The sequence below is a fragment of the Melanotaenia boesemani genome, chromosome 2 (assembly GCF_017639745.1).
Source record: "Melanotaenia boesemani isolate fMelBoe1 chromosome 2, fMelBoe1.pri, whole genome shotgun sequence".
Classification (NCBI taxonomy): Eukaryota; Metazoa; Chordata; class Actinopteri; order Atheriniformes; family Melanotaeniidae; genus Melanotaenia; species Melanotaenia boesemani.
Genome location: NC_055683.1, coordinates 18,369,665 through 18,436,821, shown reverse-complemented (window position 1 = coordinate 18,436,821; position 67,157 = coordinate 18,369,665). Strand labels below are relative to the sequence as shown.

The 67,157-nt window shown below is 38.1% G+C and overlaps 5 protein-coding genes across 12 annotated transcripts in view; 3 read left to right on the top strand and 2 right to left on the bottom strand.

Annotated features, from left to right (window-relative positions):
• The window catches only part of slc2a6 (solute carrier family 2 member 6), a 7,529-nt gene extending 6,069 nt beyond the window's left edge, over positions 1–1,460 (top strand). Inside the window, exon 9 of the mRNA XM_041996482.1 lies at positions 1–1,460. This exon is cut by the window's left edge and continues 11 nt beyond it. Within this exon, the coding sequence (XP_041852416.1) occupies positions 1–312 (312 nt within the window). The 3' untranslated portion in view covers positions 313–1,460.
• A 5,313-nt stretch (positions 1,461–6,773) lies between these two features.
• si:ch211-157c3.4 (uncharacterized protein LOC561592 homolog) lies at positions 6,774–14,916 on the top strand. Its single transcript, XM_041995407.1, has 5 exons — positions 6,774–6,875; positions 12,136–12,186; positions 12,307–12,402; positions 12,514–12,715; positions 13,860–14,916. The coding sequence occupies exons 2-5, from the start codon at positions 12,141–12,143 to the stop codon at positions 13,975–13,977; spliced, it is 462 nt and encodes a 153-aa protein (XP_041851341.1). The 5' UTR covers positions 6,774–6,875; positions 12,136–12,140; the 3' UTR covers positions 13,978–14,916.
• A 715-nt stretch (positions 14,917–15,631) lies between these two features.
• On the bottom strand, positions 15,632–39,467 carry usp7 (ubiquitin specific peptidase 7 (herpes virus-associated)). 8 transcript variants are annotated; one of them, XM_042002930.1, is made up of 31 exons: positions 38,484–39,467; positions 34,653–34,757; positions 33,497–33,695; positions 32,437–32,575; positions 31,688–31,776; positions 31,479–31,587; positions 31,223–31,353; positions 30,944–30,998; positions 30,785–30,865; positions 30,361–30,451; positions 30,075–30,157; positions 29,538–29,647; positions 28,632–28,809; positions 27,119–27,263; positions 26,843–26,973; positions 25,843–26,001; positions 25,230–25,331; positions 24,801–24,906; positions 24,401–24,493; positions 24,211–24,278; positions 23,990–24,090; positions 22,913–23,066; positions 22,617–22,684; positions 22,084–22,186; positions 20,975–21,052; positions 20,779–20,879; positions 19,996–20,095; positions 19,464–19,583; positions 19,308–19,379; positions 17,868–17,958; positions 15,632–17,452 (listed from the first exon to the last, which is right to left on the bottom strand). In XM_042002930.1, exons 1-31 carry the CDS (start codon positions 38,569–38,571, stop codon positions 17,346–17,348), a joined length of 3,357 nt encoding a protein of 1,118 aa, XP_041858864.1. In that variant the 5' UTR covers positions 38,572–39,467; the 3' UTR covers positions 15,632–17,345. The 8 variants fall into 8 exon arrangements, with proteins under 8 accessions (XP_041858864.1, XP_041858873.1, XP_041858856.1 ...); XM_042002939.1 differs by having other exon boundaries at positions 22,084–22,192; positions 28,653–28,809; XM_042002922.1 differs by having other exon boundaries at positions 22,084–22,192; positions 38,484–39,466.
• A 3,004-nt stretch (positions 39,468–42,471) lies between these two features.
• Positions 42,472–48,300, top strand: c2h16orf72 (chromosome 2 C16orf72 homolog). Its single transcript, XM_042002558.1, has 5 exons — positions 42,472–42,889; positions 43,916–43,996; positions 44,437–44,504; positions 44,720–44,930; positions 46,623–48,300. Exons 1-5 carry the CDS (start codon positions 42,694–42,696, stop codon positions 46,937–46,939), a joined length of 873 nt encoding a protein of 290 aa, XP_041858492.1. The 5' UTR covers positions 42,472–42,693; the 3' UTR covers positions 46,940–48,300.
• A 3,003-nt stretch (positions 48,301–51,303) lies between these two features.
• dctn5 (dynactin 5) lies at positions 51,304–54,413 on the bottom strand. Its single transcript, XM_042002570.1, has 6 exons — positions 54,246–54,413; positions 53,957–54,025; positions 53,730–53,848; positions 53,367–53,478; positions 51,917–52,019; positions 51,304–51,827 (listed from the first exon to the last, which is right to left on the bottom strand). Exons 1-6 carry the CDS (start codon positions 54,291–54,293, stop codon positions 51,730–51,732), a joined length of 549 nt encoding a protein of 182 aa, XP_041858504.1. The 5' UTR covers positions 54,294–54,413; the 3' UTR covers positions 51,304–51,729.
• Positions 54,414–67,157: the final 12,744 nt, after the last annotated feature.

The window sequence follows — 67,157 nt, the reverse complement described above, 5'->3', positions numbered from 1 at the left end:
GGATGGGGCCCAATTACATGGCTGCTGATGTCAGAGGTCCTCCCACTTGTTGCCAGGGGCAAGGCTTCGGGACTGTGCGTCACTGTCAGCTGGTTGACGGCCTTTGTGCTCACACATGCCTTCACTCACCTGGTGGATAGTTACGGCCTGTATGTGCCCTACCTGCTTTTCACCGTGGTGTGTGTCCTCTGCCTACTGTTCAACGCTGTGTGTATCCCAGAGACTCGTGGCCGCTCGCTGGAAGAAATTGAGAACTATTTCAGAACAGGACGCTCATTCACAATCAGACATTCTGATACACAGTCCAGTTGAAACCTACAGATAAGTTTTTGTTGTTTAAACTAAAAGAAATGAAAGACTAATTCTAAAAGATTACTTTCAATAATAATAAAACAATATTAATCGTTAGTAATCAAACACTGAGGTCAGGAAGCAAATCTCAGCTGCTGATCTTTCATGCAGGTCAGAGTAAATACAGATGACTTACAGCATATTTGTTCAGCCTATAGTTAGGTCACACATCTAATACAAATAGTCTAAACACTTTTATTCTTTCTTTCAACCATGGCAACAGACATTCACCTGCATTTAGCTGGAGGGTTGTCATGCACGGCTCAGACACCGTTAAGGTCAATGTAACCACTGATGTGTGCAAACTAAGGCACAAACTAATGTAACAATGGCTGAAATTGAACAAACATCTTAAACGCAGCCTTGGTAGTGAAAGCTTAGCAGTGTTGTTTGAAGTCAAATTGATTTATTGCTCTACTTGAACAACATGCCATTGTTTTACAATAACACACCAGAACATCCTCTTTTTGGGTTACCATGCTACATACTTTACAAGCACTTTATTAAGTTGTGATTTGCACTTGTGTGCCACACACTGTCAGCTCATGGAAGTACTGTATACAACAATGAACCAACTACTGTATGTACTAAAATATTTTACAATGTTCTTTTTTTGTATTATTCCTTTTTGAATACCTAACAAAATATCTATTAAAGCTGTTAAATCATAGTTTACTTAACAGTTCATAACTGATTTATGTACAAAGGCTTTACATAAAAATGTATTGCAAATAAATGTGAACTTACCATATACAGTTATCTCAGACAGATGATTAAAAAAAACTGGTTCATCAGAGGATTGATACTAATGCAAACGGGCTAAGCAAGCTTAGCAAGAAACTTTCAGTGTCACGGGATCGACTCTGATTCGGCCAACGTGGAGTCCAGTGATTCCTTGTTTTTCTAACTATGCAGAACTGTCTGTTGCCAAATCTCAGAAGTCAAATAATACATAGAGTGACTGGTTTAAGATGTAAAATGCACATGCAGTTGTACATGTGATGTTTTGTAAACATTTAAGACACTAAAACTAAAGCTTTATTGGTTTAAAAACTAATATGATGAATAAACAAGAAGCAGACTGAAACGTCCTGGAGCTTTTAAAATAAATGGACATGATTAAATTAATGAAAGTGTTAGACAAGGAAGTCCATAATAGTGATGAATGTGATCTTTAAAGTTAACAAAAGAAGAGTTAAACAAAACTGTTGTTTCATTTTGCAGTTAAAGCTGCAGATGTTTTACTGAATATCTAATAACTGACGCACAACAGAATAATGTTACTAAAGAAGGACAGTAAACCATGAATGGTAGAAAGAAATCATTACCTTACATGACCCAAAAAGTTACTGATTAAATTTGACATGAAACTACAATATTTTTTCCCTTACTTATCACTCAGTAACAAAAACATTTTACAATATGAAGCAATGTACGAGCTTGACTGGTCACATTGGCAACAAATATTACACGACCTTGAGGAACTTAAGGTGTGGAAATTAGGCGTTGTTGCAGAATTAGTAACAGATGTTAATATTAAATGGGAAAGTGACAACTAAACAGACTAAATTTCTACCATAAGACTAATGTCACCCAAAAAACATAAATATAATTTATTTAATGTGGTTTTATTTGTAATCTTTGGATGAATTTAAATTATGTGTAATTACATAAAACTATTATTTACACTTGTTAGGAGACATTCCTGCAATGACTACATGCTGTAATAGGACTATATAAAAAGATACATATTACTATGCCAGATATGCACTTCTTCAGGCAACTAGTAGCTGTGTTAGTTAGATATTTTAAATTGAACCATTTATACTGGACATGTATGTTACCTTCATTGGATATTTCAAGAAAAAACATCTGACAGATCAACACCATCAACACTACATGGCTGTAACAATAACCTTAACATCCATTCCTCTCCATTTCCATAAAAACAAAACTACTAATTAATATGATTTCAAATTAATACATTTTTCAAATTATTTCTTTTTATCCCAGAAACTTCTAATTATTTAATTTATATGGAATCTTCCATTTTACAACACTGAGAGAACAGCCAGGTAATCAGGTGCTTTGTTCATAGATATATGGACAACACACGACACAGAAGCATAAAAAGAAGCCAACACAACACAAGGTAGACAAAGATATTACTAAGACTGTGAACATCTCTCACTCAGCTTTTTATATACTCGCTGAGTCAGAGCTATTTTTAGACTTCAGCCAACACCCATTTTCATTCTGCCTCCACCCACAGTCGACTACCAAAGTAATTTTAATGTTTGTCGGCTGTTGTGAACTTAAACATCTGCATATTTGTATCTCCATTTACCAAATGACATAAATAACATAATTAACAACTCTTAGCTCATTTTTTGGAGCATTTCATTCAGACCTCATTGACACAAGAACTTTTGATGTTGGCTTTAAGCCTTTAATTGAGTTCATGAGAGCTGTGCACTAAATCATGTGACGATCAATTAGCTTAAAATTATCAGCAGGAACTCTCACATTTCTGCTCCTACTTATCCAAAAAAAAGAAAAGTTATGCTTTCTAAATAGTAAGATGTACTATAAACACTCATTGCTAGAACCAACTTTATGCACGTTTCACTTTATGCAGATGATATCACTTTATGGCTCAACTAGACTTTTCATGCTTTGGTTAAGAAACTAAACCAATTGATTATCATTAATAATCAATTGGTTTGAAAAAGTACTTCTAAACATTATTTCCTAAGTGAGGCGCCCCCTGTCAATGGCTAATTCAGCATCCATCTTGCATCCTATCTGTACTCTGAGAACTCTCCAGACAGTAAAAGTCAGTCTGATGTTGACTCTTGTCTTATCTCTTGCTCTGTCCCTTTCTCATCTTCTTTCCTTTTCTTCCTCTGACAATGTTGTGTTGCATTTCTTTGATGAATCAGCCATGGTGCGCTTAAAAACAGCCAGTGTGTTGATATCCACTTGCTGGCACATAACACTAAAAACACAAAACTTAGCTTCTGGACGCAGCTGGGCAAACGTCTCCATCAAAACAACTCGGAAGCACATATCTTTTAGGTCAGAAAGTTACATAGTGCAGCTTTGGAGTGCTGCTTTTGCTACACTTTATGTTCCTTGTCACATACGCAGAGTAGTCTTATATTTTTCTGGACATCATCTGGAGGGTTTAATTTCATTTTAACAGGACGTTAGCAGTCACTGGAACCATTCAACCTCAACTCTACCAAATTTAGATTAGTTCTCCTAATTACACTAACTACAACTTGTTTGTTGTCTGTAACATGAACCTATATATGCTGTCAAGATTTAATTTGATAACCCACCAGCTTCCTGAGGGTTAAATGTTGTGTATGTGGGGTTGGTTTGCTTTCAGGAATGTTGTCCATCTGGCCCATCGAAACACATAGACTCAGTCACCTCACCCAGTGGAAATCAAACAGAGGCAACACCCAAACTCACGCATCACCTTGCTGTTGTTGAGCTTTCTGATAAGTGATGCAGATGATGGAAAAACAGAAAATAAACAAAACACTAAGATTTTAAATTGTTGGCTTATTTAAGAAAATACTCTGAGAACAATTAGTTTTAGCCACAAAGGTACCATCAAAATTAGAGCTATTTAAACTGTCTTTCTGTATAACATGCTCAATTCCTACTTCTTTATTCTCATATAGAGTTCAATTTTTTTAAAGTACAAAGTATTGCCTCTCTTTCATAGTTTTTTGATAGCCAAAGGGAACTTGTTAAAATATTTATATATATTTTGTGTCTGAGAATATTATATGATATAAATATAATATATAAACATAAAACTGTCATGTCTTTATGGTCAGTCGGTTCATAAAAAGGCAGAGATGAAGGAGCAAAAAGAAGTTGTTGCTTTGTTAGTACCAAATAAGTCTTGATGGTTGTCTGCATTCGTCCTACTGCAGTCCTAAATATAGGCGTTCACCTGGACCATGAATAGGTGAATTTAAATGCTAACATAGTAGAACTCATGGCCACTGCCTCCCCTCCTCCACCATCACCACTGGTACTGCAAGTACTCAATGTTCCAGTGTCCAACAGCAAAAAAATGTGGTTGAGCTGGCCTGTTCCTCACCGCTCGAAGAAAAATATGTTGTTTGAGATAAAATGGAAAGAGAGCCAACAAAAGTAAAAATGTGCCATGTAAATTTCAAAGTAAAGTTTTAAACAAGCAACCTCTAAGTGCTAAATAAAAGTCAAGTAGTTGAGTTTCTTAGTTCCAGCTAGCTTTTAGCTTAGGTTAGGAGACCCCAGCACGTAACATCATGAACACTTGAGAACTGCCAAAGATCACTTTCCATCTGAGTTCGTTTCACCACATAAAAAGTAGATAATTAAATGTATTTGAACTAAAAAGACAAGGTTGGGTGCAGTTCCTCAAAAAACTATCAGCTTGTTGCTAACATGACAATACACATAGGACTTATGTATGGATGGGAACAGATAACATTTTACTAATAACAGTGCTATTATCATGGATGTTTATTAATCTAGTTATTTGTTAATTCCCACATTGATTCTTTACCAATTTTTTTCCACAGATTAAACTAATAAACAGAATAAACGTTTGGCAAAATGTAAATGGAAAACTGATTAGAATAGCAGCGTGGGAACTGAACATTTGCAGCCTTTTAGCAAGTAGACTATCTCAACATCTTATTTTAAGATACGTAACCCAACCTGACATGTTTTTGCGTCAGTAAGATGACACTTGAACACTCTTATTGCTTCTCCTGTCTGTGCAGCAGGCAGAAAGGTGTTTCACCAAACTATCAGTAGCCCAAAGCTAATGCTAGCTGTAGTTAAAGGTTTCTCAGTCAACATCTAAAATGGGAAAATGAGAGAAGATTTTTGTAGGTTATCGTTTTCAATAGTCAAAGAAAAATACGCATTTTGCTACGCATTATGCTAATGTTACCATAGTGCAGTATTTTTATAGTTTGTAATGTGACAGCTGGTAGTAGTAGCAGCATTTGGCTGCATATGTAGCATGTCAAATACATGGAACTTAGTTTTGTGCTTTTCTTATGTATGTTTGTTTATTCCTACTACCAGTGTTCACATGCAAAGCCAAATTCCCAATAAAGCTGATTGCCAACATATTTTTCTGTTTACTTTGTCATATGGTGAAGCGGTACAAACAGTAATCCACAGGGACTTTTGATTTGGGTCAGTAACAGAGTATTTGAGTCCGCTCTTTGTTTCTAAAAAATGTAAATGCTACCATTTCTGAGAGAAGATTTCCATCTTAACAAGTTAAAGACAATGTTTCCAAAAGAGATTTTGGTTGTATTAATCTAGTATTACAGTGTTCCATTTGGAAATTGAAAGTGACTTAATATCATTATCCTTTTTTTTTTTTTTTTTACCCCCCCTAATATGCACTGCAAGAACAACTTTCCTCAAGCACCGCACAGAGCTCACTGATGAAGTTACAATTTTCATCTTTTTTTCAGGCTTAAAAAAAGGATACATGTTGTGATAATATGTGGAAAATGTTATGAGCCCTATATGACAACCATTTGCAATCAGTTCAATTACCAGCACCTGCTGGCATTAATAATCAAACCTGTTAAATATAAATGCATATGATTCCTGTGCTTTGGAAAAATTTGGAACCGATTCTTATTTCCCATCCTTACTCATGTGCTGACTGGTTAAATGTTACAACTACAACAGGGTGAAAAGCAGCCAGAACAGGTGAGAAGCACAGACCATAGTTGTGCTGGACAATCTAATTATTACAATCAAATTTTTAACAACACTAAACAGCTTTTGTACATTATGATTTTATAGACTGTTAATAAACAAGTAATGGAACTATTTAAAAAAAAAATGCAGATTTTAGTCTTTACATTTCGCTTCAGTGGTTCTATTCTCTATAAAAGCAAACAGAGTCAATATTTAGGGCCACAAACTCAGGTTTTCAGACTGGGCTACTGTTGTGTTATGCTTAGTTTTCATTTTTAGATTTCTGTCTAAAAAATTGGTATGGAACATAATTGGTTTGTTATTTTTAGTTTGCAAGCACACTTTAAATTTATGTGTGTAAAACCATGTAAACGTGTGTCACTCCGTTTCACAATCAGCCCTCGGGTTACATTCTAGGCATCGACCACAACGTATCAATGGCTCCAATCTGTGTTAGGCCAACTTGTTTGCTGAATCATACAAAGCAATCAGAGGGAAACAGGTTATTCCCACATACGAAAGTGACCCAGAGTGACACTCCCTCAATAATCTCCTAGAAACAAAGAGGGAATTAAACATACCTGAGCAGTCTGTGACTGCTACATCAAAACTAGGTGAGTCATAGTCGCTGCTTGTTCTTTGTTTTTGGTGAGGGCAGGGCTGTGGGTGGGATGGAGGTGAAGCTTGTAGAGATACAGGTGTGACAGGTGGATGTACTCAGCTACAATCTGTCAGAACTCACACACACACACATCTCTGCTTACTGACTGCAGCACCTCACCAAGGTAAGACTGTAGGCAATCTGTATGTCATGTAGTATGTCATGTAGTGAGAGTTGATTAAATATAAAGGCTATAGTTATTTAAATAGATCATCTTCTGGATGTTTGGTATTTGTACTCATATAAATAAGTTGAAGCTTTCCTGGTGAACTTGAGTCTTGAGTTGTAAATTACAATGATTTTAGTTCTTATTTAGTGCTGCAACATCTGTATCACTGTATCTCTGTTTTTACTGGTTTTACTTAAATAGAGTGAAACAGAAATGTTTTGCATTGTTTTAAATGCATTTAAAATTTAAAAATCTAATTTATCAGCCTTAACCATTTCAAACTTATTAATCAGATAAAGTTGCAAGATCTTTATGTTTAAACAATCTTTAGGGGTTTATTTTTGTTTTGAGAGATAGTTTGTGAGCATTTTAACAGATTTTTCCTCAAATTTAACTTAAGGTCTGATAGAAAATGGCATGAGGCTGAAGAGATGAGAATGCAGTTGTCTCCCCCTTCAGCAGCTGATTATGATATGCTCAAACCTTCTTCCCACCAACACAACACAGATGTCACTTTCAATGAGGCCACACCTGTGACTCAGATGCAGGATGCAGAAAGAGGCCTGTTCAGCAGTTTTGTTGAGTTTTAGATGTTTTTATTCCATTTTTGTTTTCTTTCTGAAAGAGTACTAGATAGGTTAGCAACTCATTATCTTGGCCAGTTATAACTGAACATCTCACAATTTTTTCCTCCGTGAGTCTACTCCCAAATGCTTGCCGTGCAGTCTAAGCGCCAGTTATTGGCTACTTCTACAGAAGATGTATTGTTTGAGCCTGTAATCTCCCCCAAGGTGGTTTGAAAGTATCTCTACAATGTTTTCAGATGGATTTTCAGAAGCCATACCCAATCTGTCTTCATCACTGGCCAGATGTCCCATCTGGTGACAAAAACTACATGATTTATGCATCCATCTGTATATGAATGGCAGATTTTACTTGCTTTGTTGTTTGTCTTCATATATTTTTGGGGGCTTATTTAATGTTAATATTACAAATATTTAGAGATCTGGAATGCATCATTCCAAACTTTCTTGCAGCCACAATGCAGCCCCTCTGCAAGTATTATTTCCTCACCCATTTAAGGGAGTGAATGTGTCAAGAGTGCATGCTCTTTGAGTAAAGAAAACACTGGACTCTTTAACTTCTGGAAACATTTCCTTGAAAAACCAGCACTGTCAGCTATTAAAAACACAACAGGTGTAGGTGACAGACAAACCAGTCTTTTGGGATCAGAGCTGCAACCTTGACAGTGAACATATCCAGCAGGGGTTGAGAAAACAACTGTAACATGTTGATGTTTCAACATTAGGATCTTAGGATTTCGAAGATTTCTGAAGAGAAGCATTATTCTCATTTCAGATAAAACACAGACATTTGACTACACACAATGGGCCTCATTCACCAATATCTTTTAATATTTGTTCTAAAGTTGTACTTAAAAATTTGTGTTCGTAGACCACAGAATTGATTGCCTCTATTAGCCTAGATTGCCTAATGACAACCTCTCATAAATTTAAATGATGTGTCTGCTGGTTCTAGTTTACATAATGTAAACGCCCAAAAAAAGTCCATAAACTTACAGGATGTGGGCAGACACAGACAGCGGGGACACAGATGAGGAAACATGGCAAACAAAAAGAATGAAAACAAAACATGATAATTAAGATGAGCACTGAAACCTGATCGTTGTCATTTTTAAAGTGATAATGACACAGTGAGATTCAGATCATATAAAAGCAGCTTGACGTACAAATAGGTGATTAATTATTTCTGAACTTAGTCTGGTCCCATAAACACAAAAAGACGCACACCCTCATGGTGTTGTGGCTAAAGGAGGTAAAAGGTACACCGTAGGCATAACCTTGATTTCCTTATAAAACTTATCATTACAATAAAAAGACACAGTTGTAGTAAATTTAATTGTTAAAAACCACATTCAGCAGGTGAATCTGGGAGTCACAGGTGACTTGGACATTTGTGGAGTGATATTCTTGAAGGAAAGGAGTAACAGGTGTTACACCAAAATCTGTGACCCATCAAAATGTGTCACCACAGGGGGCAACTGTACATTCTCCCCGTGTACATCTTAGACAATGAGCAAATTCTTGAAAACACTTGTATTTAAGTCAGAGTTCATTATACAGAAAAGTCACACATTCTGATGCCTATCCGAAATGATGACCTCTGTGATCCTCGCTGTGTGAGGGTCACATACTGTGTGTATGTTTCTGATAACCATCAGAATGTGTGACTTTACTTGACCTGCATGATAATGATCTCAGACTTAAATACAAGTGTTTTCAAGGCTTCACTTGTTTTCTACACTCACAGAAATGTACTCTGTCACCCCCCTGTGGTCACACATTCTGATGGGTCACAGATTTTGGTGTAACACCTGATCTGGTGAGGCTGCTTCGATGCACACGTTTGTAGTCTGTTGCACCAGTGGTGTTAGGAAGACCAGCAATAGAATTAAATCCCATCTTGACAGCTATTTGTTCTTGAATGACAGAAAAATACTTTAATATTTCCCTTAACAAAAAAGTTTTACGTTGGGACATGAGCTGCAATATTTCAATGTTTATTTGGAAATATCTAAATGTTATAAGACTTCCCCAAAGTTATTGTAAAAATCTGACCTAATCATTGCTGTAATTTCATTATTTTATTTTAATGAACAAAACAGCAGAAAACAACACAAAACCTGACTTTGTCGTCAGCACTCAAACGTTCGTAAGAGCGGCCTGCTCCCAAGTATTTGTAGGATTTGTTCGTAGGTAAGAGCAAATCCAAGATAAGAGGGTTTTCATGAATGCCATGATCTTTGTAAAAACGTTTATAAGTAGGACTTAAGAACACATTTGTTCATAAGAAAGCTTAGCGAATGAGGCCCAATGAGCTTTTTGAGCAGAGTTTGGATAAATATAAAGTATTCATTTAATCTGCAGTGTATGAGCTCATCATGTGCAGGTTTGGCTGACACACCCTCAGTCTTTGACACAGAGAGAAGCATGCAGCTCCGTCACATTCCTGCACCAGCATATGGGTGTATGCAGGCTGTGTCTGTCTGTGTTTGTGTGCACTGACATATTGTAGGAACAGACCTCTGAGAAAACATTTGGTTTGAGGTTAGGATAAGTTTAGGCTGAAATTAAAGTTTAAAAAGCAGAAGCAAAAGATGAGGAGAGGAAGTTTGTCCATTAACAATTCATTCAGTCTATGTCCTTTCTCAATGAAACAGGATTTGTAAAAGGCATGTTTCCATGAGCAGATTATAAACTATATTTAGTTTCAACAATGCATCAGGTTTCACTTAAAAAAATACAAATGAATTTGTATTAAAACTAGTGGAAAACTACATGGAACCATTAAAATGAAATGTTTCCCTTCATGAAATGCTGCAGAAAAGTCACATGAAATTTCATGCTGAGCTAGTAGCTCTTACAGTTCAATTAAATTTTTAATCCAGCATTTTTTTCTATAAATCTCTCAGATCATTATACATAATCTAATTATCATGTACTCTGTTTTCTGGACCAATATTACTGGGTTTTCTTGGTCTGTTGTTTAAGTTTAGTTTGTGTTTTGCCTCAGTTGCGCGTCTCTCTAGTGCTATAAATGTTTGGGAATGTTGTTTCCTATCATCAATATCTGTGGTTAAGTCACTAAAGCCGCGGGGAACAGCTTGTATGTGCCAACACTGTGGTTTGCTGACGTAATTTACGTAAAGGAAATAATAAAGTATTCATTGATATTTGGCCTACCATATACCGCTAGCTTATTTATGAAAGTTCAATGGTTTAATATGAGATTTGGATTTTTTCCAGCTGTTTTAACTGGAGGTTGTAAGTGTCACTTTATCCCCAACTTACAGACAAAATGAAGATTTTGTTTCCACTTAAATGTGATGCAATAACCCTTTTGTGACTATTTCACAAAATGTAGTTGACTCTGTGTTCCTCTGGTTATTTCTGTAATCAGGAGTACACACACACACACACACACACAAAACATAAATGATGTCTGTGGATATAAATTAATAGATTAGAATAGATGTTTTGTGACTATTTGGAACAATTTTTTTTTATACATGTACAATGTCTGAAGAGTTACAAAACCCAAAGTCCACATTAAAAGGGGGAAAAAAGCTCTCGACACAAAACAATGCACCTATAATACTTGAAATACCTCACTGGCGATCCGGGCTTTTCTCTGGTTTCCGCATCATGTGCTTCACTTCAGCATTTCTCACAAGAGTAAAAGTCTTTTTAAAAAATCATGCAAAAAAATGAGCAGTTACCTCGAAGCCCATCGGCTGACCAATCAGGGCCAATTTGGCTTTTACCAATAGGGGAGTCCTAAAGAGACAGGAGCTAAAACAGAGCGTCTCAGTGAGAAGACGCATGTCCAGCCTGTGTGTAAAGCCTCATTTATAGGAGTGTCCCAATGCATTTAAAATCTTTTCATCTTTCATCTTTTAAACTGCATCACTTTCAGTGTAAAAACCAACATTTCATACTGCTGCTATCTGTGTTTTGTGTTATGGCTGCTGTATATGATGTGCAGTTGGTTGTAAACGGCAGTTTTGCACATAAACTTTTAATAATGATGAATTTCATGGAGCAATGACATTAAGTCAGGTAAATAGTTACAAAAAAGGTTCACTCAGTCAATAAAATGACATGAAAAGCTGTATTAAGTCCTTAAATTTGAATTGGAAGGAATCAGGATGTTCATATAAGCGTCTAATAGGATTTTTCTGATATTACAAAATTTATTTTTTAATAATTGAAAAGCAAAGTCTGCATTCATTCGGGTAGTCTTCCAAGCATTTATTTTAAAATAAAGAGGTTAAAAGAATTTTTTTTAAGTGACCACGCCTGAGACATGTCAGCCAGTTATTTCCTAACAGACACACCCGGGTGTGTCCTCTGATATAGACACAAAACATCCGTACAATGCTGTTCATATTATCCCTGGGCTGAGTAATACATCACTTTGGTTTTATATGTGTCAGTTAGGGATGACAGACATTTCCACCATAGGAAGCATGTTTTGAGTGGCTTTGGTGAAGTGTGGCTCCATCTGCTGGCTGCAAGCAGCATCACACAGTGCAGTCACATTAGGTTTTGGGTATGTTTCATGAAGCATGATGGATTCTGTCTTCATTTTCTCCTTGTAACCAATTATTTCTGTTCATTCTCTCCCTTTACAGCAAAAATGAGTACCAATCAAAAAACCGAACCCCCTCCTTATCTCATACCAGGTACACCTAAACACACATGCTCACACTCATTTTCATAGCCAGCTAATTTACACATCTTTCTGTTGTTTTGTCCTTCCAACGTTTTAATACCTTTTTTTTTTCTTTTTGGGTTTGGTCCAGTTGAAGGTCAAGGGGGTGGAGTGAAAGTTTACCACGTCCACACACCATTCACCCCTCCCACCTCAGAGGAGAACTCAACAACTCGGGTCACACCAGGTAAATTCAACCCTGAGGTTACTTTTTATTATTATTATTATTTTGCCTCAATTTCTTTCATTATTAATTTGCTTTTCTGTTTCCTCTTTCTCTTCTTTCTGCCTCCAACAGTGTACACAAGTGGAGGAGGAGGCCTGGGTACGGGGGCCAACACTTCAGATGGCAAACAAAAGTTTGTGAGCTATGATGTGGGACTGGGATCCAACCCTGGCATGACAACCTGCCCCAGCTGCCAACAGCAGGTCATGACAAATGTCACCTACAAAGCAGGAACTTATGCCTGGCTGATGTGCTTACTCTTCATCTGCCTTGGGTGAGTGTGCTTGGAAACTCCAGGAAAAAACAAATAAAAAAAACACATTTACAACATTAACAACAATATTACGTGTCCTGTGAGGATTTTCCTAATTTTATTTAGTTTCTTTTTATTTTATTTTAATTATTGAGAACAGACATGAATGTTTTCTAAGGGAGGGGGTTCATAAATTGGTAAATTGGCAACAGTGTGCAGGATTGTGCTCTTCAACAAATTAATTTAGAAGATTTTTTTAATACAACAGCACAATTTTGTTTCCTTTTTCTAATTAAATAAATTATTTAAAATATAATAAAGCCTCAAATAATAAAAATGAGATATATTTACTTTATATGACTTTTAATTAATTGCAGACCAAATATTTCATGTCTTGTCTCAACAACTTTATTTCCTTTATCAATAATGTTTGAATCTGGGAACTTTTTTTTTTTAAGTTAGGACAAGGGCAATTAAGTGCTAGTAATCTGGTATAAAAATAAAGATTTGATTTCAAACAGGTGAAAAGAAGATAGTCGTGACTTGTACTAAAGCAGCATCCATGAAAGCCTTTGAGGAGCCATAACAGAAGATTGTCAGGATCTCATCAACAAATGCATGAAAAAAAAAATCTTGAGCTGTTTGAAAATGATGCTCCTTAAGGAGAAAATGGAAAGAATTTCCATATTTTTTCTTCTACTGTGCATGATACACTGGAGTTAAATGATTTGTTGACTCTGAAGGAATTTTAGTATGTAAAGGGCATGTTTAAGCTGGAGCTTAAATCCCTGAGACGTAACTGCAACAACCATGTTCACCAGCAGGAGAATTATAGATAATATACAGAGAATATTTAAATTAAACTGATGCAACCTGATGAATTAGCAGTCTTAACAGTTTACTGTCCTGTTTTTTATGGACTGAGATGTAACATGAAATGCTAAATGGTTTATTATTATCTAATTTAAATGTTTGCAAACTAATAGTAAATGTAATAATCATCATATTTTATTGGAATATCCATACCGTCATAATTTGGGCTTGTATTGTCAAACTTTACCAGTTTTTCAGTTAAGTTAAACACATAGAAAGGCCCCTAAATACGGTATAATGCTAAACAAATCAAATCTCTCTGAAGCTAACTGAGTGTACATGTGTGTTGCAGGTTAGTCCTGTGCTGCTGCCTGATCCCATTCTTCATGAAACGCTTCAAGGATGCTTACCACACGTGCCCCAGATGCCACAAAGTCCTGCATGTTGAGAAGAAACAATGCTGTAAATGACAAACATGAGGGAGGGAAACAAAAGGACCCATAGAAATAAGAAATAACATCCTGTCACCACCATCTGCCTTTGGGATATTCTGATGGAAAACAATCAGTCATGCCATTTTCTGACACTGAAAGCTCACACTACAAAATGTAGCTTATTTCTATGGATGAATCGTCGCATTAGTTGAGGCAAAATCATACATGAATGACTTCCATGCCGCATCATATTATTAGCAAACACACTGGGGATGATTGTGCTGTCAGCGCTTCAGTATCACGTGCTGAAAATCACAAGCTCTGGTCATTTAAAACACACCCTACACACCCAATGCACTTTCTTTTTCTTTCTTATTTTAAACTCTCATGTTGTCACAAACCTTTGCAAACAGAATGCTGCTTAGTTGAAGGCTTGTATATAGATTTTTATCAGCTGTGAAGGGGCTGTGCATTTGAAATTTAACCCAATTTGCTGCCTATCTGAAGGGAAACTAGTAACAGTGACCAGTGGAAGAATATTTGTGTTGATGTTTTGTGTTCTGGTTGTAAGAAATGGAAAAATTCCACAGCATAATTAAACCTAGGTGGCTTGTTTGTGTAGTATTAACATGAGCAGATGAAGGACAATCTGAATGTTTGAAGATCAAGTTTTGTCTAGATTACTTAAATGTTTACTTTCCATTGGGTATTTAACATTTGTTACATTGCTAAGATCAACCAATTTAAAATAACAGAATATATAGAGAGTTGTAGATATATATACAGTCTGTTATTTTTTTCTACCTTTCTTAAGAACAACTTTTTGCTTGATAATTTAATATGTAGCAGAAAGCAGGTCAATGTTTTCTACTTTCTGACCCCAGGCAAAATTTAGTATGCTTAAATTTCCGTTATTTACCATAATTAACTAATTGAAACCCATGTTTATCTAATAAAATAATATCATACAGATGATACATGGCTCCTTGTTATGTTTTTGAAATACTGCATTTACTGTGGCTCACATGCAGGAATTTGATAACCACATTTCCATTTATTGCATCAACATCCAAACACTGACTGAAAATGAACCTAGCATGCATGTTCGGTTAACTGCTGGTATCAGCAAACATTTTAAGTCATCTCAAGCAGGCTGGAAAAATTTTCCAGTAATTGTATGCACACACACACACACATATATATGAAAATTTACGAAGTTTATTCTTAAATATAAAGTTTAATAATAAAGTTATTGTGTTTGGAACCAGTGGGTGCTGCGAGTCCTCCGCCTGTTGGCTTGGGCTCCCTGGCACTGCATGTAAAGCAAATATTTACAACCCTTGCTTTTAATTGTTTGAGTTGGTTTTAAACTTTTTCTGTGAAAATGCCAAAATTCTGTGAAGCACAAGCAAAAGGAATTGTCACATGCAACGGAGTAAGAGGTACATTTAGTTTTCTAGAAAACTTTGATAATGCCCCGATTTTCTATACCCTACATCTTAAAAATATTTTCTCGGTTTGGTTTTCGCTTTAAGAGGATTTGTACTTTGACCAAGCTTGTCAATTTGTTCATCTTCTCCTGTCCATGTCCATTTCATCATTCATCAAGCCCAATTTAAAAAGGCGAAAAATAATGAATTACTACTACTAGTTAACTTCTTAATGGACAAATAGTAGTCGAGCTGTGCTCTTAGTTTTTATAGAAAATTTTATTCAACATACATTTTCCAGCAAAAAGGCAATATACAGGAATAGTTGTCGTACACTGCTGCTACACTGATGATTTTAAACTGGAAAAGATCAAATTAAGGTTGTGATTCTGCAGGTCATCTTTGTACTTAAGTTTTTAACAAGACAAACCACCGCAGTTAGTTTTAAAAGAAGAAAACCATCCAAATGTAACAGAAAACAAAAATTTAGTCAATGGTACATCAAGAATGCAAAGAAAGAAAAAAAAATCCTACTCACAAGAAGTATGAACACCTGGCTCCATCTGTACCCAAGAAGAAAGGCGTGTTTCTTAAATTTTACATGTTCATATTTTTAAATATACAATTCTTAAATGTTGTCTTTACAGAGCCAGCTATGCATTATAAGGGGTGCATTCCATCTGTGCTTTAAAAGAAAAAAAAATCATAGGGCTTAAAGTGTTTCTCACAATGCTGGTTTTTTGGCTCTACACAGTCCTCAAATCTGTGGGCTCTAAAAGTGTCTGCAGCTCTAACCAAGCACAGCGCAGTTACTGCTCTCAACCACCAGGAGGCGACAGACTGAAGAGAAGATGGAAGCTTGTGTGCGCGAGTGTGTTTAGAGGAATGACTAAGAACAAATAAACCTTCCCAAAGAACAAGGAAAAAAAAAAAAAAAAGGAGTTATGGGGGTTATGTTGGGGTGTGTGTGTGTGTGTTTACTTAAAGTCAAAATGTATATTTGCCAGTCCTGAGAATCCTCAATGTTCAAGATGACATAGACAAATCTCTTTTTTTTTAAGTTTATTTTTAAACAGATGCTGTTTTGCAGATTTTTTTTATTGTACAAGATCTGCATAAAGACAAAAAAGGACTTAATCTTCCAACCAAACTAAAGGAGAAAGAATTGCGTGAACTTGAAAATACTGTTTGTTTTTTCTTTGATACACTAAGATCGGAGCAGAAACTATCAAGAACCTCAGCGGGACGACTAGTTAACTTCAGAGTGAATGCCAATTTGCAGCTTTTCTTTTTTTTTTTTGCGCAAAACGATCATCTTGCTTGCCCCCCTCCCCCCTTTATCCATTAGTGCTCTCAAACATCCTTTCATTAAACTCTGCACACAGCGTTCGATTCCTCTTTAAACAACTTTATTTAAAACAAACCCCCAAAACTCATGAAAAAAAAAAGATGGTGAGTGAGGTGGGATGAGGACAGAAAAAAAAAAATACTATACACATCTCCATCCCAATTCCACTTCCCTCTTCACTTCTCTTGTCTTAAAATCCAATTTCATGTCTCCCACTTCCAGACAGGCAACAAAAAGCAGGCAGTCAACAAGCTGAAATGCCAGGAAAAAAAAAAACAAACAGCCTCAAATGTAGAGGGAGACAAATAGAAAAAAGTACAACAAAATCAACAGTCAGGAGGTGGTTGGTGCAGTTTATTTTGTGGTTGAAGAAATAATCCGTCAGCTGCAGAAACATCCCGTTATTCACTGAAGACGTAGTGCCGGTGCAGAGCTGTAGGGTTTCCAGGTGGGGTGTTAAAAGTGATGAATACACACACACATATTCCAGCACACGCACACACCCAAACAGCCTCTTGCACGCAAACACACACACAGTTGGTTACAGTCTGTGGTTATGGTTTGTTAAAGTAGGATGGGAGGGAGGCGGAGCAGGAGAGGGGGACAAAGAATAAGGGCAGGCTGCTTTAGTTGTGGATCTTGATTGCTTTCTCCAGGTAGGTGTAGCGACCTCTCTTTGGAGCTTTGTTGAAATGATCCAACCCTAGCCAGGGGCGCGGGTGGGACATGTTACCTGTGAAGGACATGCGGGATTCATGAAGTCAGATTTATAACAGCAAACTCATCTCTCAGGTGAGGCAGCTATTCAGAAGAATTTCAGCATTTCTAGCAACAGAATGAATCTCTTCATGCATGAATTCCTTGAATGACTGAAGATCAGCATGTCCCAAAGCAGACAGATGTGTTCTACACAAACCATCTAAGAAACCATTGATCAATCAGACTAAACAGACTTCTCATTTGTATTAATTTGACTTGTTAAAAACCCTGCAATGGGACAGCTGTGCATACAACACACTGCTATAGCAAAGCAGCAAAAACATTTAATTAATCTTTCATCGTGATGCATTTTTCCACTCATACTTGTAGCCTGTTGAGCGTCTAAAGTTACCAGCGTTAGCACGGACCCAGAAACAACAGCTAAATACCTGGCTGTGGTTCAAAGTCCTTCAGGTTGACCTCGTACTCATCTTCAGTGATGTACTGATGTCGGCCCATCATCACAATCGCGAACTTGAACTAAGGACACACAGGGACATGCGCTTAACTCAGCAATGGCAGCTACAGAATGGCACCTTCGTTGTTGTTGCAAAGCTTCTACAGTTAAACACTTAAACTTGCAGCCAAAACTTTGTGCAAACTACTGAGTGTATTTTATGAGCGTGTGTGTGAATCAGAAGTATTAAAAGGTTACACTTTCCTCACTCAACGACTAAATTTATGAACACCTACACTGGCTAGCCAAAGAAAATCACCACCTGGATTTAACTAATCCAACAGCTCCCATATAAAATTATATTATTTCAAAAGGGTCAAATTACTGGTCTGAATCACCTTTAAAGGCATAAATGTGGTTGGAGGAAAATCTTGAATAATCATTAAATGAACTGAAGCTCAATGAAAAGTTTGGTGAAATCAGCCAGAGGAAAATTGTGATGTTTTAATAGTGAATGTAACAGCATTTCCTCACAGTGTGAAGAGAACTCAAAGTAATGGGACTAAACTGCCGTGTAGGTTAAGAAAAAACAAATGATTCATTAGGCTCCAGCTGTGAAAGAGCACTTGTGAGCATCAGACTTTACTTTCAAACAGACTGACCACCAGACCTAAGCCCCACTTTAACCCCCCCTTTAACAGCAGTTTAACTCTCCAATGACCAGTAACAAAGAAAGTTTGGACGAAAACACATTAAATCAAATTCTGATTTTTCTCGTGAAAACCAGAACTGCTCCTTTCATTAATAGGATTAGTTTAAGTTTACTCCACTTAAAATCTCTAGTTAAGTAGATCTGATAGTTGGTTGGATTGATGCCAACAGGCTGCTGCCTGCATGCTTAGTGCGTATCCATCATTATCAGGAGTTTCTGGTTGGCGGTTCGACATCTTAACTAAATGCATTACAATGTGAGGAAGCAGCAACAAAACAGCTGACAGATAAACATCCAGCTGTGATCATTTATAGAAATGCTTAAATAACACTCAAACACTGCTAATGCAACACAGCTGATGTGGATGTAATGTTATCAAACTGCCGTAGAAGGGAATGAGCTCATGTTACTGCAACCACTCAGCTCATCCCCTCAAAGGAGAGATGAAGCCCACCTAGGAAAAAAAGATTTTAAGAGGAGAAGCTGTGGGGCTGCTAATGCTAAAGCTAAGAGAATAGAACAGACAAAGGAGCATTTTATTTTGCCGTTTACCGACTAGGTGATTGATTTGACTTTGATCCTACTGCTTTAACATTGTGATGCAAGAGAAGTGGCTGCACACAAGTACTGACTTCAGCTTTGACATTTAAGTGCTGAGAACACGACATCACTGACTAAAACTAACAAAATAAGCATCAGTCTCTGAGCTTGATGCCATACCTTCTCAAACTCTTTCTCCTGGATGTCCAGCGTGGTCTGGATCCTCCTCATCACTTCCCGAAATGACTCACCCTGTGGAGAGGACGCAGAGTCAGCTACGAACCAGGGTGGAAAACCGGAATACTCGATGTGAGGTAGATTAGCATGCGCGCATACCTGTCTGATCTTGAGCAAGAAAGGAATCCCAAAGGTGCCAAAGACTTCCTTGTGGAAGTGTGCGACAGGGATTAGCATTTCACTGTCCTTGTCCAAGTCCACCTGGTCCAAAGGAATCTCCTAAATGATGAAACCCCCCACAGGAAAAGAGGAAACATGAAGCTGCATAAATGACTGATGCTAAGATGACACTGGTTACAAAATGTTGGCCCGATGAGGGAGAAATCAGACAAAACTGCTCCGTTGGCCTTAATTTACACCATACTGTAGTGAAGCTGAAGTTGAGAAAGGGTAGGGTGCTTTTAGCCTAAAGGTGGAAGCAATTCAGCCGAATGTTTTCCTCCACAAATGAGGTGGAATATTTTTAGTAGAAGTAATACTGCGAGGAACAGCTGCTAAAGAAGCCGACCAACTCCGGCTGATCACTTCTGAAGTGGGAATATGTCTGAAGGGGATAAAATAGCTAAAATAAAATTTAAAAAAAAGTAGAGACGATATAAAGGGTGGCTCAGGGAACACCTCACATACACACCTCTATTCTGAAGGTGCGACTGGCAGCAGGAGATAAACATTCTAGCAGCTCGTCCTCCTGGTGAACCCCGATGATTTTATAGCTTACTATCTCTAACAGCCTGCAGACAGACGGAAAGAGAAGAGGGTTTAATACGCAGCGGCAGCTGTCTGAGCACTTCAAATTCAGACTTTCAGAAAAATAAGAAATAAAATCACATTAGCTGGGGGATAACAAGAATCATTTAAATATAAGTGCATTCAGACAAAGGACTGCACTTGGATTTTTATTGATAAAAAGACTGAAGTTGACTGATTAATTTCCAGAAACAAAAAAAAACAAATTATTTCCCCCCTGAGTTGTCCAACTGTTCTGAATCACATTTATACCACAGTCCAAATGTTCCTTCACCTGAACACAGATACAGATTAAAATGTTTTTGGAACTCAGGACTGCAGAGAAAGTCGCTCCTACTGGAGGCTCTAAAGGTTTTATTCAGTTAAAGCAGTTCATTTAAAAACATACGTACAAAAACTCTAAAGCTGTTAACAAAAAGCTCACATACAAAAGTTTATCATTTCATTGTTCATTTATTGCTGTGATATGAACTCAGCAGCTTATTAAGCACCAATAAAGCTGAAATATCACTAAACCGGATAATGATTCTGCAGATATTTTAATTATTTCCTAAGATGGACATCTGTAGCTACAGGAGGGAGTGGCTGAGTTCATCAGTAAAAAGCTGTTTGGCCATATTTCTGTTATGCAGAAACACACACACACACACTCCTCTGAGATGGATACCTGAGCTTCTCAGAGCCATTTTCAGACAGTTCCACTGCCTTTTTACATTCTTCCAAAAGGTCCCGCACGCAGCCATGCTTGTCAGGGTAGAGGGTGATTTCCTAAAACACACGTTATTCATAGTTCAAACATTTTGCCAAGTATGTGTAGAAACAGGAAAGCATTCCTTCTTTCTGGTCTTGTTGAAGTGTTTTACCTCCTCTCTGAACTGGCTGTTGAGCCATATGGATTTAAAACTCCTCCTGTTCTCAAAGTCTGTAATCTTCATCTTTAACTGTGGACACACAGAAGTCAAGACAAAGTCACGTATTGCTTTCAAAGTTTTTAAATATTGAAGTCGATCTATGAATTCTAAGTCCTTCGTCCTTTTTTTCCATTTAAGCGGCGAAACCGGACGAATATGTTAAATCCCCTGTCAAAGCATCACCCCAGGGACTACGCAGAAAGCATAAAAATGAAGACGAGGTGACTCGGACTACCAGTTCTTGCAGGGCAAACATCAAACAGGAAAGCATCCCATCATTTATAGTTGTCACCACATATGAAAAGCATTAAAAACAAAGCTACATCACATGGTTCAAACTAAATGAGTAAAAAAAAAAACATAATAAAGTTCCTTTAGTTGGAACGTAATTCTTTAAAGTCTTCACTTACATTCATAGGAAGCAACAATCTAGCCTCGTGAGGTTGAATGCACTTTTTTGTTTAGAAAATCGTATTAAGAGAAGGAAACAAAGCTCAGCTGTCTTTCAATCATCAGCTTAGGGCTGTGAGATTAAGGTTTGTTCTATCTGAATTTGGAGCAAAATTTACTTGAAACTCTCCTGAAAGTCACATTTACAGTCCCAACCTCAAAACCCAGCACAGCTTCCCGGCACATGAGAAGTGCCAGTAGCTGCAGTGATCAACCTGTTTATTAGCACTTCTGACAGATAGTGTCTCAGAAACTGAGTAGTACACAGACTGACGTCCCAAACACAGCGTTACATATCATTGGCTAATAATAGCCCGTCTGGTCAGTAAACAACAAACCCTACTGGCTTTCTGACTTGCAACTTGAACACTGTCGACTCTGATATCCCGTTCCCAGCTCTGACATCTGAGGCTAATGAAGAGCAGCATTACTAGGGTAAGCCTAAATCCAGTTAGCTTGGCCTGGGTTGCAAATAAACTAAACCATATCAGGATGTGAAGACACTTTATTGAAAAGAACAAGTCGTAGTTTGCTCAATTTTTATTTATCATAGCCAAAAACAGACACCTTGTTTAAACCAAACATACTAAAAGATTTTAAACTCTCCCTACCTGCTGATAATAGAGTTTCTTGGGCTGCCGAGGCTTGAAGAATTGCAGCAGGTCTCGCAGTGTTCCCTCATAGTTGTGTCTGAGAGGATTCCCTGGACCGTCCCTGTACCTGGCCACCACACCACCAGGCAGGGGGGGAGGACAATGAAGGGGGAGGAAGGAGGAGTAAAATACGAGGAGAAGCAGACAGGAGCATAGAAAACAGGCAAGTAGAAGGAAAGAGAAGAGATGTGCAGAGGTGAGAGGATAGGCAGCAGCCAGTAAGGGAGGAGTAAGAGGAAAAACAAAAAGACAGGTGGAGGGGGGACAGGTTATGCAACTTTTCCAGTGATAACTAAATGCCATCAATGCATCGTTGTTAATGTGTTACTGTACATTACATGGTTCCTTCTGAAATGTAAGGCGGCAAAACAATACAAAATTAGCTTTGCAGTGTAAATGTTTCCTTTTCATTTCAAGAACAAATGACCTCTAAAAATAACATGATCATGCATTATTGTTGCTCATGTGTGTGAATGAGACAAGCGTCCTACCCCTGTGACTTGAAGAACTGCAGCAGCATAGGATCTGTGTTCAACCTCTGAGCAACTGTCTTCGCCACCTGAGCAACACACAACACAAACATTATGAACGGGTTATCACCGCAGGTGTGTCAGGTTTTCATTTCCTAGTTAGATCTTAAATGCAACTAAAATTTAATTTCCTTTAACAACCATACAAACGTTAAAGTAAGAATGTGGAGTACTTATGTATTTCCTTTCAGCTAAACAGTTGCTATCATACTACCAAGTTTCTCAAATGTTTCCTTTTACGGATCAACTAATGATACCTGAAAATAGTTCATCCGGTTTGAGAGCGTGACCACGAAGCCGGGGTCGTTGTGGATGGTCTTGTCACAGAAAATGACGTCAACCCGGTGGTAAAGATCCCGGAAATAGTCCTTGGCTGTAGGCAGCTCACTACTGTCATTCTCAGGGTCGTCCCTGTTTGGAGGAAGGTAAGGATGATGATTTGAGGTCCAGAATATGCAGTGTTAGCAGGAGGAGGCAGAAAAGAAAATGGGCTGGCAGATAAACAACAGATCATAAAAGCAAATGGGAAGATGGGTAATAAGAATGATGCAGCTGAAGAACACACTGAGGGACATAAAAAACCCAAGATTACTTTAATTCTCCTTCACCAAATACAAAAAAAAAAAGCTTAATTCCTCCTGTCCTCTGCATTTAATTAAAAATACCAAAGCAGCATACATCCTCTGCAAGTACTTCTAATGTTTTATAAAATATATAAATCAGAGATTCACAGATCCATCTGCTGGAGATAGAAAACGAAAGGATAGACGCTCAACCTGCCACGACCACTGACTAGCCAAAGGGGCACTGACTGATCTAGTTTTGGTGTTTATTTGGTGTTTGGTGTCTTTGTACTGTGTTCACAGCGATACTCAGCAAAGCTACATGCATGCACAAACATTTCCTCAACGTCAACAACTGTCATTCTTTAGTGAAGCAAACACAAGGTTCCAATTTGTACAACCAGTAAATCTAAAACAGGCTGTGGAAAAACATTACAGGTTTAAGACATTTAAAACAATCATCCTGCAGCATTTGCTAGATTTGATACAAAGAGGCTACGAACAATCAACCAACAAATTTACATTTTATGGATTTTTAATATCGTTTACACAAAGGCAGATATGCTTAAATACAATTAATTAAAAAAAAAAACAAAGGGCAACTCACTGCATGTTAGCTTATTCTGCTTTTTATTTTCAAAATCACTGATGGCTACTAAAAACTGAGTCTTTGTCTCTATTCTACTAAAAACTGAGTCTTTGTCCCTATTTTACTGAAAAGGGAACACTATCACAGCACTTTCAAAACAACTGACTGAGACAAAAACTTACCTCTGGAAGACAATGATGTCTCCGTCCATGAGCTCATCCAGGGCTTTGTCCAGAGAGACATCATAGTCCTGTATCCGCTCTGTTAGATTGGGCTTTACTTCCTGTAAAACGCATAGGATCGAAAGCCAATGTCATCAAACTGAAGCTAACAAAAACAAGATTCAGGTGTGACAGCAGCACAGGAGAAACGTAGAAAGTGAGATTGTGAAGAAATACATCACCTCATAGAGGATAAGGCTAGTTTCCTGCTGAAACCCTGCTCTCTCACACATGACGGGCAGCAAGTCTCCTGTTTACAGCAACAGAGCAAAAAAGTCATTTTACTGGAGATTTGCTATTAATGCGTGAAAGCTGCTGAGTGTTTTAGCTTTAAAAGGAAAAAAAGAAGACGAGGGAGCTGCTACCACTTACTAATTTTGCAGGATATAGGTGTGTAGATATGTCCACAATAATTTAAGCTTCTGGTTTTGGGGTCATACATCTTCAAGAACAACATGACATCATCTAGAGAAAGACAACTTATGTTAAGAAAAACTAATATCTTAGACATACCGTAAGTGAAACAAGTAGGCCTAAAATAAAAGTGAAAGGCTTTACTACTTCAGTTATTGTCATTTCCACAATGCCAACAGAATGAGACCGCAGTTACAACCTAAGGCAGCGTTTCTAGTATTTCAAGTTTCATTGCCAAAACAAGCTGATCTCCCACCTGGTAGCTCATGAAACTTCCGACAGTTTGAACAAATTTTCTAAAGAAAAAGGCTGGATAATAAGTAACTAATTGTGATTGCTGCTGATGGGTAAAACTTACGGTCTTTGTCAAATTTGGGTAACGTAGCTCCACTGGCTGCCATCTCTGGATCCACCGTCTCCAGAAATATTGTCCAGGGATTCTCATTGTCGCTCAAGTCGATCATCTGAAACAAACATACACAGTTAGTCATAAAAGCATCCCCGGTGATGCCATCAAGTCCCAAAAGGGGAAAATGTGCTGTTACTTTTCCAGATAGAGATTTTATCTTCTAATGTGATCAAAATTTGTTTAAAAATATTTTGGGTTGCATTTTAAAGACATTTCCGAAGCTACAGGACATGAGAAACATGTCAGAATGGCAGAGTTTAAACCTGAGGTTCTTTTATTGTTCACCTCACTGCAGGTATGACAGTAGCATGTGACTGGGGACAGATATGCAGGAAACACACCTACAAACAAGTTCTTCATAGCACAAAAAAGACATACCGACTTGTTGCAATCAGCCTCGTAGTCAAGCATGGCGGGCCGCTTGGTTCCATTGCTACGGGCCTGCATGGGCCACAGTCTCATCTGGTCTTGCGGGAAACCCTATAGCACGTTAATACATGAGTTTCTGATAGTTTATAATACAAAAGTCAGCCGTAAGACATCAGGCAAGTGCTACTCAAGACCAAAATGTCATCATCTATCTTTTTATGCCAACTTTCAAGCCATCATAGCATGCGTGTCAGGTTGTTGAAAATAATAAAAAAAAAAAACAGAATTACTGTGTGGGTTCTGTAATGTTGCCTGGCTGTTTATATTCCACATGGCAGGCAGAGTCTCATGTTCAGAGCAGTGTTGTGTAACAATAGTTTCCTTCAGAATGAATTGTTCCACCTCATGTTGGCTGTTCAAAGACTAAAAAGAACCACTTCCACAAATAATAAAAGAAAATTTAGAGGGTTCAATAAATCTGCAAGGTGAATCTCAGTTACTGAAATCTTCTAAAAAATCTGTTTACTTTTCAATAATTCTGAAAAACCTCAGTCAGTCAGTCAGTATACGCATTTACACCAGGAAAATGTGCATGTCAACACACTTCCTCCACAGTTCCCACCTCGCCAACACTCGAGTCTCTCACCATGGTCTGAGAGAGGTTCTGGACAAACTCTTGCAGCGTGGAGCTCTTCAGGACCTTGAAAACTGTGTATTTCACTTTCTCTTCATCATACATGTCGTTGCCCTGATGCCCACAGAACTGGTCCTCCGTTACCATCTGCAAACAGGAAGGAAGATTAACAACATTAGTGATAGACCATAAAAACGAGCAAAGAACCAAAACATGGACAATGAGAAAGGAAATTTCTCCACATGCAAATATTTGTTACATCTTGTTTGGAGCATAATTACAAAAGTGCACACAGATTTATTCTGTCATTTACACAGAGAAAGAAGAGTGCCTCCTTAATATACCATAACAGCTAGAGTAGCAAACATCTGAATGAAAGGAACCCTTCACATCTAACAAGTCATTTCTTTACTGCCACTCATTGTTCTCCACATCTCAACCAGCATCATTATTAACTTTAGTGTGTTTCTGCAGCTCTGCCTGCTGTTTATACTGGTTTACATAAAGAACCAGTTGGCTGTTTTGTCTGCCAGCCAGCACTTCAGCAGCCTTCTACACCAATTCACACTTCACAACAGCCACCACATGTTCTAAATGTAATTTACTTACTGTAAGCATTTTAAAATCTTTAATCTGAAATGCTGCTCGAACAGCTCTGGGATGGTTCCGATTTGACATGAATAGGTTGTAAAAACAGAGCTCTCGTAAATCTGTGAAACATGTCTAACCACTGTTTTTGAATTACAGAGAATATGTTAAACTTTGAACTTCCTCTTAAGGCTGCTAATGAGGCATTGAGGGAAACACACTGCATCACAGGTTATATGTTAACATGTTTGTACTGTTTGCTAGTTAAGCAGACTGTACTTCTACAATGCCCCTCGGGCTCTAACACACGGTCAACACTTCCGCCACAAAGTACAGTCAGTTTGCAAAGCATCAGAGAGCCCGACCGCATTTAAAACAGTCTCTTCTCTGGGTCCCTTACCTGGACCTGCATGTAGAGGTGAGCCTCTTGGCGTTCCTTCCGTTTTTGTGCCTCCACCCTCTTCTCCTCCTGCAATCGCTCCACCAGTTGCTGGGGGATGTCCACGTCAGTCATTGGCTGGAGCACCTCACCTGGGACATAAGAAGTGGTACAAATAAGAACTCTGAGCCAAATATGTCTAAATAAATCATCAAGGAAGGAAGGAATTTAACTGTTCCACAGGGCTGGTACATAAATGTTGCGTTGGTATTGTAAAGGCCTCTGAGAGCTACTTACTAAGCTTGGACTCGCGGATGTAAACCAACATGTATGCGTTGGTGCAGTGGCGGACTGAGAGGTCATCATCATGCCCACCATAGTTGTGTTCTATAGCCTCCTCCTTGGTGCAACGTGACACTACGTCATCATCAAACTTACACCACTGCAGACAGAGGGGTTGGTGGAGACACAGTGGGGGTTGAAGGGTTCAAAGGGGATTGAGGGAAGAGAAGAACAGGAGAAAACCAGAGAGCACTTAAGACAACCATTTTTATAAAAATCCTTTTTAAATATCTTTCAATTACCCCCAAAATGCAATACAAGTACTTCATGCTGAAATTCTGACAACTTTAATGTGCAAATTAGCCTACAGCTGCAAAAACTGGGCATAAAATGTGTTCTGATCTATATCTAAGTCACAACTATAGACAAAGTCTGCTTAAACAATACTGTACAAAAACTTATGTTTTCATGTTTTTAATAAACACATGTAAACATTCACAGTGCATGGCAGAAATAAGTATGTGAACCCCTAGGATAATGACTTCTCCAAGAGCTAATTGGAGCCAGGGGGTCCAATCACTGTGATGAGCTTGGTATTGTTGGTTAAAGATGCCCTGCCCTATAAAAAACACACACCAGTTTTGAGTTTGCTTTTCTCAAGAAGCATTGCCTAATGTGAACCATGCCTCAGACAAAAGAGCTCTCAGAAGACCTACGATCTGCTGCTTTGCTGCCTTCAGGCCGGGACGGATTGCTGTCATCCACGTAAAAACAAATTTCTAAGTTTTTCCAAGACATTTTGCAGGAAAACTTAAGACCATCTGTCCACCAACTGAAGCCCAACAGGGAGTGGGTGATGCAATAAGACAACAACCCAAAGGATAGAAGTAAAACAACAACAGAATGGCTTCAGCAGAAGAAAATATGCCTTCTGGAGTGGCACAGTCAGAGTCCTGACCTCATCCTAATTGAGATGTTGTGGCATGACCCCAAGCGAGCAATTCACACCAGACATCCCAAGAATATTGCTGAACTGAACCTGTTTTGTAAAGAGGAATGGTCCAAACTTCCTCCTGAGCGTTGTGCTGCTCTGATCTACATCTACAGGAAATGTTTGGTTGAGGTTATTGCTGCCAAAGGAGGTGCAACCAGTTATTAAATCCAAAGTTTCACATACGTTTTCCACCCTGCACTGTGAATGTTTACATTTGTTAAAAAAATAAACAATAAATTATGCAGTATTTTAAGCAACTGAACTGAGTCTCCAATCATACCAAGTCTAGCTATCCATCTATCCTGGTGTGAATGAACCCTAAAGCACTAAAGGAACAGAGCTGAGGGAGTCAATAGACTCAGAAATGAAACACATTAAAATGTAAGAGTAAGAGCCTAATACATTACTGAACACCATTAGAATAATTTTACTTCATGTTCTAACAACCTAATAACTTAGTGCTAATGAATCCAAATGACCCCATCACATCCAAAGAATTTTTGGTGAAAGGTGCATAATGAAAATTGTTCTCACTATTGGTTCCTTGACACTCACTTTGCCGTCTCCCTTGGGGTTAAGATAGACGACGTAGTGACCGCCATGGTTGTCCCCGCTGTGCACCAACACTGCGTGGAGGATGTAGTTTGCTGGGTCCTTGGAGTCGGGCTTCTGAAGGAACTCATCCAGCGGTAACTGGTCTGGAAACTCAAACCTGTTGAGAACAGGGAGGATGAGCCGTGAGGACAGATGGATCAGGACAAGGTGAGAGGGGCAATTGGTGAAAAGGAAGATGAAAAAGATTGAGGAGGAAAGGAGATTTGTGGGTGAGCAATGAGAAAAATATGTAAAATACAAGGAGGTCAAGTTTTAGATAATAAATATAAATGCAAGTAAGAAAGTTAAAGCTCAGGTTTTATTCTTATCAGCTGCCATTTCCCACACACATCTGATGGGCGTGTCTGAGTGTATATATACACACAAGCCCTCAGGGGAGCAGGTGCCCCTGGAGGTGCAGTGATGGTGATTCAGCTTAAAAGACAACAAAGGAAAATTATCTTCTCTAGATGGGTGTATGCTCTGAAAATGTCAAATATTTTCTGAGCTTGTTAAAGCACCATTAGCTCCCATAAAGCTTTTCAATCAGCAACTCGGCCTAAAAGAAATTATCTGAGTGACATCCTTTCTCACAATCATAGGGCGGGAGGTCAGTCCATGCTTTTCACTCGGTGCAACCTCAAGTGCCATTTCTGGAATTATGCTGCATCTTTAACCCATGTTAATAGGGATCAGATGCTCTCTATAACTACATCCAGTCACATTCTGAGACAAAGAATGATCTACTTTAAGAAAGAAAGTTCTTGATTTAAGTAAGACACAATGAAACCTCACAAAAATAAGAATCTGTATTAAGAGTGGGAGAATAATGCCCGGTGTGTCTACCTGTCATTAATCTTGATATTTTGGTCAGTCTGTGGGTCATACATGAACCTCATCAGCTGCAGATGAAGGATAGGAGGGAAGGTAAGGAACTTCACTCCCTTTTCTGCTTCCTGTAGTGAAAAACAAACAAGTCATGACCATGTTTAGAGCATGTAATTTCAGCCTTTCAGATTTTGGAAGAAAATTTTCAAGCTAACAAATCCCAACGGCCCCAAACTTTGCTTTTTTTCATCTTTATTTGCTCTTAAAAAAAAAAGAGACACTATTTCTCAGAATGTAGTTTTAGAATCATATCATGGCAGCTTGTGGGAAAAAAATTAAATAAACTTTTGGTAAGATTAAAACAGCAGGTTTTCCCCAGCCTTTTAGCATAATTATTTGAGCCTATCCTGCCGTACTGCACCATTTATTACATTAGAGTCCCCTAAATGATCAGATACAATATGGCAACACTTTTTATAAAGCAAATAAATTACAACAAATTAAAATAAGCAATGAAACTAACAACCGGTCTTGATTCAGGTACTGAAAACTCACCTGAAGTCCGTGCTCTCCTGCATCGTATTTGTTGTCTCCATCTAACTGTTCAGTTGCAACGTAATCTTTGAATGATTCAAAGACTGTAAATAAACAGAGGCAATGCATGAGATCAGGGCAACATTCATACCGATAGAAATGTTAAACTAAAGGTGTAAATACTGATTCATGTGTAAACTGCCTTATTTCCCACTTTAATTTTATGTATGAACAAGGAAAAGCAAAGATAGATCCAGGTTTAGCTGCGTTGAACGATAAAATTATGTTGCATCATGTTGCTACTCACTGTTCTTCTTTCCTTTTATGCTAAGCTGAATGTCATAGTAGTCCTCTATCCGCTCAGACCGGTAGTCCACATGCTTACACTGGATATATGACTGGAAAGTAGCACAGAAACACACACACAAAGTCAGACTGTCTGACACAGGAGGGATAAAAATAATATTTCTCAGAGGGTCACATCTTGATTCAACCTGCTGCTACTCATAAACCAACAGTCCCAGGCTGCATCCTTTGCCATGCTAGCTTATAAAATCTACTATGATACACGGCACACACACATTACTGAGCAAAACGTAGGTCGTAACAGCATTAGTCTTCTTTAGACAGTGTATATTTTTATTAACACAAAGAAATATTTTATAAATATATGTGACAATAAGTAGCAAGAGAAGTCAGACAAGAAGAGGAAAAAGGAGGAGAAAACGTACCACCATCTTTCCTCTAAAAAGCTTAGGAATGGTTCCCTCAACACAAGTGCCTTTCATTTTGTTCTCCACATTGTCCAGGAGCTGGAACACACACGCAGCGAGTCAGTAACCACACAGTAAAGTCACATACAGTCTTTGAGAATCTATGAGGAGACTCACCACTCTGCACAGCTCCTGTACATCATGTTGCATGAAGCTATCTAGTGTTTCCCACCTTCACACAAGAAATATACAACAGTTAGGTATACAACGCATAGATAAGGAAGCCACTGTGGCATTTCTGTTTAATATTTTAGGGACTTGATACATTTAATTAGCAAAAAATAATCCTGAAACAGCTATTTCAGCTCTTAAAGCAGTCGTGTATTTCATTGTTTGACTTAAACATTTTTTTTATTTGACCTTCAATCTTTTTAGGAAAGTTTAAAAAAAAATTACCCAAAAGACTTTGTCAGTTTTTTGGTGCCAACTGGTTTGTCACTGTGTTGCAGTTCATAGAAAACCCTCTGCAGAGCCAGGGGAACGCTCTTGGACGAGTCGTCTCCTTCTGTAGGCATCATGTACACCGCCTGGTAAAAGAAGACGCCCCCCACAATCATGGGTTAGACTGAATTTGCTTATTTTACTGCTTTGCCATGACAGACCTTCTCTGATGATTTCAGAACAAACTCTAAACATGCAGTTAGAGGCGTACCCGTCGTAGCTGGTTGGTGAAGAAGAGTGTCTGTAACAGACTATTCATGTAGCAAGTTGCTCCCTGGTTCTTCAATCCAACGTAGCCTGTGTGTTTCTTTGAGTCCCAGCTGGTTAAAGAAAAGAAAATTCATGATTGTAAGAAATAAATTTTAACATTAAAAAAAAAGCACCACAAACAAACAAATTTAGGGAGACAAGACAACATACGCCACTCCATGTGGGGCATCTGCCTGGACGTAGACTTCAAATGTGACTTTGTCTTCATCGATGAAGCCCCTCTCTGGATCAGTCACATCCTGAAAAACAGCACAAGTTATAAAGTCAGTATCTAAAAAACTCATTTTGATTTTACCTTTAATCATAACAAAAGGCCAACAGACTGAGGTGTGAACAAACTGAATAAAATGTGTATTGTAAGAAATAACTTAACTATAGATGCCATGTTTCCTTAGCTAATCTCTACCAGCCTTGATAACATGCTTCTATGATGTCTCTATAGCTGAGGACCCTTCCCACCCACTACACCTCCTTTCAGTTTCTACCTTCAGGCAGACGTGACAAACGTCCCACAGACCCAAAAAACATCTACAAAGAAATCTTTTATTACCATAACTGCCATAACTATTCTGAAAAATGTCAAATAGGCACACTACCATCTGATGCTTTTTCTTCCCTTCTCTTACCCATTTCTTTTCACATTTTCTTTGTGTTTTAATGTTTTAAATATTATTCAAACATTTCTTTTTAACGCTTTGTTTTTTATTTATTAAACTTGAAGCCCTGAGCCTGTCATAGAAGAATTTGTCACCACGTAGGACAGACCATAAAGTTCTAGAAATAAACAAAAAAAAATAAAAAAAGCTGGTGTCACCTGAGCAGGTAATCTTAATATAAACTAACTCAAGTTTTTAAGCACCTTTTTTATTTATTCATTCTGGGAAAGCTTCGGTACTTACACTCCAGGACATGAAGTTGGAGAAGCCCCAGTCATTCTCTTTGTGGAAGAACAAGTGACTGATCCTGCGGCTGAACGACTTCTCATCGTCTTTGTAATTTATAATCTTCAGCATGGCTTGCGCGTGGCAAGACCATGACCTGAAACCCCAAGAACACAGTTTTATCAATTTAATTATTCCTAAAAACAGAAATAGGGAACATTTGAACCGTTCCTATCAATCAGTTATTGGTCATTTTACTTCTTTTCAATTTTCTTAAACACTTTTAGTTTAACAAGCTTCTGAGCCTCAAACTTTTCAACGTCATTTCTTGAGGGAAGACAAGTTTATATGGTAAAATAATTATTACACTGGTGCTTCATAGCTTTGTCGAAGAGCAACAAAGAGAAAGGTATTGGGGAAAAATTTACCAGATAGTTTCAAGAGAGACTATAAAACAGAATATTAGATGGTCTGATGAAAACAAAGTTGCTATAGTACATATTATATACACGGCTAGAGAAAGAATCCTTTTCCAAACGTCACAATGTTAAGATTTTACTGTTTGTGAAATATCTTTGTGTAAAGCTGTCTGCAATACATTTGACAATCATTTGTAGTAGTTACACTTTTCTCTGTACAAACAACGGCTTCATTTTACCATTAAGATGGTTTCCGGGCTGAATTGCAGATGTGTTCTGAACATATCCTGCTGCACACTGAAAGCCTTTAACTCACTAAACAAATGAACGTCTTTATTGTGACAGTTATGAGAATATGCCTTAATCTTCAGTGGATCAGAGCAGAGCGTGTTCATTATAAGCTGAGCTTGGTTTGCAGTTTTTGTTGATGCAAACTTGCAGCAAGCCAAAATAGTGGACCAGCCCAACACATTTATATATACAATAATTGTACAATTTGCGGTTTTAATGATACATTTCTCATTTGAAGAGTAAGACCTATGCTAGACCTTATGGTTAATGTAAATTATTATTACTGTAAGTATCCACTATGCATCCCCAGTATATGTATATATAAAGCATATGCATCCCTAATTCCCTAAACCCACAATAATACATACGTGGAGTCTGACTCTGCATTACACTGCAGGAAGAAGCCCACGCTCTTCTGGTGAGGCCGGTCGGGGTAGAACCGTGGCATCACCATAATCTTCCAGGGGAGGTTCCGGACAAAGCAGGACGGGCTTAGAACAGACTCACTCAGGCGGCTGAAGCGCTCCACGACAAACCGGAAAGTCGCTTCTGATCGCCAACTGGTGTCTGTAAAAAGATAGAGGGGTCAATATTCTTTGAATTGGCCTTCATGCAGGACCAGTACCTGAGACTTCCCTATCTGGTTAAACCAGAGGAGCTTAAACAAAGTCTTTTATGCTGTACCAAACACAAACTATAGGGTTGGGAAACTCAGGGCACCTCACTGTTAGATTATGATTTAAAGGGCTACGATGAGCTTGTAAAATTATCTTGCTGACTGTATGCTGTTACATCCTATTTTTATAACAGAGCTATTTTTTCCTAAAATTCAAAACAAGGTTTTGCTGTCATGTCCGGGTTGGGAAAAACTTTTACACAGCGTGCTTAAGGGACATCTGAAAATGTTTTATCCTTTCCCCAATATGAAACACAATGTGGTTTTTAATGTTTGTCGTGCATCTGAGCTTTTTTGTTGCCGAGGATGAGGATGAGGGTCGGATTTCTCACTCAGTCATCTTTGTGCCTGCTTTAGACCAGAGATGGCCAACTACGGTCCTTGAGAGCCCCGATCCTGGACATATTTAGATATTTTCTTGCTGAGTCAAATGAAATGGATGCAACAGCTTATTACGTTCTGCACAATGATGCATTCATTTGAATTAGTTGCATTTGATGCAGGGAAGCATCTAAAACCTGCAGGACAGCAGCTCAAAGACTGGCGTTGCCCATCCCTACTACCGACTGCATGAATGCTTTTCTTCCACTTTCTCAAGTTATTCTTTTTGTGTTCCATCAATATAACCTTATTAAATAACATAAACCATCAACTTTGACATGTATGAATCAGTTCAGAACCCTCTGCATCTGCATCTCAGTACATCAACGTTTAGATCATCCCACTGCCTCTGAACCTAGATATCTAAATTTTGTGTTTCAACTATATCTTTACTACTTTTAACTAATTTACCATGTGAACTTTCAGACTGTCAGGTGGAAAGTGTTTGCAGAGGTATGTATCCTCACCATCCTCCATGTCCTCCTCTGTATTGTTGTGTCCATCTGCCATGGCCACGTTACCATTGATCACTGGGTTGGCCGGGATTCTTGGAGGGTCATCTGTGTCCCCGGCTACACAGAGGAGAAACAAAATAAAAACACTGCATGGCATAGATGTCACAGTAGAGATATTTCACCAACTGTAGTGAAACGGAATTAACTACTAGACATCAGACAGGATCAAAAATTATCCTAATTAATTGACGCTTACTAGTTATTTTCCTGAAACAACAATCATTTCACAATAGTTAAGAATCTGCAAGACTTTCCAAAACAATTGAATCACCATTTTGGCGATCACAGTTACATTTTCTGGTAATAAAAATTATTCAAATCCTAAATAAAATTAATCAAATGAACTTTTCTTCTCCGTTTTTCCACCACTGAGTTGGGAAAAGCCATGCTGAGACAGCATAACAAGTCTTTCCTAACGTGTGTGTACACAAGAGTCGGGGCAGCAGGAAAAAGAATGTCAATGTGGAAACAACAAAGCCCGTGCAACACAACAGTAGGCTGGATAATTATGGATACAATGCAGGATTAAGCTGCAAGTCATCATTCAAAACAAGCACACGCGCACAGACGGCAACAATTATCCCAGCTGAAAGAGACGGCTTGATGTGCAGTCTGATCCATCGAAACGCGTTGATGATAGAGTCAATTGAAATGAAGCTAATGAGTGAAATCTGCCAGGACACTGCGTAGAGGACGACGGTTCTACATAGGACAGACTTATGAGTAATGACAGAAATGACATGAAACACCCGGACATCAAATATGTTGCCTCTCCATCACTCCTCTGAATTTAATCTAATATCTGTCTCCCTGGTTGTGCTGCAAGCCTACAGACATAGAACTAAGAGACTTGTGCGCTAGTCTTCAGGTAACGTGACCAAGCAATACCTTCAGGAGACTGACCTACTTTCCCCAACTGGATTACACCACTGTTAATGGGGCTTGTCAGTCAACTGCATGACAACATTGTCCTCCCCACTGTGTCGGTCTATCCTGAAACCTTACATGTTCATACTCATTGATCCATCGCTATAGTAACAAAAAAGAACTGTAGATCATCTTGTCACTTCAGCCATGAAAGACAATCAGAAGGAATATTTTCCTAGAAAGCACCAAAATCATATATAAATCTCTGTTATGACTGGACTACAAAAGTAACACTTAAAAGACATATTTATCCATTTCAGTAAGAAGTTTGAAGAAATTATTTTAATCTTCCTTGAACTTTTAATAAGGTTCATAGCCTCTTGACTGAAAATGACAAATGGGTTTTCAATCGTGTTAAATGTTCTATCAAATTTTAGTAGCATTGAAATTGGTTGCTGAGCATGTTACACTGAATAGACACTGAGAAGCCAGAATACATTATGAAGCAACCACCACAAAAAGTTGTGTACTTTCAAATGATTAACCAATTCAAAAAGTGAAAACTCAAAACACCTCCTAAACAAAATTAAAGTACAAAGACTACCACTCCAGTAATCTAATTTACAACTCTTTCCTTAATTCTGAATCACATCATTTTAAGGAATTATGATTGACAAATATCTTGTTTTAAATGTTCTAAAAGCCAATCTCAGCAAAAACCACTTGCCTGGCATCCTTGTTAAAAGTGCAGTACTGAGACAAAATGTCTAAAATATGCAGAACATGGGAGAGTTAAACCCCACTGCAACTCTGTGCAGCCTTGCATCATGAAGAAAACGTAATGTCTGACTGTCTTACTATCAGGAGGCAGAGAAAAGTGACCAGTTTATTATGACAACTCATTTTCATTGTCCTTGTAAGGTTTAAGTAGACTGAGGGAGAACCCAAGAGGGGCGAAACAGCAGCTATTTGAGTCTGCAAATGCACCTGCTGTTAAGAATGATGGGTATTAAAATCAACGTTTAAAACTGCAGATGCAATACAAGCACATTTCTGCAATTAACATTCAATGTGTCTATAACTTAATAAAACATTCTGTGGTGTGTTTTTTTTTTTTGCTCAGTAGTTGGCATCGGTGTGAGTTAGAATAGATAATAAAAACACCAGTACTGAATGACGCATTGAAGCCGAGCGCTCCCACTAGCCTATAAATGGCCCAAAGTTGACATCAGTAGAAAATGCATAAAAATGCCGGCTATGCCGTTGTTTAATGTGGAAAAACTGCTTCCTTGCGCTTTAAGGGCTGGCCCTCACTCCAAATCGAACTAACAAAAACACAGATCATTAAAAATGGCGAGCTCCATGCCTTTTGGTCTTCCATACAATGAAGCAGCAAATCCCCGCGCTGCCCCTGTGCGGGCCTGGCTTACTGCAGCACCGACTACTGTTACTTGCCAGCTCTGCCGCACGCCTCACATATCAAATGTCGACACAGAAAGTAGCAGAACTGACAGATGGAATAATGTAGTTTATCATTATATTTCAACGCGAATGACTAAACCTGTTATTCCTAACACATTAAAAGCAAGTCGGGGCTGACGCATCTGCGTTCCCGTTAGCTATTTAGCAAACAGTAGCCACAGATTAATCTGTAGGCCTTTTTAGCTAACATTAGCTGGAACCAGCAGTGCTAGTTAATATACAATAAATATCATTAGAATAATGTTATCAGCAGTCAGTTCAATGCGTATTTTAAATTTTGAGAAAACACTGAAAATAGTTATACACTTGGCTAACTACAAAGGCCCGACACTCAAGCAGCAGCAACAGCCGACCGATACAAAATACAAGCCACCATTTTGGAACGCCACACACCCCCTCCGTGAGCGTTAGCATTAAGCTAACTAGCGCGCTAGCTAGCGGAGTCACATAACGAAGTGGGCCTTTAAGCTAATTTACTAGCTCCCAATTAGCTGTAACGCTAGCGGTGTTCATCGCGTTTAACAAACTTTGACTACGTAGAGAAATAACACAGACTCTCCTGTTTCCAAGACAACATTAATCAAGTTGTTTTACAGAACTGGGGCCCATCTGACAGATTTTAACCTGTTATCAACCGATATTTTTTACTACTTTGAAGATCCGCATTAAGAGTAAAAGCCATAAACACGATGCTAACACAACATCCCTTTAGGCTAGCGCAATGTTTTATGTCCAGGGGTTGATAATTTTAAAAACGATAAAAAATATATATATATATAACTTAACAAAAGATAGCCTTTAATTGTAGAAAAGTTAATCTCAGTGAGGCAAACATTTTCCGATAAATGACTATTTTGATTCAGAGCCTACATAGAAGTAAAGGTAGCCAGATTAATTTACCTTGCGATGAATCCATGTGAATTGCAACACTAACTACACTGTTTACAAATATAGAAAGTGATCAACAATTAGCATGCCTGGACTTCGGTGACTGCACGTGGATTGTAAATGACGAATTGGCAGAATACATCGGATAACTTGTCACAGCAGCCACCGCGAGCAAAACTGAACGGTTTGTTTAGAAATGCAATAGCGGATCCGAATGAATGATTTATGTGGCTGATCTCTATTAATCTAGGTGAACGGGACGTATATAGGTCATTTGCAAGGAATTGCTTATCGCAAAAATAGTAACAGAAATAAAGCACTCGTTGCTTATAACGCAAAATGAGGTCAGCTCCGCACAAGTATGCTGCAATGGACGCACAATCAGCAAAAAAGGAACCGGCTATCCCAGCCAGCTTCAGGCCTTGTTGTTTACTGTAACGTTGTGCTCAGTTTGCATAAATAAAACGCTGTGTATTTATCGAGCAGCAATAAAATCAAGAAACATGTTGCAAAAAGTCCAGTCACCATCTTGAGGGAATTACTTACCTTCCATCTCCATGTCCTCTGGTTCACTGAGCTGCTGCTCGCCGGCTTTCTGTTGCTGCTGCTGCTGCGTGTGGTGATGGTGGTTCATGTTGGCAACTGTTGTTGTGGTTGAGATGCGGTGCTCCCGGCTATCTTTGTTGCCCTCGACCTTGTCCAGGTTCGGTTCTGCGGGGAACCGGGTTCTGGACTGCTGGTGAGGTGTGGTGGGATGCGGAGGTGGGGTAGACAGGTCGAGCCTTGGCGGCCGGGCCTGCTCTGTTACGACCTCGGCCTTGTCCGCTGTCAACGCCGGGGAGTGAGGAGGGGAGGTCGGCGGGGGAGCGGGTAGAGAAACGCGGACGTATTTGCTCGCTATTCGCCCAATCTCGGCGCCTTTGGTGGGTGCAAGTCGCTGTCTGACGGCGGGGGCTTGGGAATGATGGACTTGGGCTCCGAAAACGGAGGCCCACTGAAAAGAACTAAATCACTCCGGTTTTACCCCGGGAAATGAGGGGCAATAAGGGAACTCGCAGCACGACCTGCACTTTGAGAAACAAATACCCCGTGTCTAGCTAGCGTTAAGCTACCTGACACTAGGCAGCCAAATGGAGATAAGATGCAGAAAATGAAAACAAAGGTGCATTTGCTATGGACACATTTAACAACTTTGCCTGCGATATCCCCAGTCTGTGTGCTCCTCCGATTGTCCCTCGTCTGGGGGAGAGCGGAGGAAAAAGCTATCCATTCAAACCAGTTTCCACTGTTAAATTTGGAAGTTCACGGATACAACCGTTGCCACGGCCCGACATATAACAATTCACCCCAAACCGCCCCTAACACCATGAACAACAGAACGCGGCACCTCGCTGCATTTTTAACTAACCTCTCGGTTCTTATGAGGAATGTGTGCGGTCATGCAACGTCGGCCTGAGCTGTGCGGCTCACAACCCGCTCCTCCCGTGGCTTGTGATGTGTTGAGTCTGAGGTAAATCTCAAAATGGCGGTCGCGCTCTTCTCTGAAATGTCACATCCGCATGGAGATCCAAACACGGGCCCATCCCCGGCCAGGTTCACATCATACAGAGCGAGGGTGTGCGTCAAATAAAAGGAAAATAACAAAGAGCAAATTAACTGATTTAAATGAAAAAAAGAACAATATTATGAATGAAACTAATAACAATGACAATAACAGGCTCTTTGCCACTGTGCGTGCAATGGGTCCCAAAATTGTTTATTTTAACAGGAATGAATGCGTTCCTTAATACTTAACTGAAAATAGGTATGTAAAGATATTTCGAAGTTGACATAATACATATAGTGTAGTTTTGTTTGTGTTGTCGCAAAACTTCCGTGCAAATTACCTGTAATATTTGTATTATCTTTTTTTTTCTTTTTTTTTTTTTTTTGGCTTTTTTTTTTTTTTTTTTTTTTGGCTTTTTAAAAATAAAATAGGTCAGTAAACGGGGGAAAAAATCAATAAAAAAAAATAATAAACTTCACGTTTGGATACAAAAGTTTCCTAGCTGCAATCTCTGCTCTGATCATTTTTCTTACAGGTATGTGTGTAATTTAAGCTAAACTAATTTAATATTAAATTAAGTAAATGCATGCAAAACAAAGTTAATGAGAAGAAACATTAAGTAAACTTTATTTTCTGATTAAATGTATTAGTTGATTTTTCAGGGTATATTAGTATACATACATCCGGTCATTTTATAGAAACGGCCATTACTGGGATGTCAGCGTTTGTGCAGCTGAAACCAGTCTTCAGATTTTCATGAAATGTTGGCATCTAGTGGACAAACATGGTTTTACACTGTCAGGGTTTTATTTATTTATTTATTTATTTATGTATGTACGTATGTATGTTTGTATGTATGTATGTATGTATGTATGTATTTATAAACTGTTAACAAACAGCACAGGATCATTATCGAGCAACATTAAATGGAACCACAGAATACAAGGCCAAAAGACTTTGTATGATTCCAATGAACTTGAAAATTAATATTTTACTTTTCAAAAAATGTTATCTTTGGAATTTTTAAATGCACCAGAAGGTATAGGAAAAAATGTGTGTTTTTTTAACAATATGTACGATGTGTTCTTTGCTACGTTGTTATGTGCGGAGCGCTTGGTGCCTTTTGACTGATTCATACTGCAGTGTTAAAATAAACAAAATACTACTACTACTAATAATAATAATAATAACAATAACAATAACAATAACAATAATAATAATAATAATGATGGATTGACAGTAAGTAAAGGAAGTAACATGTAGAGTCTTCTTTAGTTCATTATGAGCTTAAACTCCTGGGTTTTGATTAAAAACAGAAGCAACAAAACCTCATCACAGAAGTAACATGTTGTTGAAGACACCTGTAGATTGTCCCAGGATAACTTGATCTAACTGCATTGCATTACAGTTTTGTTTTCTACAAATAAAAGACCTTCAATATTTGATTTTTAATAAACTGTAAGTAGACTATAAGAACTAGAAATAGTTTATATTACAGTAGACTATTTTAATGATTACAAATTATCTGAGGCAGACTGTAGGTTGTATATGGACTTGTTGAGTGTCCATGTAGTGATAAGTATTCCTACACACCTTTGTTTCCAGAAAAACTATGTAGAACTTGTAAAAGTCCTAACAGAATAAAAGGATTATGTAATCCGCTGAAACCTGTATATTTTTGAGAAAATAGTTAAGGCCAGGAAAAATGCAACAACATACCAAATCCAGTCATTTTCAAATGCTTTCCTGTCATACGTGGACTCTTTAACTACCAAAGCACGACCTTGCAACTCATGGAGAAATGGGTTTGGCATGGTCTCGCTGAAAAAAGCAAAGTGTTCCCTGGAAACAAAAAATCATTTGATAGCATGTTGCTTTAGACCCTGTAATACAGATTTAAATCATACAGTGTACTACTGTCCATGTGATGGCTTTTAAGCTGTGAGCTTTGATCGGGCTAAAGGGTCTTGTTCAGCTTTGGCCTGAAGGATGCAGCATTCATCATTTTTCAGTTTTCCTTCTGTATGACCACTTTGTCTTGGTTAACTAAGCTTGGGCCCAGAGAAGAATGCCTTGTTTTTGGATCTTGTTTTGAATCTGAGCCAAGTTTGTGATTTCTATTGGCAAATCATCTGTGTTTTTAATGCAGTGCTACTAAAGGGCCTGAAGATCACAGATCTCACTTCACATTTGATTAGTACCTTTTGACTATCTTGTCCTAAATATAAGGTTTAAATTAATTGTAAAAATTTTTAATTTAGTTGGTATTTCTATTCTAAACATCCAGCCAACATGAGCTGTCCTATTTTATTTTAAAATGTTAATATAATTTGTATTTGTGTTATTATAAATTTATCAACAAGTGATATATGTTGATAAATATTATCAAAATAAATCTGAATACTCTTGAGAAACCTTGTGTATAAACGGGCTTAATAATTACAGTAAACATGAAAATGAGCTTAATTAAAGTAAATAAAGTTATAAAATATACCATATTCTAAAATATTACAAGATAATTTTATCAGGATTAAATATCTGAGTGCATTAAATACATAACTACAATCAGACTAGATTACAACTCCATAAAATGTGTGACTACGTTACCATTTTTTTTCCAGGCATTTTTTTCCATTTTGGTTTGAATGTGTGGATGTGATCTTAAGTAAGTCCTTCTCTTCTAATAAACAATTTAAGTCCTTTGTGTGTAATATAATATAATATAATATAATATAATATAATATAATATAATATAATATAATATAATATAATATAATATAATATAATATAATATAATAATTCACAACGCAGCTTTTGCAAACTTTAGTTTCAGGATACGTTCAGAGATTCTTTTGTGTTAATAGGACGGACGTGTTGGAAAGTCAATCGTATTCTAGGAAGTGATCTAAGACCCGCCTCTCAGTGTTCAAGTGGCCAATTTCGGTGAGATATGGAATAATGGGAGGGCTAAAATACGTAACAGGATAGTCTGCCTTGTATATATATCCCAGCGTCGGCAAAAATAGGAAAATAGTTAGCTAGGGTTAGCTTCTTAGATGGCAGGGGGAGGTGGCAGCGCAGTACTGTAGGACGAAAGACATCATTATATAGCTCTATTCATGATTTTCCTCATATAACTACTCATACACTGTCAATATATTCACATTTCAAAGATTAGACGCGAATTCCCCTCGAGTTCAGGGGCATTAAATGGAGGAGAAGAAGGAAGACGGAGACTCGGAGATACAGGAACACGGACCCGAGCACTGGTTCTCAAAATGGGAGCGGCAGTGTTTGGCCGAAGCGGAGCAGAGAGATATGAGCGAGGAGGAGGCCGACAACGATCAAGATAAATTGTGGCATCTTTTCCAGAACTCCGCCACTGCCGTGGCACAGTTATACAAAGGTTGAAATCGTTACTCTTTGTTTGCTTCTTCGCCTGAGGACACATACTTTGGAATTATGTTATTGACTCGCTTGTTAGCGTTCTGACTACGTTCCTACTGGTATAGCGTATTAATGTTAGCATTTGTGTTGGTTAAATGCTAGCTCGCTGGTTAGCCAACTGGCTAGCCGGTACAGGGAATGTAGCGTTTACAGGTGACTTTTTTTTCTAGATTCAACTAGCTTGTGCTAGCCAAAGGTTAAAAATATTCTAACCTAAGGGATAGCATCAAACACTCACATCAGTGACTTAGCAACAGTAACTAGGCTAATTACAGTTAACAAGTTAGTGTCACTAACTGTAGTTTGACATAAGTATTCACGGTAAGTTAGACCGCAGCTAACCTAACGTTAGCCAGGCTAGTTACAAAATGGCGATGGTAACAACAATCGTAGCTACGCGACATTCCCAGCTGACAGTTTCTTGTATGTTGTCAGTCTTAACATCTGTTACTCAAGTTACCACTGGCTCTTGAAGTGTCCTTTAAAGATATATTCTTACCGGCAGACAACTGTTCGGTTCCTTTTAAACACTGTTTTCTGAGAATTGGGTTTAGCAAACGTTATAATCACAAAATGGCGAGGATAATATTGGTTCGACGTGGAATTATTGAGCTCTACAGTTTCCCTTGGTCTTCAGTGATATTGTATTTATGTCCAAATACAGTTTGAGTAGTTAATCCACGTTTGGTATTTGTGTATTACATTGCTCCCAAATTATACTGTCAAGCGCGCAAATAAGTTCGCTGTTTTCTTGCTAAACTGTGTTCCATCTGGCTATCTAGCGCTTGCAGAAAGCTATTTTTATGCCAATCCCCGTCTCTGCAATTGTATACGCGAGACAAAATGGCGTTACAAAATTATTTTCACTTAAACCCCTCGCTGTCCCTTGGTCATATTACTCTTAATATCACAAAGCAGTTTTCCTGAACATCTCAGCGTTATGTAATGTAAAGTAACTAAACACTTTTTCCATTCTGTGCTACAGACAGGGTATGCCATCAGCAAGGCCTGTCACTGTGGGTGCCATTTCAAAACGCTGCTACAGCAGTAACCAACCTTTACAAAGGTAACTATCTACATATCCTCTTTCTGTCCTTGTGCTTTTGAGCAAGATATATTGATCTAACCCATACCACAGTTAAAAAGTTGTTTTGTGCTTAGTATCATCAATATAAACACTGGTTATCTGTGATTCTGTAAATGTAGACTTGTTTTTATTGACATAATCACACTTTGTAACTCAATATGCATCTTGGCTTTAAGTTTTTGTCAGATAAAGAAGTGGTTATAAGGGGCTTAAAAATATGTTTTTTACTAGTGAAACAGAGTAGTAGTAGTGTTGTACAGTAGTTAAAACTAAATTGATTGGGCTCAGTTTTTCATGATACCTCTGATAATGAACTAATGTTACCAGCCACATTTATTTTGGTGTTTAATAACTTTACACCTTGCACTGTTACTTTGTTATATTTTTAACTGTTGTTTTATTGTCCTCAATCATTTTAGAGAGTGTGGAAGCCCACCAGAGAAGTTTTGATCGGGGTATTCAGATAGGCCACCAGCGTCGTAACAAGGTAGGTCTGTTTACTTGTTTTCAACTCTTTTGTGTCCGTACAAGTTGGGTTATTACACCTACCTGTTAAGTTTACTTGCCATTTAGGCAACAGATGCTCACAGATTACATCAGATCATGTATATACAGTAGTGGTGATGGAAAGTACCAAAGCATTCAGCAATGTGAAAATGATGTATTTACTAGCGGACTGATTTCTCTCGTAATCAATTGCAGGACATGTTGGCCTGGGTGAAAAAGCGTCGGAGAACCATACGTAGGGAGGATCTCATCAGTTTCTTGTGCGGCAAAGCACCACCACACAGAAGTAGTAGGACCAACTCTCGGCTAGCCATGGTGGCCCCCAGCCGTGCTAATTCACCAGCTGAGACTGGCTCATCTGTGGAAACAGACCTCCAGCCCTTCAGGGAGGCCATCGCACTGCACGGTAAAGACAACGTTTTAATCTGGCTCACAACTGATTAACAGATGTTTAACAGTACTGGTTGCAGGTATACTGTAGAATAGAAACATGTGTTACTACTGATCAGTATTGCAACCTCTACTTAGCTTTCTGTGTGTATGTTTGCACCAGAAAGTTTCTAGATATAACCTTTAGAGGGATGGTGAAGTCTTTTGCATTATTCTTAAAAAGAGAACTAATTTGTGATCAAGGCTGTGTGTGTTTGTGTTTGTGATAGCATGCTTGTCCTTCAGTCATCCTACTGTGCAACATGTGGCGCAGAGATAAGTGTATGTTTTGCTTGGGTGTGTGTGTATTGGCCAATAGAGAAAGAGGGCTTCACTTTGACCTCGTCTGTGCGAGGGTAGTTTGACTAAATCAGCAGTCATGTTAATTTTTTTTTATAATATTTTATGAATGCAGAAGCGTGTATATATTTATAGTTTGGTTACGTCACAGTGTAATGACATTTCTAATGCACCCTCCTTCAAGGGGGTTGACATGTTAAAGGAGCCTTTTTTAGGGTACCTGAGATTAGGTTGGCTCATATGAGGCATTTGATGAGTTGGGTTACAGAAATCCAAGTTCTGACTCTTGTCAAGAGGTTTTGGTGCATCTCCTGTCTCAGTTATCTGACACACTTTGTATTTCACAAGTGGTATTTGTTTTTGGTAAATGTAAAAATTGTTTAATTTATATGTAAAGTGTGTGTCATATATGTACACAAATTGCACACTAACTTGATAAACATCCATGGGTTGTTAGCTATTCTGGTGCACAGATAATCTAGTATTCAACTAGTTGCTGATAAGTGTTTTTCTAAAATGGCTGTTAGTGATCCTTCTTTAAAGCGGGCTTGCTGTTAGGCCGAGTTATCTCCATATTAAACCTTTAATTTAGTCACTGCCCGACACAAGCTGTTGTAGCCTCTGTCTCTTTCTTGGCTGAAGTGAAGGTTCAGTGAAGGGCTGTAAAGCTCTCCCCTATGGCTAAAAAAAAACATGCTGGAGGAAACCCTGAATGATAAATTCAGGACATGTGACCATACATAGTGAATAATGAATTTTGTGCATTCCTTGCATTACAAGTATGAATTGATTTATATTAAAAAAAAGTTCTTGAATACTTAATCTATTTTTCCTGTAATTAGGTTGGAAACTATGGACTGTTTTTTGTTTTAGTTTTAAATACATAATTTTCCCCACACATCTACATCCCATAGAAGAAAGTCAGTCTATCCTCTTTTTGCAAAAGTTTTATGTTTTTGTTTTGTTTGTTTTAACATCTAAAAATAGAGATAAAATGTGGTTCTTCAAAAATGACAACAAATTTCCTATATCAGATAATTATAAATTGTCTTTGTTTTTCCTAATGGTCTCGTAACATTTGTGGCCCTTTTAATTTAGTTTTTTTTTTGGGGGGGGGGCTGTGGTGAGGGGAAAATTGCCTCTTTGGACTGTAAAGGTTGCCGACCCCTTGTAAAGGTTGTATTCCTCTTACAAAAAATCATTTGAAATGGTGCTTAAGTTCTGGACAGGAGCTTTCCTCATTGCGAAGGTTAAAGGTCTTCTGCAGCCAATGAACTCTGCATATTAGCCACGTTAAACTAACCAAAGATAATTTAAAAGTGCAATTTATCTAGTTTTTTCTCATTTTTGCCTTCTCGTCCTTCCACAGGTTTGAGCGGAGCCATGGCAAGTATCAGTGTGCGATCTGGTGCTCCAGGTTCTCCCACACATGTTAGCGGGAGCAGCAGTAATGCAGGCAGTGCAAGTGGAGGTGGGTCCTCTGGCTCAGGGCCAGTGTGCCGTAGCAGGCGCAACGGGCTCCAAGATGTCGACCTGAACACTTTCATCTCAGAAGAGATGGCACTGCATCTGGACTCTACAGGCTCCGCCTCTGCTGGAGGGGGAGGGACCAGGAAACGAAACTCCACCCAGTGTAGTGATGTCATCACAGACTCTCCTACGCACAAACGCAACAGGATGATCTGATACGCTTCCTGCCTATGTGGGTGGGAGGGAGGGCGGTCTTAAATGCCAAGTCCATGAGAGGGAGACGGATGGGCTTATGTGGTACAGATGCGCTGATGTACAGACAGACATCCGGATGCATAGGCTAAGAATTAAAAAAGAGATAAAGAAAAGAAGAGGTAGGGGGGCTCCAAAGATTCCCAGTTGGGTTTGTTCAATTGAATGAGTCCTATTCCTTGTCTCCTTTCCTAACACTATAAGTACAGATCACTGATCCACAATCAGAACCATGAGTGTGTGTGTGCGAGTGGGTGGGAAGTTATGGACATCACACATTCCTCATACCTCGCTGCCCTGGAAAGGAGACAATGAAGATGGTCACTAATTAGTTCTGGGATGTTCTCGTGTGAAAATGGGCATACTGCTCGACAAGCAAATGCCACTTGATCGTTGACAAGGTTGTGCCCTTCCCTTTCTTAACTTCACTCATCCTCACCCACCACCTTAATAAGGAAGTGAGGGCCATGATCAAATCGTTTTCACTCAGCGGATTGAGTTGCTCGCCAAATGTTGGATTAACTTTGTCCGAGACTCACTCCCTGATCAGACAAGCCCACCTGTGTTTTCTGTTACTTCATCATTGCAGCTCTAAAATGTTGTTGCCTGTCAGTGGTGGAGCTAATTCGCCTAGTAGTACATGTGTGGCGTCACCCAGCCTCATCTGCCACTTGTTACCAGTTTACATATCTCTGGCTACTAGGCTGACAGCATTTAATTACAAATAGCAGGCTGCTAGACCATGTTCTCTGCTTCCTGCTCTGCTTCATTTGTGGCTTGACTTGCTGCAGTCACTTTAATTCTTCAACCACCAGTGTTAAAATGTAGGTTTGTTGCCACTTTTTGCAGCAGCAATAGCCAAGTTAATGTTTCATTACTTCACCTAACTTTTTCTTTTTGTTGTTCAGCATAATTGCAAGGAAATCTTGTGTGTGTGGATCCAGCTTATCAGACGGCCCATTTACTGATTGTGATGCCCTTTCTCCCTTTACCCTAGTCTTATCATGAAAGCAGCTGCTGTTTTATGTGGTCGTGTGATGATTCTGATGAGTTGCAATAAGTATTTTTTGCACTTAGCTCTCACCTCTAACTCGTGCAAACAAATCGGCTCTTCCATTGTATTCCACTTGTAGCCTTTCCAGTTCTAAGTAAGGCCCACTTGTGCAGTAGAGCACTTGATTCCAGCAACCCTTATTAAGTATAGTAATGTACGGTGGAGCATTTCTGTGTCACATCCACTAATATTCGAAGAGTCTTGAGTCCTTTCCTGTGGGCCTTCCCTATCAGACAAATTATTTAACTTATTGGAAAATAATTGGTGCTGGGGGAAAAAGAATCCTAAATCTCAGTAATGTTACTATAATTGAACATGTATAAAAAAAAAAAAAAACATGCCAACCAGTGCACACAAAATACTGTGGAAATGACTGAGTTTGATTGTGTTGATTTGCGCTCTGCTTCATGTGAAAGGGGAGTGTGCATTAATAAAATGTGGATGGATTAGATTGTCCTAACACAAAATGGTGCAACTTGGGGTTACTTTCCTTCTGGAAGTAATTTATGCCTTCCATCCTTTTTAATAAAGGAGTACAGCAGTAGACACTGATCATCATATAAATCAGTTGCTTAGGATATATTTGGTAATCTGCTAAAAGGCTATGTGTACATTGACAGCAATATTCTGACTATTAACTTTAATGTAAATTAAATATTTGAAGAATTATGCTGAGTTGTACATAAGATATTTACTTCATGTTGCCATTTACATGTAACTGAACATAACCTGAGTAATGGCCATATTATGTTCTCCTTTTCAGTTGTTTTCACCCATGCAGTGTATTAATTTTGGCCACAGAGCGCTAGTTTATTTGGGTATCTCATTCACCCCATAAATAGTTTTCTTGTCACAACTGTCATGCTGTTCAGCACCAAACTCCCCCAGAGCTCTTATTCCTACCTGACCTATGAAGACAAGCTATTGTGTTCTTATTGAAATTATTGCTTTCGCCTAATGTGATTTTGTTTTGGTTAAGGTAATCAGACGACACTGTTCACATGGCAGCGTCTCATTCAGAAGAAGGTTCTGGTAACTGGGTAAATATCAGAATATTGCTGACCATGTAAACGTAGGTGGTGCGAACTGGTCTCATAATTTCTTGACATCCCAAAAGATTATTGGAGCTAAACAAATATAGCTTGTGCATTGTTTATTATTATTTTTTTTACATCTAACTTAGTAAATTACTTAAAAGAAATCTTGAGTTGTCCAGATATTAAAGCAAATTAGAAATGTCACCAGTGACGCCTGCCATGTTAGTTGTCACTGAGTTAGTTCAGTTGCTTATAACATTGCTTGTTCTGTTACACTGACGTCACTGATTTAATTTTTAAGTTATAAGTTGCCTTTTCTATTCATACACATGATTGTAGGCTCATCAGTGACAGAAAAACCAGCTGAGAATTGTTCAAATCAAGTTCTGCATCAGGAACTCCTAAGTGGTTGTAAATAAAACCGCTTAATGAGGCAAATTAAAGTGGAAACCTTTCATTTGGAAACATGTACATTTAATTTGCCTGCAGAGTCTCTTTATTTATACAAAATGTTGATAAGTTGTCAAAGTCGGTGCAGACTGTGTCCTGAAAGCTGCAGATGGCTTCAACTGTCTTGGGTTTAGTTCATAAGACATGGGATGCTTTTAAGTTTTCTGAAGTACCCAAAAGTTACATTTCAAATTATCTGCAGTTCAGTGTCTTGACTGTAGGGGGCGCTCATAGCTTAATACTGTGCTGGGAAGTGAAAGAGGGTTACAGATTTTGGATCCTGAGCAAAGATCTGTCCATATGTTGGTTAAATCAGAGGAAAGCTTTGTAAATGTTTCCTCTCTGCCATGCTGAACTCACTGTGTATTCAACACTCCACTTTGGCATTGGTGGTATATGTTGACAAACTAAATTGGGTGTTTGGTTCAATTAGTAATGATGGCTTCCCAGTATCATGTCATGACAGCATGTCAGTTGAAGGGAGGGATGTTTTTCTGACTAGAACATGGGTTGTCCTCCACCGCCTCTAGCAGTTTGGCTTCAAAGTTCCCTTTTTCCAAACTGATGTTAAACCTACAGTGTTTTGCCCCCCCACCCCTCGCCTTGTTCCCCTTGCTAATCTGTGGTTACAGTAGAGGTGAAGCTTGGCGTTTTTCGTTTCTTCCCTGACCTGAACCTCTCACGGCCTTCACAAACATTGTTTCAAAAGACTGATGCCACATGTCTCTGGAGCCAGCGCTATTATCAGCTGTTTCTTGATACTTATTTGTTTAAGACAACCAATAAATGGCTAATCTATATACTAAACATTTAATTGTTGGTATATGTGGTTCTCATTGTAAAAGAAATAAAACCAGTTTGAATCAGATGGACTATGTTTCATTAAAAAGGAAACTGGGGAGTTTAATTTTGATTGCCTTTATTTTTAGTTTTAACTTGTCCTTTTATGAAATAATGAAATGTTTTAACTTTTAGTTACTGATTAAAATAGGTCACCTTGTCTGGAGTGAACATTTCCAGAAATTTTACATGCTATACATAGATCTGATTGGACAATACAGAACTCTGACATGAGTTTGAAATAACCTTTATATAAAAGCTTTAAGGAAAAAAAAAACTAAAAGATAAACAGTGCTTACATATTAGTCTGACACCTTCTCACTTTGTCAACTTAATTTCTGTCTTGGCTTTAAATTCCCGATGCAAACCACAAGAGGGCGCCAGACGATTGCAACAGAAAATTTAGTGAACCACTTTTAATCAGCCTCATTCAGAAAGACATCTTTTAAAAATTGACGTTTCCTGCAATTTTTTCCCCCAAACTGCACACATTATTTCACAATTTCCTCATCTTTAAGGTTTAATAATTGTGTAGACTGCATTGTTTCAATTTCTCTAAAGTTAGTTATCTGAATTAAAGAAATCTTGCATGCTTTTTTGTAGTCTTATTTCCCGTACTATTTCACCTCTGCATCACCATCATGGGCTTGAACACTGTCCTCATTATGTATATTACAAAGTAAGTAAACTCCAACATAACTGCAGTCAAGACTTTTGAGATGCATTAACATGTATTTAGTCTTAAATAATTGAGTGCTGTTATTGGACAAGTAGAAAATAATTGGTACAAAGCATGTTAAATTTGTAGCGCTTTGAAACTGTTAAATAAAAATTAAATCTACAATTTAATACTTAAATGAAGTATGTTACACTGCTAAAGATGGAAGCAAAAAAAAAAACATCCGTTAGCATTTTTAAAAAGACCACAGAACATTTTACTTGGAGTAGAACGTGCAGCCAACATCATGAAAAATGGTTGCTACCATTTTAGTCCATGGGTGTTGCATACGTTGGGCTACCTCATCCTTCATCACTCCTCCACCTTTTCATCCTCCCATCAGGTCCTTCAGCTTCCCCATGACAGACTGACACGGAACACAAAGGCTGTTTATCTGTATCTGGGGTGATAAATCTTAGTGTTCTTAAAGGATTTCAGGATTTGAAAGAAGCTGCAAACGTGCAGCTGTTTCAGACTTTTTCTGATGCACTTTTTCTTGTCATCAATGTTTAGAATCTGATGTTTTTACTTTAGGTGATTAAACTCAAGGTTTCAGGGATGAAGGATTGAAGGTGAGCCCTCAAAGTCCATTCTAGACTTAAGCTAGTCCCCGACTTCTGCTGTGACTTGCTGAACACGGGACACTCCCAGAAACTCAGATCTGGCTGAGGGGCAGGAACTTCTGGTAGTAGCTCTTAGTTACATCAATCATCAGGTCCTGTGTGCACTCTGGGAGCTCTCCTGAAAACAGACCTGAGGGGGAGAAATACATTTAGAGGCATGAATGTGGAGACGGGAGAGCGGAGACATTTGTGTGTTGGTCAGGCGTGCGTCCTGCTGACCTGGACATCCGGAGAAGACAGTGAAAGGTGGCACCACTGTTTCAGGAGGAAGCACAGTGTTGTCTAAGATCTTACAGCAGTCTTTCAGCACACACCGTCGACCCTGCTCAGGATACACAAAGACAAAATGTAAATATCAAATCAAGAAATAAAATCTTTCACCTAGCTTTCATAACAGAGTTTTTAACAGCTTTGTCCTTAATAAGAAAACTGGACTGATATAAGTACAGTGTTTATCAAGTTTTAAACAATAAAAATAAACTTGACATTGTGATTTTTGATGTTGCCACGGACACACTTCCATTTATATTCCAACTGTTGGCTAATGGCTTCCTCACATTAACAGGCACCTTAGATGATTAGTGGATATTATTAGATCCAGATGTGAATACAATAAGGATAGAATGAGGCTGCATTCAGATTTGATTACTCAGACCTGCCTATAACTAATTTTAATACAACTGTTTGGTAGTCTGAACAGAATCCTGGACCAGCTGTGCAACCAATGTCCAGTGAACAGAATTGTTCCCGCAAAAGTAAAATCACACATCAATAATGTTTACATGTGACTCATGAGAGAGAATACGTGAAAGATTAAACACGAATGCTGGATCATTTCAAATAAAGCAACAGCAATTGGACTCTAACAAGTATGGAGACGTTGCCTCATTTTTCTTTTGATTGTTGTTGGGAGTTTATTGTACTGGCTATAGTCAAAGCACCGTAAAACAAGATTCTTGTGCTTTGCATCAGTCAAATCCCAGTAATCCTCGCCATTTATGTGCGACACATGTTAGACATTTAAACAGAAAATTGTGCAGTAAACAGCTGACAGCTGGCCAGCAAGGCATCTGAATTTCAGGGGTTAAATGCTTCAGACTGCGATCCAAAATCTTTTTTTTTTCTTTTCATGTTCTGGCCAATTAATAACTGAGCTTCTTTAAATGTTTGGTAATGCAATACAACAAATACGACTTGGGCAAATCTGAAACATAATACTGATTAAGGATATAATTCAGTTACTGAGTATTTGTGATTTTACTGTTTGTTGCTTATATGACAGTGTGAAATAGGCAACGTCTTTATTTGCATACAGAGCAGGTCCTTATTGCATTTACACCTGTGGCTAAAGACCTCCCTTTGTGACTTCATCTCTCATTAGGTATGAAGGAGTCTGCATCTTCACCACAATTCTCAAAATTAGGAAAATAAACTATGTGCTCTACCCTAGAATCTTCAATAATGTCACTTATTGTTTATTTTTTTTGTAAAATATCAAACCCCAGCTGCCTGTTCAGTTAGCTTCCACATGACCACCATGTGACTAACCTCAGGCAAGAGAAGCCGTTTCAGACTACATCACCTCTCTTAGGCAGAGCTTCATTTATTTCAGCACAGTTGACTTTAAATGTTCATGAGCTTGTGGTTTGTACAATCTCATCTCACTCACTATAACACAGTTCTTGCCGATGTGGACGTAGGAACCAATCTGTGCCGCGTTGACCACACAATCCTCCTCAATAAAGACGTGGTCTCCGATGTGCAGTGGGAAAAATGCCACTCTGGAAGGGAACAATGAGAGTGGAAAGATAAAGCTCATTTCTCCGTTCAAGGGACAAGCAGAAGTTGTTGAATTACCAAATTTATTAATATATTTAATAACTCCATCATCTGTACAGAAATGTAAAGCTGTTCTCAAGCAATACTTGGTATGCCCAAAACAAAACCTTGAGAGAATAACACAAGTATAATCAAAGTTACACATCTAACTATTAGCATTATTATTTTCCTCACAGAGAAAAGAAATCTTTACCCTTTGCTGAACTTTTTGAAAGGTGGTCGAATGACACTCCTGCTTTTCACAACACAGTGTCTCCCCACCCTGACATTAGCCAAATCCCCCCTGATAATGCAGTCATTCATAACGATAGTCTGAAAGAGAATCAACATACAGAAACAAAGCTTTAAACACAGCTCTATGTTGGACATTGGCAACACTGAGCTCTACCAATTGACACTTAGGTGTGTTTTATTCCTTACTTTGCCATTGAGAACTATGTTTTGACTCCCACACAGAACTGACTGTCGGCTCACTTTGTTGCCAGACGCCTGCAAAAAAAAAAAAAAAAAAAAAATAGCATAATTAGTGTGTGTGTAATATATATATATATATATATATATATATATATATATATATATATCGGCTGTTTTATTAAGAATCTAAACTGTTTCACACTAATGCAACGCCCTTTGCAGCCTCAGCTACCAGTTAGCAAAAGAAAAAAGCAAGCTAGGTTAGCAAAAAATAGCAGCTAAAAAAAATCATTACCGTTTCAATATACTCCGCTTTGTTGTACAGTATTTCAGACAATTCCATGGTGAGGCTGTTAATTTAATATTTAAGATGAAAGTTATTATTCAATAACAATAGCTAAAGCATCAAATTATTCTCAGAGCTCCGCAGAAAACAGTCGCCGCTTCCCTTTACTTCTGCGCAAGTCCGGAATGGACGTCAACGTCAATTACAGGAAAAACAATTAAATTATAAAAGTTCTCTTTTTTCTCTTTTTTTTTCTTTTTTATTAAATAAAGAGATCTCATTCATTTAGAAAATTATATTTTTACATGATATTTTTCCGCTCGTGGTACTTTATGGAACAATAGGGTGATTGTCATCAGTAGAAAGTCAGAATTGGTATGAGAGAGACATTCTCTTTGTAATGGAGTTGTTGGACAGACAAGGAGATATTTGGAGCATCATCAGTTTTCTGCTGAATTTAGTTTTTATTGTCCTCAAGTAATATTTAGTAAGTTCTCCAAAGCCATTCCCGTACCCCTGATTAATCTGAAAAGTAATGGCTTACAATATTGAATTCTTAAAGTCTAGCTGAAATTGCATTGGAAATCAAATTGCATTACAAACCAGCAAAACAGTTGAGCAGCTAGAATTCTGCATCAGACAAAAATGGGACAACATTCCTCCTATAGAACTCCAGCAAATGGTCTCCTGACTTCCCAGATGTCCACAGACCGTTGTTAAAAGAAGGGAAGATGCTACACAGTGGTAAATATCACCCTTTTCCAACTTTGCTTTAGATGCGTTGTGACCTTCAAAATGAGTTCATACTTTCTGTGAAATGGCAAAATATCTCAGCTCCAGAATAAAATCTGGATTTATTAGATTAGCATATTATTGTATTAATTTTTATTTAATATATATTTAAAAGAAATTTTGTGAGTTAAAATTGCTCAGACTGCCACAACTAGTCTTATTCTTGTGACAAATCCGCTAACTGTAGTCATGCCTCAGTTGTTCACAGTGGAACTTTTTTTCACCTCATCATTTAGTTTCTAAATAGTAATAATTTACATGTCACTACTTTTTCTGGAAGTAGTTAAAGTGTGATTGGAAGGAATCTCTTCCTCTTAACACTCCCTTCTATGAAAGACACACCTGGTGTGGCTCTGATTGTAGTGTGTAGCTCTGCAATATAAAAGAGCCGAAATATATGGAAAACTTCCAAATGAGTTAAATATACAAAATAAAGAAAACTATAAAAAAAAAGAAATTCCTCTACTTGGTTTTACCCAAAGATCTCATCTATGATGTCACCCACACCAGAGGTCAGGAAGTCCTGGGCTGGCTATTCCCAAACACCTATCCTGTAAGGTGGGTCTAAACAAAGAACACACCATTATAAATATGAGCATAATTAATATAATTACAACTATAAGATAATGTTAAAACTATAACATAATGTTAACACAAACAAACCCAGGATAATATCTTTAGCAAAGTTACATGGCAACAGAAATGGTAAAATAAAGTTAAACAAGCAAATATAAAGTCAGGGTTATATAAGGGACAAGTGGTGAACAGATGCAACTCATCCACTTTGTCACATATTTATTCATTTATTTTTATTACCTTTCTGCATATACAAACATTTGATAGTTAAGTTCTTCTGAAAAAAATAAATGCTAAACGTATTGGACACAATCAGGCCAAAAACTCAACAAGGTATTAACAGAAAAGACAGCTATACACAGTCAAGGAGAATATAAAGAAATTAAAGAAAAATAAGATTAAAAAAAGTACAGTATCATGTTTTAGTCTTAGATATTCTAAAGGTCTTCAAATTTTTCAGATCTTCAAAACCTGAAAGTAGGCTTAGGGTCCATCAAACTTTATTTTTATTTTTTTTTTATTATTATTATTACAGGCAAAATATTACATACAAAGAGGAACATGAATAATAACATACAATGAACAAAACAGAGGATAATAGTTACAAAAATTGAGGATTTTTTATAAAAAATATTTTTTCTCAATATAAACTTAAACAATGCTCAGTTTCTTCAAGATATCAAGGATTGTAGTTGCTTTTTGGTTCTTTACATTTTCAATTGAGATGGCATAGGTTTTTAGTTCCACAATAAACAAATTAAAGAGAGGTTTATATCCAGCCCATTTACATTTGTGAATATGAAATTTTCCAAGTATAATTAAGAGTTGAATAATATAATTCACATCATTTGATAATCCATTCATTATACAATATAACATCAAAGACATTAATTTGGATATTAACTCTTAATTTGGCACATATAAAGCTTTCCATCTCTGACCAAAATTGTTTGGTATGAAAACAATGGAAAAATTTAGCATTGCTTGAATAACGCTTACTTCGTTTTCTTTTTGCTTTGCCAATAATTTTCCTTTTCATATAGCCATCCTACGTATTTCATATTTGGGTCCATCAGACTTTGTGATATTATTAGGCGTTCCCCCACCGAGGGATGACCTAATTTTTTGTTAACAGCATCTTCAGTTTTCATCAGTTAAAACAAAAATTGTTGGCACTCTCACCTCTTGCACATTTTTTATTGGCAACTTTATCAGAGTTGCTGGTACCGGCAAACCGAGCAGTCAGCTATGCTTAGGGCCCGGCATGCATGACGTAGTTGTACTTATTGTCCAATGACAAGCCTCAAAACTTGCCTTGGGTGGGGGGTGGCTTGTAACCTACAAAAATTAGCTAGCCACAGATTCTTCTTAAAACTGTTTGCTAGCAGACGCTACAGAAATGGAGTGCTGTATACACGTTTTTGAAAAAGAAAGAAAGGAAACTTATAAATTTATTGAGTCTGTGTTTATGTGGAAAGAGCTTGGTACCAAAGAGTACTGTGGTAAAAGAGGCAGTGCAGAAATTTAATCTAAAAACTGAGGTTTGTCATTGTCATGCTACATTGTATAATTGTTTTGTGGATGGCTCTGACTTGCTAAAAGACTGAAAATGGAAATTACCTTTGCTAATTGTCCCTTTATAAATAAGTTAACTTTAAACTTCAGGAACCTGCAGCACTTCCAGCCAACAGTGGCTATCACAGAGACTGCTACAGTCACTTCACTAACATCACAAACATAAAACAAGCCTAGAGAAAAAGTGAAACGGCATCTTTATTTCAGAAAAAGGCTGAAAGAGAGGATAGGTGTCAAATGAGGAAAGAATATTTAAGTCTGTGTCAGGCTGGCAGGTGAGAGAGTGGAGCGGCGCATCCAGGATGGGGATGATAATACTGATGGACGACGTCACCTTGTCATGTGTTACCAACGAGAAAATCATTTAAAACATTTATAATGGAAGACCAAGCTGTCAGGTGCTGCTTACTGAAAATGTAGGAAGGAGGAAAAACAAGCCCAAAGTAGAGGTATGTCTAAGTTACTGAAAATTAAGGCAGCGTGTATTAACCTTTCATTTTGACATTTTGACATCGACAGTGGGCTAACGCTAGCTAACACTGAGGCTAAAAAGCACTCATGTCATAAGTTTAAAAATGAAATAAAGGTTTGATACGACAAACATTTTCTAAATGTGTTTGCAATGCAGTATTTTTGCAACTGTCTGTTTATTGTAAGGGTAGGATACAGCTATTTAATGTTATTGCTATAAAATTTAAAGTAATGTGTTAAATCTGTATTTGTCCAGATGCACTGAGAAAATTTTTGCAGCCAACAACAGGCACCTGTAGAAGCTACTAGAGAGGAGGCCTCTCCCACCACAGAGGACAAAGACTTTAAAGAAGAGAGAAAAACATTCTGTTCTTATTATTTTAAAACGTTCATTTAAATATAAATATACATGTGTGTTTATTGTTGATAGTGCATGGCATGCACTCAATCATTATCATTTGGTACAAGGTTTAATCAACAAGCTTGATTAATTTGATCTGAAACTTTATTAATATGCATTTATCTTTTTAAGGTATAACCTTCTATTTTATTGGGTGATTGTCTGTTACAATGTGTCATTGATTATTTTATTAATGTTTCATTTAAGACTTTCATAATTTGGACACACTGATATAATCAAAAATATTTAATTTGATACTCTTTACAAAATGATCAGAGTTTAGCACTGAAACAGCCCACCGAGCTGACCACCAAAGTCCTGATCGCTCATTGGTCAGAATGGTCCCACATTCTTCTGTGGGGTCGTTCCCACATCAACTTTCATAAACTTAGAACAAAGACGTTAGGTTAGACTTCTGATGATTTTTTTGGGAACAACAAGTCTCGGAAGACTCGGAATGGCCACGGAGCCACAGGACTGCCACAGAAATCTCTCCAGGAGAGAGATGGAGAGATGAGGCCGGAGAATTAAGTTGCCTTGATGTGAAGAACATCAAAAGTTTGGATGCATGGTCGATTTTGTTTATTTTTTTGGACTGATTAACTCAGTTTAGTTCATGCTTTTTCCATCTGATGCTTCTAATTTTAGTTTATTTTATCTTTTTGATACCTTTCTTGAGATACTATTTTCGATGGCTGGTTAATGCAGGCTGACAAACGCTTCAGAACCAGTTCTACAGAGTTTTCCTTTTCGGACTGATCCAAAGCTGGACTCTTGATCTTCTACCATACCACCGCAAGCCAGTCACTGTCCACCTAATGCAACACCACCAATAAAGCGGCGAAACGAGACCGCACCAGTAGACAGAGCCTTCAGACCCAAGCCTACAAACCATCAAGTTGGGCAAATCTCCTTTCTCCCTGGAAGCTGTGAGTCGGAGCTACCACCTACTCGGGCTTCCCATGGAGCTGAGAGTCACCATAATGGTCGAAAATCACCTCTGGTCCAAACAGAACCGGACTGGGCTTGCCGAGTCCTCCTCTGCTTGTCTGCCAAGGAATGGTTGGTCGTCTGACAGTGATCTTTCATATCTAATGCTGAGCTTACACCAGAAGACTTTTAAAAGATTTGCAAAAGACTCTAGAAAACTACCAGCTCACATCTAAAGACACATGTTTAGAGTTTTTAGTCTCAGCCTAGTCTCAGACTGAGATTTGACAAAGACTGTAAATCTTTTTTTGGTCACTATTTACAAGAACTAGATTCTTTTAGCATTTTTTTGTGATATGTTGGACAGTTGATATGGAACAGGGCTGATCTGCTCACAGTAAAGCAAACAAGGGGAGAATTTCCCTCCAGAATGACACATCATCAGTATTAGTGTGGCTTTGCATCTCCACCAGGTGTTACACTGACACATCAGAATCTGGAGGGATGAATGAGTTTTCTATTTTTCTATCATTTGTTAGCGGACATTTACGTCTTAATAACCGTCCGCTCCTCTTTTTGGACGGTCCACCTATGACGTTTCATCACCTCTTCTTGTTCGTCTTTTTTTTTTTTTGTTTGTTTTTCGTCTGTTTTTGCTCTGTCGGGATTCCCGTTTCTGCTTTTGTCGGAGCTCATCTATTGGTTGTGATCGTGTTTCGTCACTGCGACTTGCGATATTATCAAATATGTCTGATATTGTCGCAGATCCAAGACTAGGGAAAGATTGACGTTAAACAGCGCAGATTACCAGCTTACACCCAACGACCGAGATGACGGGAGCGCGCTGTGACTCCAGTAAAACTCCTCAGTTTCCTAAAGACTTCCGTTTACAGTCTGCGATCTTGAAAATCGTTTAGTGTGAGCTCAGCATTAGTTAAACTTCCAGCTTTAAACAGATGAGATTTAGTTTTCCTCTTCCCTTTTAGGACTCAGAGATCCTTTTTCAGTTTTCTTAAACGTTAGTTTAATTAACACCACAGGTTAATTAATTTTTCACTCATATCTAACACACATTTTATTTTGACACATTACATGGCTCTGAAATGAGTTTTGTTCATATTCTGCATTTCAAAATGTTTGATTCATTTTCCCCATTCGATCCTTTGTAAATATTTCCTTTGACATTTATGCATGATTAGACTAGTAATATTTCATATTCATTCTAAACTGGTCTGGTTATTGTGAATTTCTCCTTTGAGCATCCTGAGACTGATTGATAACTGATTTGACTAGCTTGAATTAATTTAATTAATTTAGTACTCTGACGGTGTCCACACTGCCATTAGGTTGGTATCAAAGCTCTGGCTTGTGTGGTGGTGCTACCCGAGGTATAAATAATTTAATAGTTTTATGTAAATATTTAATTTTATTAAACATTTATGTTTAATGATGCTAAATCACGACAGCTGCCTCCTTCTCACCCCATTATCTTCTTCTGCTCAAACACTTCAGCCATGGCACAGTTTGAATCAAACCACTGATTCATCAGCATATCTGGCAAATTTACTTGAACAATTTACAAAGCCTGCTGGGCCTGATGGCAGAACCGAAAATGCCTTTGCTGCCATAAAACAAGTTTGGTTACTAACTGGTATGGGACTCATTGGCTTCCTTTACAAGTTTTATGTCAATGACACACAAGCTGAAAAGAGTGGGATGGGGGATGGGGAGGTAACACGTAATTCAGAGAGCAATTAAGTAACAGTGCCAACAAATATGGTAGTTATGACTCATTTACTTCGTCCTTATTTATAAGTGGTAGCCTCAGCAGAGCTGAGCTCCATTCACAGCCACACACTTCAACAACCAGGCGCAGAATTCACCAGCAGCTAAAAGCCAACATTTGGGAATAATATGGCTAAAATCATTCTGCAACTTTTTCCATCAATTTAACTTTATCCCAAGTAACACTTTTTCATAATCTTATATGCAAATCTGATATAATCATGATTCTACTGTTAATGTTTGTTTAAAGACTTGTTATACTGCCCACATGATGCTTGACCTTGTTAAAGAATATTTGATGACACTAAATATATATATATATATATATATATATATATATATATATATATATATATATATATATATATATATATATATATAGTCCATTGATTTTGCCTTCAAGCCAATCACATGAATTCCTCCTTGCTGCTTTACAGTGATAATGTTTAAACTCTTATTCCTCAATTAGGAAAGGAAAGGATGCGTAGAAAGTGCTGGTAGTGTGAGTTACTGTAGCCTCTGCTACATGCATGCTCCTGTAAAAATAGCACAATTAAAACAATCTGGTGTTTGTCACAATAGTGGGAGGGTTCTAAACACCAGCAAAAAAAGGATTTCCACTGTCAAAAAAGGAGTACACAGAGCAGGGTTTACAATTTTGACAATACAAATGCTTCTCTTTTTGTAAAAATAAAATATAAGAAAATAAAAAAAAAATAAATAAAAAAACCTGAAAGACATAACACTAAAATGGTTAAGAGAGAAAAAAAATCCAAAGAAGCAGAGGCAGGGGACTTAAAAAAAAACTGTCCTTGATCAGGAACTGGCAAACATCCACAGAATGTCCCAGCATGCTCCTAATTTTTCTCAAAAGAGATAATTCAGTTCAACCAGAAGGAAAGAGGTTGCACACCTATAGCACCCACAAGCTCTTCTACTTTCCTTTACTTAGCTGGTAACAGGCATTGCAGTAGTCTCCTCAAGGCCTGGGTCAATCCTGCAGCTTCTCCAGTTCTCTGCCTGCAGCCGCTTCCTCTGACTCCTTCAGTCCCACCTGTACTGCAGCTTTGTCTGTTCTGTCCTCCTTCCCTTCTGCTCCACTTGGTCTGCTGCTTGCCTTCTCCCCTTTGCTCATCCTTCCTCAGTCCTTAAGAGAGGCTCCTCACTACTCATTGTCCAATCCAGAGCCAGGGGGTGTGGGGACCTAACTGAAATCAGCTGTACTCAATCATGTCCAGGTTTCTACACTCATGCAATTAGAAACACAGCAAGTGAAATATAAAACCCAAAATAAAAATCCACACAAATGTCAGTAGTCAAACTCATGCAAAAATAATATAAAACCATAAAATTGATCAAGACTTAAGCTTAAGAAAAATAAGGTCAAGGTCAATTTTCAACATATTTACATGGCATTCAAAGTCAGTGAACATGTTAATTATTATATATGTTAATATGCACATTAGCACTTCTAAGCACATCTAAATAAAGCACTGTTTTAACATGTTTGCCAAAATAATGACTAGTATTGCTAGTATTTAATAACATACTAAGCCTTTGTACTTTTGCATTTTATTTTATCTCTATTCATTAACCATGTTCGTAAACTTCCTTGCAAGGTCATAAAAACAAAATGGATGAGGAGAAGATTCTATAGGGGAAACATATTTTGGGGAATAAGTGCAGAATATTAGTTTAGAAAATACCAGTTGCATGTAAGTGAAAAGGCCAGCAACTGAACGATATAAAGAGGAGGTGGTTTAGTAGAGGGAGAATGGGATGGAAGAAGGAGCTAGAGGGGAAGTTAATGTTCTGGTATGTAGCTTTTTCTCTGTCAAGATTTTCTCTGAATCATTTCGGCATCAAGATAGTAAATTGCTATTTGTTTCCTCCAATGCACAATTTTATTACCTTATATTTATCACAACCTTCATTATGTCCTAATTAAGCACTTTGTGTTGCCTTTGGTAGGAAAGGTGCTTTATAAATAAAATAATTTAAATAATATGATTTATTATTACATGCTTGTCAATGTTGCATGCATTCAGCAAGGCACTGCAGGGATTTGAACCCTATCTCATTTCTGAGAATACCATTACCAGTGCCTTTTACTTTCTTTTTTTTGGGGGGGGGGGGGGGGGGGGGGGGGGGGGTTAATTAGTTTTCGTTTTTTTTTTTTTTTTTGTCTAAAAGATGCTGCTATCTTAAGTACCCTGTCACATGGGAGGGGGCGTTTTGTTTTGCTTTTTGTTGTTGTTTTTTTTGTTTGTTTGTTTTTTGTCTTAAAGACGCTGCTATCTTAAGTACTCTGTCACATGGGAGGGGGCATGTTTTGTTTTGTTTGTTTTTTGTTGTTGTTTTGTTGTTGTTTGGTTTTTTTTGTCTTAAAGACGCTGCTATCTTAAGTACGCTGTCACATGGGAGGGGGCGTGTTTTGTTTTTGCTTTTTTTTTTGTTTTTTTGTTGTCTTAAAGACGCTGCTATCTTAAGTACCCTGTCACAGGCGTGTTAACATCAGGAAAGAAGGTACATTCAGTTCTAAAACACTGACATCAAAGAAAATTCTAGAATCGTCTTTCATTGTAATTTTTGGGCACTTTGTTTTGTGATAAGCTTGTATCTTCTTGAGAGAAGCTTCACTGTGTGTCTTCACTGGCCAAATCAACGAGCATGCAGAGAAGAAAACTTTGAAGGATAAAATAGGTAATTAAGTTACACTTAAGGAATTGTACCCGCCTAAGGGTGTGTGGGAATAGTACTTGTCATAACATAATACAAGGTTTTTTCTCCTTCACAGTCTGTGCGTGTTTCTCTTTGATATTTGCAATACCTATTTGATATTAGAACGTTGCCGGTCCTGAAGGAATGCAAAAGATGTCCAGAGTCTATATTCTTGATGACAACAAATGCCAATTAGAGCCACTGCAGACTGTGTTAAGATCCATTTCACACCGGACCACCATCTTGTTTGAGATGAACTATCATCTAAAGGCTCCACCTTTGTTTCTGCATCGATCATCTGCAGTTTAGATTTACAAGTATTTTCCTGCAGAGTCCTGTATTTTTCTCTTTCATGCTGATCCTTGTATAATGCCATCTCTTCCTTCTTTTCTTGAAGTTGTTTCTTTAAATCTACAAGTAATTCTTGTTGTCTGTTCCTGGTTGACTTCAGCTCATTTATCGATTGCTCAAGAAAAGCTATGTTTTCTTTGTCTTCATTCTTTTTCATATCGTGATTCTGAAGATCTTGTAGTGCCATCTCCATTTCAGAAACACATGTCCTTAACTTGTCATTTTCTTCTTGTCCTTGATGGTATAGTTTCTGAAGTTGAGCCATCTCAGTATCGAACCTCTTGTTTTCCCGTGTCAGTGTTTCCTCATTTTCCTGAAACTTCTGCACTCTTTCTCTATTACATTCCTTTTCTTTTTCCAGGTCCCTCATTGTGAGTACAAGACGAAGATTTCTGTTCTCTGCCATTTCCGCCACGTCAGAGTGGGGGTGTCATCTTTTGTTTAACTCTCGTAGGGGGCGTGGCTTTATCGCCCTTGAGAAACTTTGATACTTAAGTAAGAGTTTTAACCGCATTAAAATGAGCTGATGGGGTGATTGGGTTTGGTTGGGTTTAAGGTAGCTTCCACAATGATTTACCTGTTACCATGTGCTGACATTAACGGAAAACAGCTGCAGGCCTGTGTGCTTGTGCAGTACAGGATAGTGTCCCTTGCGCTGTGGTGAAAATTTACTCCAGCAGGTTCTCTGACACGAACCTGTCCTGTCCTGTTCTCTTTAACCAGCGAAGCCCTCCCCAACAGCCTCCGATTGTCACCCTTCTACTGCCGAGGCTGAGGAACCGCAACTGCAGCCGCAGCTCTGACGCCAACATTACATAGGCTGTGTCCGAATGTGCACCCTACTCCCTACATAGCGCCCTATATAGGGGTCACGCCATTTTTTTGGAGTCCGAATGTCCAGAGAGAAAAAAGTAGGGCACTCAAAATTACCCACAATGCATCTTGAAAAGTAGTGAGCATCGATGGTCACTAGACGGGTCAATGTAGACCACAATGCATTGCGGGCAGAAGCTCAACATGGCGCAAGGAGGCGAAAAAATTTAGCTGTGCGAAATTACCTTTAAGCAAACAAACAAAGAATAAAATATAACACAAGGAATAAAAATAAAAATATTTACACACAACTTTGGATTGGATTTGGAATGACATCTTGACGCGGGCTGTGGTTGCCGTAGTGACGGCAGTAGTCACGTGGTTTATGGCGAGGAAAAACTAGGCAGCTTCGTGCCTGAATCGCAAAGAGAATGAGTGCACTATGTAGTGTGTTATGTAGTGCAGCACTATGTAGTGAACGAGGGGTTAAGGAGTAGGGTGGACATTCGGACACAGCCATATACATGCTCATCTCGGTGCTGTAGTTCATGGCAAGCCAAAAGGTCCAAAATTCGCCACTCTATTGGCGTGTTTGTAATAAAATGCCATTTTGTGGTGAAAAATGGCGTTAAAAGTGCTGTTTAAGTGGCAAAAACAGCGTAAATTAAGGTTATATTATATTATAATATTTATTTCAGCCCCCAAAATAAAATTTTGTATAGACACTTAAAATTTAACTGCAATCATCCAATCAGTAAAGAATAAGAGCAAACCACTCCAGTTCACCACTGATCTTTGCTGAAAGATTGTCTGCATTGTTTTAATAAGCCTGTTGTCTGCTTGTGTGCTCACATTTCCAACCATATTGAAATGCAAAAATGATTTCTTAACAATCCAGGACTAGATACTAGACTGGCCAATGAGAATTACTGTTCCTACCATTCATTACACTCTGAAAGATTACGTGAGACAGCAGGTCCAGACAGGGGTAGTCATGGATTAGAACTGCTGTGTGATCTTTCTTAGTGACTGTGAGCCATGAACAGCAACAATCTATGTTTTTGATTAGCTGACAGAAGCCAAGTACGCACTCTGAAATATTTAGTAATACAAAAATAAGAAAGCAACCCCCCTACCCCCACACACCACCACAACTACCACACTCACACAATGAGTAATCAATGAACGAGACAATTATGTCGTGGCCAAGAATTACGAATGCATGGGAACGACATAACTGAGTTGTGGCCTCACATGACCGATGCGTGGAAAATAGATTAAATAGATTGTCCTGAAGATATCTTTCATATCGCACCACACCAGCTGTTGCAGTCAAGGTAATTACATGCTATGTGATATATCTCGTGAGTTGAATTTATCGAAATCTGTAGTGGTTACACTTAAATTCCTGTTATAAGAAAAGCACTGCTTTTTTTAAGTTGTAGACTGACTCAGTAGCCTATCACACTTTTATCAGCTTTCAAAGCTCTCTCTCTCTCTCTCTCTCTGTGTGTGTGTGTGTGTTTGTGTACTGTTTAATTGGAAATTAAATGCATAGCCTACAACAGCAAACATTACATTTAAATTGAATCAACTGAATCAAAAAGTTGAATAAAAATGATAATAGATGACAAACTTTTAACTATAATTATAAATTCCTTTGCATTAAGCAGATCTACTGTATGTCTTACAATTGAGCCTTGGGACGTGAACGACTCCTTTCTTGTTTATCTTGTTCTAGACATATTAGAATTTTTAAGGATACCCACTTTACTGTGTGATGAAGAGCCAGAAGGACCCCGTGTTGCAGTTTCTGCAGGACTGTGGAAAAAACGAAGAAATTTTACACAAACTTAAATCTGACAAGGTATTTTCTTGAAAATATTAGATATTAAATATTTGTCATTTACACAGTTAAGAATATACATATATGGTACTAGTGAAAAGTTTTGACACATTTTTCCTTTAAATCTGTGAAGGAGTGTAAAATTGCAATGAGAGAGTAATAAATTATTTATGAAATAGATGGCTAATAGTGATTGCCAATGTCTGGATTGCCTCTCAGTAGGGTGGGTTAGCTTCACACAGGTATGAAGTATAAAAGGGGGAGGTACCCGGCACTGGGAGTATGGCTGTAATAGACATATCAAAGATGACTGCCCCTATCTGCAGGGAAACTAGAAGGGGCAGGTACAGTAGGCCAACTGCCTGCCCCTGTCTGCAATTTTGCTTCCGTGGCCTCCGTTTGCAGACATGGTGCTGCAGGATATATTACAGGAAAAGTGGGGGGACTGGAAACCTATTTGCTGGTAGATAGTGGCGCAACATTGTCGGTCATCCCAAAGTCGATTTGGCTGGCTATTACAAAGTGGGGGTCAGAGTTGACTGGGTACGAAGGAAATGTTTCTGCTGCAAATGGTGCAGGAATGGGAATTCTGGGTAAGTGGCAGACAGTATGTCAGTTTGGATCATTGGCTTTGATTGCTGAATTTTTGGTGGCTGATATT

Excerpts from the sequence above, each read along its gene's own strand:
- si:ch211-157c3.4 (XM_041995407.1), top strand. The coding sequence starts at position 12,141 with ATGAGTACCAATCAAAAAACCGAACCCCCTCCTTATCTCATACCAG. Across the intron at positions 12,187-12,306 it reads CCCTCCTTATCTCATACCAG|TTGAAGGTCAAGGGGGTGGA; the intron begins GTACACCTAAAC and ends GGTTTGGTCCAG. Across the intron at positions 12,403-12,513 it reads AACAACTCGGGTCACACCAG|TGTACACAAGTGGAGGAGGA; the intron begins GTAAATTCAACC and ends TGCCTCCAACAG.
- usp7 (XM_042002922.1), bottom strand. The coding sequence starts at position 38,571 with ATGAACCACCATCACCACACGCAGCAGCAGCAGCAACAGAAAGCCGGC. Across the intron at positions 30,158-30,360 it reads CATAAAAGGAAAGAAGAACA|TCTTTGAATCATTCAAAGAT; the intron begins GTGAGTAGCAAC and ends GTTTATTTACAG. Across the intron at positions 24,907-25,229 it reads AGGCTGATTGCAACAAGTCG|ATGATCGACTTGAGCGACAA; the intron begins GTATGTCTTTTT and ends TGTTTGTTTCAG.
- dctn5 (XM_042002570.1), bottom strand. The coding sequence starts at position 54,293 with ATGGAATTGTCTGAAATACTGTACAACAAAGCGGAGTATATTGAAACG. Across the intron at positions 54,026-54,245 it reads AAGCGGAGTATATTGAAACG|GCGTCTGGCAACAAAGTGAG; the intron begins GTAATGATTTTT and ends TTTTTTTTGCAG. Across the intron at positions 53,479-53,729 it reads TTCAAAAAGTTCAGCAAAGG|AGTGGCATTTTTCCCACTGC; the intron begins GTAAAGATTTCT and ends GTTCCCTTCCAG.
- c2h16orf72 (XM_042002558.1), top strand. The coding sequence starts at position 42,694 with ATGGAGGAGAAGAAGGAAGACGGAGACTCGGAGATACAGGAACACGGA. Across the intron at positions 44,505-44,719 it reads GCCACCAGCGTCGTAACAAG|GACATGTTGGCCTGGGTGAA; the intron begins GTAGGTCTGTTT and ends AATCAATTGCAG. Across the intron at positions 44,931-46,622 it reads GGAGGCCATCGCACTGCACG|GTTTGAGCGGAGCCATGGCA; the intron begins GTAAAGACAACG and ends GTCCTTCCACAG.